The 72089-nt window shown below is 32.1% G+C and overlaps 3 protein-coding genes across 3 annotated transcripts; 2 read left to right on the top strand and 1 right to left on the bottom strand.

Annotated features, from left to right (window-relative positions):
- The first annotated feature begins 24770 nt into the window (after positions 1-24770).
- LOC138338899 (uncharacterized) lies at positions 24771-25739 on the top strand. The gene has a single exon (XM_069289983.1). The coding sequence runs from the start codon at positions 24771-24773 to the stop codon at positions 25737-25739; it is 969 nt and encodes a 322-aa protein (XP_069146084.1).
- Positions 25740-31659: 5920 nt separating this feature from the next.
- LOC138338898 (secreted RxLR effector protein 161-like) lies at positions 31660-32295 on the top strand. Its single transcript, XM_069289982.1, has 2 exons — positions 31660-32079; positions 32182-32295. The coding sequence occupies exons 1-2, from the start codon at positions 31660-31662 to the stop codon at positions 32293-32295; spliced, it is 534 nt and encodes a 177-aa protein (XP_069146083.1).
- A 7378-nt stretch (positions 32296-39673) lies between these two features.
- Positions 39674-43787, bottom strand: LOC138338897 (uncharacterized). Its single transcript, XM_069289981.1, has 2 exons — positions 43408-43787; positions 39674-39845 (listed from the first exon to the last, which is right to left on the bottom strand). The coding sequence occupies exons 1-2, from the start codon at positions 43785-43787 to the stop codon at positions 39674-39676; spliced, it is 552 nt and encodes a 183-aa protein (XP_069146082.1).
- Between the last annotated feature and the right edge of the window lie 28302 nt (positions 43788-72089).

The raw sequence follows: 72089 nt of genomic DNA, 5'->3' as shown, positions 1-72089 counted from the left end.
CCCCTACCGTTCCTCAAGACTCTACTAGACTCGTTCTTGTGTGATGAGACCAACGAACCTAATGCTCTGATACCATGTTTGTCACGACCCAAAACGAGCCGTGAGTGGCACCCACACTTATTCTACTATGTGAGAAAACCTACCAATCTGAACCCCAACATTTCAACTATAATCAACAGAAAATAATGCGGAAGACTTAAAAACTCATTAATATAACCAATAAATAACTTCTAAAATTCAATACTTATTATTATCCCCAAAATCTGGAAGTCATCACCATAAGAACATTTATCCTCAACTTACTAAATCTAAGAGTATCTAAGAAGCTAAAATAACTAAACAGCTAGTCCATGCCAGAACTTCAAGGCATCAAGACGTGAAAAAGAAGATCCAGTCCAAGCTAGAAACAATAGCTCACCCTGAATTCTTACGTGAGGAAGACTGGCTAGAGTTGCGGTTGAGTTGAAGACGACGGTACGTTTGCTGCACTCCACAATTAACAAAGAGAAAACATACAAGTAGGGGTCAGTACAAAACACAAGTACTGAGTAGATATCATCGGCCAACTCAAAATAGAAAGCAATATATTATCAGATAATATCATAACATTAACTACAATGCTCAACAGGTAGCAACAACAAGTACAAGAATCATTGATAAATAACGCCAAGTACGCCCATGAGGACTCAAGCCTCCATACCATACTCATTTGGGAAATAGGTTCATTAAATCTGAGTATATTAGCTTAATTCAAGATTCATTCTCTTTACTATCCTGGTGTCGGAACGTGACACTCTGATCCTCCTCATACTATCCTGGTGTCGGAACGTGACACCCGATCCACTACTACTATCCTGGTGTCGGAACGTGACACACGATCCATTAATACTATCCTGGTGTCGGAACATGACACCCGATCCTTTAATACTATCCTGGTGTCGGAACGTGACACCCGGTCCACTAATACTATCCTGGTGTCGGAACGTGACACCCGATCCACTAATACTATCCTGGTGTCGGAACGTGACACCCGATCCACTAATACTATCCTGGTGTCAGAACGTGACACCCGATCCACTAACCTCATTCTTTTAGGTCATCAAGTCTTCTTTTATACCAAGGCATCATCATTAACAAAGAGGTTTCAAGGTTTAAGATTCAACAGCCTCATTATGCTTATTTTATTACAATGACATAATCACATCATACAAGCATACAATTAAGCATATAGTCGATTTTACAATACTACCCAATACATATCATTCGCTATTAGGAGTTTACTATGAAATAACATAAAAACCATAACCTACCTCCACCGAAGAATTCGTGATCAAGAAGTCTACTTTTCTAAAGCTTTGGTTTCCTCTTCGTTTCTCCTCTCTCTCGTTCGTTCGTTCTCCCTCTCCTTGTTCTTTCTATTTTTCTTATTCAAACCCTTTTTATTTTACCCTAATTAGAATATAATTAAGTATAAAAGATGACAAAAGTAACACACTAATTAATTTAAGGTTATCTCATTTAACCCCCAAGTAATTGAATTATTAACATTAAACCACTAACTTCATAATTATAAGCAGGAATAGTACAAAACGCCCCTTAAAACATTTAAAAGAAATCCGACGCAGGCAAGGTTACGCAGACTGTGACGGCCCGTCGTGCCTGCTGCGGTTCGTCCTGCTGCTTCCGTCACAAAGTTCAGAGACTCAATTCCTTGAAGAGTCTGTGACGGCCCGTCTTGCTTGTGAAGGTCCGTTCTTCCATTTCGTCGCAAAGTTCAGAGAGTCGTTCTCAGTACTCAAATTTCAGAATTCTAAGTGTTTTGGAACGAGACACCCTCGACGGTCCGTCGTGCCTATGACGATCCGTCGTGCCCATGACGATCCGTCGTGGGATCCGTCGACCCAGAAAGTTATTACCAGAATAAACTCTACTGCTCAAAACGACCAAACAGGTCGTTACAATATATACTTATTTACCCGTCGTTCGACCCCTAACGATCGCAAGAAGAAAAACAAGTGCGAAAAGGAGTACCTGTATCTGAAAACAGATGTGGGTATCTTTCTTGCATATCAGCCTCCTTCTCCCTAGTGGACTCTTCGACTGGCCGATTCTTTCACTGAACCTTGATGGATGCAATCTCCCTTGACCTCAACTTGTGGAATTCTCTATCTAAAATAGCAACAGGCTCCTCCTCATAAGACAAATTCTCATCAAGAAGAACTGAATCCCAACGAATGATGTTGTTTCCATCCCCATGGTATCTTTTCAACATAGACACATGAAATACCGGATGCACTCTTGACAGTCCTGGGGGAAAGGCTAATTCATAAGCTACCTCCCCCACGCGCTTCAGAACTTCAAATGGACCAATATACCTCGGACTAAGCTTACCTCGCTTACCAAACCGCATCACCCCTTTCATGGGTGAAACCTTCAGCAAAACTTGCTCGCCCTCCATAAACTCCATGTCTCTAACATTTCGATCTGCATATTCTTTCTGCCTACTTTGAGCCGCTAAAAGCTTTTCTTGAATGCATTTCACTTTATCTAACGATTCCCTCAGAAGATCAGTACCCCAAGGTCTAACGTCACATGCATCAAACTATCCAATGGGAGACCTACATCTTCTCTCATACAATGCCTCAAATGGGTCCATATCAATACTTGAGTGATAGCTATTGTTGTATGAGAACTCTGCTAAGGGTAAGAAGTTATCCCAATGACCACCAAACTCTATCACACATGCACGAAGAATATCCTCCAAAACCTGAATCGTTCGCTCAGACTGACCATCGGTCTGAGGGTGAAATGCAGTACTAAGATCCAATCTAATACCTAATTCAGCATTCAATGTTTTCCAAAACTTAGAAGTAAACTGCGTACCTCTATCTGATATGATGGAGAGGGCAACTCCATTCAATCGAACAATTTCTGAGATGAAAATTTTGGCTAAATTCTCTTCATTATAAGTTACCTTGACCGGAATGAAATGAGCAGACTTAGTTAATCTGTCAACAATCACCCAAATAGAGTCATACTTACCCATCGTCTTTGGAAGACCAACCACGAAGTCCATTGCAATTCTCTCCCACTTCTATTCAGGAATGGGCATCCTCTGAAGTGTTCCCCCAGGTCTCTGGTGTTCATACTTTACCTGCTGACAATTCGGTCATTGAGCAACGAAATCAACAATGTCCCACTACATCCTGCTCTACCAAAAATGTTGCTTTAGGTCACGGTACATCTTGGTTGCACCAGGATGTATAGAATACCTTGAACTATGAGCTTCTGTAAGAATAGTGTGAATCAACTCATTGGCGCGGGGTACACATACCCTTCCCTTAATTCTCAAAACACCTTCCTCATCGATTTTTGTTTCTTTAGCCTCTCCTCGTAACACCTTATCTCGGATCCAGATCAGTTTCTCATCGGTAAACTGCTTTCCTTTAATCTTATCAAGAAAGGAAGATCTTGCCTCTACACAAGCCAAAAATCCTCCCTTCTCATTTACTTCTAGTCTCATAAGGTCATTAGCCAGAGTCTGAACCTCTCTAGCCAATGGGCGTCTAGAAACCTGCAAGTGGGCTAGACTTCCCATGCTCCCTGCCTTTCTACTTAAAGCATTTGCCACAACATTAGCTTTTCCCGGATGATACAATATAGTGATACCATAGTCCTTCAGTAGTTCCATCCACCTCCTCTGTCTCAAATTCAAATCTTTCTGAGTAAAGACATATTGTAAACTACGATGATCCGTATAGACTTCACATTTAACCCCATATAGATAACGTCTCCATTGCTTTAATGCAAACACTACTGCAGCCAACTCCAAATTGTGGGTCGGATAATTACGTTCATGCACCTTTAATTGTCTCGAAGCATAAGCAATTACATTCTTCTCTTGCATTAGCACTGCACCCAAACCAGAATAGGATGCATCACAATAAACAATGAAATTCTTACCTTCCACTGGCAAGGTAAGAATTGGTGCAGTAGTCAACAAAGTCTTGAGCTTCTGAAAGCTTTCTTCACACTCGTCCGACCATACAAATGGAACACTCTACTTAGTCAAGTTTTTCAGTTGGGAAGCAACAGAAGAAAATCCCTTGACAAATCGACGGTAGTAGCTAGCTAAACCAACGAAGCTCCTTACCTCTGTAACATTAGTAGGTCTTACCCAATTCTTCACTTCTTCAATCTTGGTAGGATCCACCATCACTCCATCCTTAGAAACCACATGCCCCAAGAAGGACACTGAATCTAGCCAAAATTCACACTTAGAGAATTTGGCATAAAGCTTTTTCTCTCTCAACATTTCCAATACCATTCTCAAGTGCTCCTCATGTTCTTTCTTGCTCTTTGAGTATACCAGTATATCATCAATGAATACGATGACAAAGAGATCCAGATATGGCTTAAAAATCCCGTTCATCAAGCTTATGAAAGCAGCAGGGGCATTCGTAAGCCCAAAAGACATTACTAAGAACTCATAATGTCCATACCTAGTCCGAAAAGCAGTCTTGGGCACATCCGTTGCCCGTATTTTCAATTGATACTATCCTGCTGACACACGATCCATTAATACTATCCTGGTGTCGAAACGTGACACCCGATCCATTAATACTATCCTGGTGTCGGAACGTGACACCCGGTCCACTAATACTATCCTGGTGTCGGAACGTGACACCCGATCCACTAATACTATCCTAGTGTCGAAACGTGATACCCGATCCACTAATACTATCCTGGTGTCAGAACGTGACACCCGATCTACTAACCTCATTCTTTTAGGTCATCAAGTCTTCTTTTATACCAAGGCATCATCATTAACAAAGAGGTTTCAAGGTTTAAGATTCAACAGCCTCATCATGCTTATTTTATTACAATTACATAATCACATCATACAAGCATACAATTAAGCATATAGCATATTTTACAATACTAACCAATACATATCATTCATTATTAGGAGTTTACTATGAAATAACATAAAAACCATAACCTACCTCCACCGAAGAATTCGTAATCAAGAAGTCAACTTTTCCAAAGCTTTGGTTTCCTCTTCGTTTCTCCTCTCTCTCGTTCGTTCGTTCTACCTCTCCTTATTCTTTCTATTTTTCTTATTTAAACCCTTTTTCTTTTACCCTAATCAGCATATAATTAAGTATAAAAGATGACAAAAGTAACCCACTAATTAATTCAAGGTTATCTCCTTTAACCCCCAAGTAATTGAATTATTAACATTAAACCACTAACTTCATAATTATAAGCAGGAATAGTCCAAAACGCCCCTTAAAAAATTTAACAGAAATCCGACCCAGGCAGGGTTACGCAAACTGTGACGGCCCATCGTGCCTGCGACGGTCCGTCCTGCTGCTTCCGTCACAAAGTTCAGAGACTCAATTCCTTGAAGAGTTTGTGACGGCCCATGCCTGTGACGGTCTGTCCAACCATTTCGTCGCGAAGTTCAGAGAGTCGATCTCAGTACTCAAATTTCAGAATTCTAAGTGTTTTGGAATGAGACACCCTCGACGGTCCGTCGTGGGATCCGTCGACCCAGACAGTTATTACTAGAATAAACTCTTCTTCTCAAAACGACCAAACAGGTCATTACACTTAGATTGATATAGACACTAGATACTTCGGTCATATTTGGTTGTGAATGTGAAAGCTCGGACGAGTTCTCGTCTTGTTTGTCGGACAAACTTCGTATTCGCTTGTCTTGAGTACGTTATAGCTAGGTTTCTAATCGAGTTTTATTCGAGTAAATGTCGGTGACTTTTTCTTTATCGTATTCTTAGTTGTCCTAAGGGGTTAGAAACATTTATGTGTTCGAATTGTGACCATTTTGGAGGAGGATTTTAGACTTTGTCTTACGGGTAGGCCTTTTTCTTTGACGTAATTTTGGTTATCGATGGCTTCTGCATATATGCCCTTTATGTGCATTCAATGGCTTGAATGATAAAAAGGGATCAATTCTCCTCTGTGTTTGGTCTAAAGTATATTTGTTGCTCACTGCCGTGTGGTTGTCTTTGGGTTTGAAATGATTCACACAGCCTCAAGTTATCACTAATGAACCTTGACAGATGATGACTTTCATTTTATTCTTTTGAACATTTGATTAGTGTTGCATGCATGAGGAGTCCCTGTGTTGCTTTCATATGAGATGTGTGTTGAGATTTTGTATCCCTTTCCTAACTCATATCTCTAAAATAGCTCACATCTTCTATTACCGTTTTGTTCAAGACGCATTCTATTAGTTTATCGCTTAAGGTGCTAGTTCTTCTTTTTTTTTGTTTGTTTTATTGCATGTGAAATCTCCTCGAGTCCTCATGGACTTTAACCCATCTCGTTGGACTTTCTCATTGAGCCGTAAAGGCTTGAACTGTCATCCTTGAGTCGTAGACCCCCTCAAAACTGGCGTACAGGTTGAACACAAAAAAACCGAATGGCTGGAAATTAATTGCAGGTTCATCAAAACCTGGAAAGAGGCTGTAAACTGTGTTGGCAGGTGTTGATGAAGCTGTATAGCAGCTGTATACATACTTTATACATTAGTATACAGGTCAAAAAAATGTACAGGGAACCAAATTCGAAATACAGGTTGATAACAGTGAGGATATACTTCTGGAAATTATTTTTCAGCTGTCGAAAGTTGAAAAACAGGTTGATATACAACCTGTATACACTGATATACAGAGACAAATACTATAAATATGTGTAAAAAATACGAATTGCAGGTTAACGTACAGAGATGCCAATTTTAGATGAAATACGAAAACAGGCAACGAATACGTACATAGGATACAGCCTGTATACATTGGTATACATATTTTGGGTGACGATATACAATTCTTAAGCATGTTTAAAAATGATACAGGTACAAATACGCAGAAACGATGTGGGAAATACGGGGTGAATAGAAAGAAACGCGTATTCAAATAAATGCAAGGCTCAAAAGTCCAAAAAATGAATTGAATATACATATACAGCAATATACATCGTTTGTATACTTTATGTCTCTTTTCCGGGATTGGACCAGGGCCCTTCAGCCTTTTTTTTATTAACAGGCCCAAAGACCATTTGTTTCTGCAGGTTTTAAAGAAGGGAAATTTTTCAAAATGTCAATATTTTAGCATTTAAGAGGGCTCATTAGCAACACTTTCAATATTTAGCAAAAATGTCAAATTTTAGTTTGTTATGATCTTATTTATGTTTTTATTTTTATTTTTTAAAGAATATAATTATTTAATAACAAAAGGGAGAAAATCAAGGGAGAGAATATTTCAAAAAAGGTAAGGATCATTAATTTTCTCATTAGTTACATTTTCAAATAAAACTTAAATTTTATTCTTTTTTTTTCTCCAGAATTTTAACCTTTTTAAAATTATATTCATTTCACAATATATTCTATTTATATTTATTATAGTTTTTTATTAGTTTGTATTCATTCCAATAGGTATGTCGAATTTATCTATATAGTCATTTAAGAAATATATTTGTATTTTCATATATTTTTTCCCTATATAGTTAATTTTTCATCAAAAATCTTGTATGTATTCATTTCAATATGTATTTTATTTGTAATTCTATTTATTCTAGTTTTTAATTAGAATTTTGTATAATAATATATAAAATACAAAAAATTAGTATGATGAAAAAAGTGAATGAAATATAAAATTGAAAAGAAATAATTGAATATTTGGTGTACTCATTCTTAAATAAAATACATAACTAGTTGACATACCTTTAGAATAAATAAAAATTAGAAAAAAATGTCAAATTTAGAAACAATGCAACATAATTTTTGAATGAATACAATTGTTAATTGTAAAAATACATACTGACTAAAACAATATCAAAATTCAATATATACTTTCAAATTTATGAATACAAAAAACAATAAAATTAGGAATTACAAAAATAAATACTAACTGTGGTACATTGACATAACTATAAAAAAAAACATAATACAAAATGAATTAAATATATGAAATACGATTCCAAATCTATGGATACAAAATACAATAAAATAATGAAATACAAAAATACATACGTCATCTAAAACAACAACAAAATTCAATATACACTTCCAAATCTATGAATACAAAAAACATCAAAACTATGAAATATACACAATCAAACTCATATAATGTGTTATATTGACATAACTAACACACACAAAAAAATAGATTACAAAATACAATAAATATATGAAATACAAAAATAAATACTAACTATAACACAATAAAAATTCCATATACACTTCCAAAAGCATTGTAACATGATTTTTTTTGAATCTTAAAAATTACTAAACAAATTAAACTAACATGCAAGACATAAAACATGTAAAAAAAAAAAAAAAACCTCTTCTCCAACAAATTGGTCTTCTTCAACTTCATGGTTATGAATTTGTGTGGGATTTTGCCCATCGACGGATTCAGTTTCTCCGTCGTGTATCCTCCTTAGAAGTGGAACCTACATTGTTGTTTAATTCTTGAGTAAAAAAAAATAAATGATGAAAAATCGGAAGAACTTTGATTATTTTGTCTAACAACTCTAGTAACTATCTTGAAAACGTCAATTGAAGAGAGAATTATGTAATCTCAAACCCTAAAAAATATTTTAAGGACAACAAAAAAATTAAAAAAAAAACACTAAAATCAGTAAGTAAATAAATAAGGAATCTGAAAAACATAATACCCAAATCAATGTTAATCTTTAAATCAAATCTTGCAACAAAATTAAATGAGAATAGTAGAAAATATTAATATATTGAATCGAAAATCTATGGAATTGATTTGGAAGAATGTTAGAGAGAAAAATTAAAAAGAAGAATAAGAAAAGAGAGAAAAATCTGAAAATTTGATTCGAAAGAATGTAAGAGAGAGAAATTGATAAACTTAAGAAAAGAAAGAAAAAAATTAAAATGACATTAATATAAAAAAATGTGTAATATATGACAGAGAAAGAAAAGCTATAAATAATGAGAGAGAAAATATTAATAATATCATAATAATTATTTATTTTTAAAATAATGACATTTTTGACATGTTTACTAATATTATTAAAGTATGGATACTATCACTAAATAACTTGATTTTTTTGACTAGTTAGCTAAATTTTTCTTTAAAGAAAGCCCAATTATAAGAATTAGTTTAGGACAGGTGAGCCAAAGCCCAAATGAAAGAATTTGGATAATCAAGCCCAAGTTCAAATATTTCTTTCTCTATTATTTATTTGTTTGAATTATTTAATATCTTGGTAGAATTTTAATAATCTCCTAAAGGGTAGCCATTTTTCATTATTTAAATTTTACTATTTTTTTTTACTTTTATCACCATTTAGTTTTCCTTAAATTAATTCCCTCAAAATATCTCCCTTTAGTAAAAAAATAAAAAAATAATGAAATAAAAAATATTAAAATAAATTTTCTCTTTACTTAACTAAAAATTTTATTTTAAAAGTCATTTAGTCAAATCGCCGGTCAACCGCGAGTTAGCGGGCATCCCGGAGTCTTACACATTCTCGGGATGTACATTGAACTTCAAACCTTTTCAATTGATTTTATCTGGTTTTTTTTAATCTTTTGAAATACAAATTTCTTGATTTTATCAAAAATCAAGTGGCGACTCCGTAATTTGGAAAGTCAATTTTTCTTAAATAATAAGATTAATTGATTTTTCGAAACATAATCAATTTTTCCATTTTTAAACTAATAGTAGTATTTTTAAAGTAAAACAATATTCATAATTTAGAAATGATCATTATCAACAATAATAACATATTCAGTATAATTCAACAAGTTAAACTGAGTAGATATAATGCATGTAGATCTTACTCATGCTTTGAGATTTATAGAGGCTATTTATGGTACTCTTTTATTGAGAAGTGATGGAATAGTACATTCTAATTTACATATCTTGGGGAAATTGCTTTTTGAAGTGATAATCTAGTTAATTTATGAAAATTCTCACAATACACAGGTACAATTGAATTGGATAAGAATAAATAACTTTAGGATTGAGACGTAGTTGTATAATGAAAGTCTTAGATGCTACAAACACTACTAAAAATTAGGGAAATTTTCAAAATGTCTATATCTTAATATTTAATAGGAATTATTAAATATTTAGTAAAAATGTCAAAATTCTAAATTATATATGTATCTTATTTAAATTTTTATTATTTATTTTAATTTAAAGAATATAATTGTTAACTAACAAAAAGGAGAAATTTAGGGGAGAGATTTTCTTAAAAAAGGAAAAAGTGTTTAAAAGTCTCATCAGTTACAAAAATTAAAAAATAAATACAAATTCAAAAAAATAAACACAAAGAACTCATCCCACTTGTTCATTTAATTTCTTGTATCGATTTTTAAATTTTCATTGCTAATACTCAATTTCTGTTGAAATGAATTCGATTAAACTGCATTTTCTAAATTTGTATTTTTTAGAATATTGTATCAACATCAATAGAATTTAGTATTATAAATATGTTCTCTTTTTTTTTTCTAGAATCATGTATCTTTCCTTAATCGTATTCATATGTAATGATTAGATTATATTGAAATACAATCCGTAAAATTTTTGTAATACAAATAAAAGAAAAATATATTTGGCCGTTATTTAATACAATTTTGATTACTAGGATAAAATTTTAGTTTCACCATCAAAGTAAAACGCCCATTTTAATTTAAATGGTAAAGTGGGCACATAAAATACAAAAATTATTGATATACAAATATGACGAAAACATAATAAAAAGAAATACAGACTTGTTGTCATTGAAATTGAGACTAACGTACGAAATGAGCACAATAAATACTCACATCAGTTGGAATACAAAATTGACTTTGTTGATAAATCAGTATGATGAACACAAAAAAATACAAACTTCTTCTGAATACAATGTGAGAGTTAAATACAAAATGATCACAATAAAATACCCACCACAATATGATATTCAATTTTAATTTGAATTGTAAAGTGAACACATAAAATATAAAAGTTGATGGCATACAATTATGATGAAAACTTAACAAAAAAGAAATACACACTTGTTGTCATTGAAAATTAAGATTGAAATACAAAATGAGCACAATAAAGACGCACTTCAATTGAAATACAAATGTGAATTTATTGGTATACATTATGATATACAAAATTAAAAAAATAGAACCTGTTTGTATACAAAGTGATATTGAAATAGAATATCAGTAATTTAAAATTAAAAATATCGCCATTTGTGTTCTAAGTAGAAAATTGTGATATTTGAAAAATAGAACAATGTTGATTAAGTTGAATACCTCTAGTAATTCTCTTAGATTCTGTCATTGGAGAGTGATTTAGAGTTTATCAAACCCAAACGTGATTTCAACTATAAACAACAATTCTGAACGATTTAAACAAAATAAAAATCATAAAACAAATATTAGAAAACGGATAAAGACTCGTATTTTAATAAAAGGGATTTTATGAATATCTTTATAAATATATTTTTTAATTTCGAAAAAAGAAAAAGAGAGGCAGATTTTGAAATGGAGAAGAATTCAAATATGAAAATATGAGAGAGAAAATATTTCATTTTTAAAAAACATATAAGAGAGGATTAGTTGGAAAATTTGTAATTAAAATGAGATACAATACGAAGTAAATTAAAATACACAGTCCTTTCTAAAAGAATGACATTTTTGACATTTTTACTAATATTTATAAAGTATAGAGATTTTTACTAATTAAGTTAGGTTATTTGACTAATTTGCTAATTTTCTCTAAAAATTACTATTTTTACGTTGAACTTTTCTACTGAAATATTTTGGTTTAATTGGTGAGAAGGAAAAAAATAGTAATATTTTCATATGGCAGAATTAAGAAATTTTTTTCATCTTAAGGAAAATATGTTCTTCACGATACCTTTTCAGTGAGGTAATTAAGTGAAAATTATGAGTGATAAAATGGTATTCTACATCACAAAATTTTTCAGTGATTTGGCGTGAAAAAAAAACAATTGTTTCTTGCAATGAGGCAAGTGTTCAACAAAACTATTTTGTTTGTCAACAGGCTAAAACAACATCACTCATATTGAAATTAATCTTATTTCACAAAGCACCAATTAACTAAACCCCTTTATCAGTATATTATCAAACAAAATTATAAAAAGTTTAATAAACAACGCCTCTTTAAAGCCAATAAATAGAACTCATAATGGTGCAATCACTCAAATTAATATAAACAACAATGCTTGTACTTACCCTGTAAAGGTAAAGACACTATATCTGATAGACCCTCGATTCGAGTAAACGTGTCACAAGTACTTGAAATCTTGTCTTCTTTTAAAATGCACAGACTTATGTTTAGTATATATTTCACTTGACAAAGTTTCAATTTTCGATCTCATTCATAAAATGTCGCATCAATTCTTAGCAACATGTCAATACCAAGGGTCTTCTTGGAATCATCCGTGATCTTGAATATAGTCATACCAAAAGTGTAGACTCGGTTCAAGACACTTGATAGTCCATGTCATAGTGTGAATTATATGTACATCTTTTACAAATAATACAAGACACATATTTGCCTTGGAAATCCATAAGTCATAATGTCAATTGTTTTACTGAAAAATGAATTTAAAAAATGACTAAGTTTTGATAAATCAATTAATCTTATGACTTAAGAGAAATCAATTTTTAAAATTGACAGAGTCGTCACTTAATTATTTAGTAAAAAAATCAAGAAAAACTTGTAATTATTTTCAAAAAATTTAAACAGATAAAAATCAGTTGAAAAAGGGTTCGAAGTTCAAATATACATTCCCGAGAAGGTGTTAAGCCCTCAGAATGTCCTCTAATTAGCGGTTGACCGACGATTTGACCATAAATGATTTTTCAAATTATAACTAAGGATATATAATTTATTTATTATTTATTTACTTTTTAAGAGGAACAACTAAAGGGAAATCTTCTATAGGGAATAATTCAAGTTGCAAGACAACTAATGAAATAAAAAAAATAGGTAAATAAAAGAATAAATATTGTAATCTTGAACATAAAAAAGATAAATGACGTTCTTTCGGGAAATTTAATCAGATAATGACCAATACAAAGAAAGGTTAGTTCGACAAAAAATAAACAAATAAAATAAAAGGTAAGATGAGGTTATAAACTTGGGCCTTCTCCCAAATTTCGAATTGATGAGATAGCAGGCCCAACTTTTTTTCAACTTGTCCTAAACTAAATTCATGGGTTTCAATCCATATTTTTAAGGAAAAATTAGCAAACTAGTCAAAATCCATAACTTAATTAGTAAAAACCTCACTATATTAAAAATATTAGTAAAAATGTCAAAAATATCATTATTTTGAAAAACAATATGTATCCTAATTAAATTCGGTATTTTTATCTCCTATTGCCTACATGTTTTCCAACTAATTTTATAAAAAAGTTACTTTATTTAACTCCGCTGATTCAGGTTTTCCATGTATATCCCATTCATACATGTTACCCAACTATTTTTATTTTTTTTAAAATAAAAATATTTAGTTTCCATATATTCATGTTTCCTACGTATCTCTCTTCCAATTTGGCTCATATATAAAAATAAAAACAAAATTTTTTTTCTCTCTTTCATATTTTCTAATTTATATTCCCATTCAACTTTCATCTTTCTCATATCTCTCTACCGTAATTTTTGGTATTTTTTATCTGCAGAAATTGGATTCACACAAATTCCATTAATTAAGGTATTCATCTTTATCTCTTTTTTTTTTAGATTTATTTTCTGATTTTATTTTATCTAAATAATTGTTGAAAGTAGAATAAATCTTGATTAGACCACTATAACAATCTTCAATGGATGAATCTAAGAGACTTACTAGAGTTATTCAACTTAATCGTCAAATTTCTAGTGATTTTTTATCCTTTAATCTATGTATTATTCAAGAAATAGTGGATATGCAGGATCCCCTTCTAAAATGAGGTAAGAGAGACGATCAGAACAAATTCTTCCACAAATTCAGATAAAAAATGTAGTATCTTCATCTACTCGTGGGGTACTTGAAAAGGACGGAGAAAACTAAATTGTTGATAAAAAGATATTTAATTATTTTTGCATGTTTAGTATTTTGCATATTGAGTTGAAGTTAATGAATTATTTTTTTCAACAATGTAGTTTGATTTTATTTCTTTTATGTATCCAAAATCAATTTAGTATGTGCATTGAATAAATTTACAAATTTCTTAGGTAGACCGTGCAATTTTTGTTAGTTTGTATTTTTATTTCTTTTTATTTTATTCTTGTATTTTGGCGACAATCATTGTTATTTTTGATAATGTATCAAATTTTTAATCATTTCTTTATTTATTTTTTTTGCATTGGTAGATATTCAATAATTTAAGAATACATTTTACATGAATATGATATTTAAGGTTTTTTAATGAATTCTAATTGGATGGTTTTGTATTCTTTGTATTTGTGTTGTATGCTATGTAATTTTCATGTATTTGTGTTGTATGATATTTATTAATGAATTCATTTTGAATGATTTTGTATATAGATGTGTTTGTATTCATTATGGTTTGTGAGAGTCTTGTTTGTATCAGTAAAGTAAATATACATTTAAAATTTATACATTTTTTTAACAAATAGTAATGCTATTTGAATGTTTTCAAAGTTACATTATTATCTAAATTATTTTTATGTGATGTAGTTTCTAAGTTATATTATGTATACTTATTATGTTTTTATGTTTGCCAAGTTGAATACTTTTTCTTACATATATCATTTACTCAGGGAATTGCATTTGCTTGCAAAGATCATAATTTTTTGTATCCAAGCAACAAATATATGTATTTACAATAGTACTTGCATCTTTTTATGAACAAAAATCTATCCAAGTAACAAATGTGTGTATTCATAATAGTACTTGCATCATGTTATGAACAAAAATGTATTTTTCATATTTTAATATAGTCTGCCAACATATTCTTAACACTTACAAAATACATTACATTGATCATATATATTTCAATAAGGGTTACAGAGTATCGAAATAAAGTGAAATTAACAAAAAAAAAATTGAAGATTGTCATTAAAAATTGTATTTGCTCTTATTCGTATTCTGTTACGGATACAATTTATTTCAAAACATTAAAAACAAACATCCAATTAACAAAATTATGTCTTCAAACAAAACATAAACAACCAAAACAAAAAGTCAATAAATAAAATATTCATATGTTGTTCATAGTTCTTAGAATTTACAACAAAAACAGAATACAGATGAAAACAAATTACGTTTGACAGTTATTTTTGAAATTTCATATCAAAATTATAAGCAATTAGAAAAAAAATATGAAGCAGCAATTACCTTGTTATATTTGTATTCAAACAATTTGATCTAACTTGTAGTAGAAAAATCTTTCTCCAAACATTGTTTATCAGGTTTGATCTAAAATTGTTCCTATCAAACAGAAACTAAGAAGAGGTTTTCAATTGTATGAGAATCTTGAATATCAAAATTTGAAAGAATTAATCATCTATGGGAGTATCGATAAATTATTTTTATTTTTGAATTTTTGTAATCGATGAAGGATTTAGTCAATCATTCATCTTAATATTTTTCGCTCCCCTCAATTTCTCCTTTTTGTTTTTAACATTAATTCTCTCAATTAAAACAAATAAAAAATAAATAAATGAGATACAATAAACTAAAAAATTTATATTTTTACCAAATAATGAAAGTATTGACAATGGGTCCTATAAAATGTCAAAATATTGAAATTTTAAAAAATTTCTCCATTTTAAAATCTAATTGTGTCTGCTGGAATCAAAACAAACGTGTAATTGGGTTTTGGTCCAATTTTGTGCCAAAGTAAGTTGTGTATACATAGCTGTATACTGATGTATACTGGACGTATATTGAATGTATACAACCTTCTCTTGAGCCTCATGACCTGCATTTCAATTTTAAGCCATGTTTCACTGGACCTCAACCTGGATATTAATTATTGGGTCCATATATCATGTATATAGAATTTATACTTCACGTATACAACTATTTTTTGAGCTTTTTTGGAATCTAAAATTCAATTTCCAACCCCTAGCATTTCACACTCTATCCTGTACACCCGTGATTCGGCTGACTCGGTGACAAAAAGAGGTTTGAGCCTCTATGGCTCAATTCCGGAATGCAAAGGGAAGAACTTCATTATTGACTAGGAAAGGGTTCATACAAGAAAGGAAAGAAACAATATTCGCATATGAATCAAATAAAACAAATGAGACATAATTTTGATTGAGAACAAATTAACTCATGTATTTTCAGATCCAAGATGAAAACCTAAATTACTATTAAATCACAATAAAAGATGATTTGAAACAAACATGAAAGAACTACTATATATCAACTGACACTTAATGATAACAAGAGTTGAGGAAGTAAACATCTAAAGCCTATACAAGTAATACATTAAATAGTGACTCCAAACACAAATAAAATAAACTAAAGGCAAGCAACATGACAAAGGGATATGTAGGCATTGCTTTGAGCAATACACTGTGTATATTTTCATTAATGCAACACCTAAATTCGATACCACTTTCATATCAACAAGAACGATCAAACATTTCAACTAGCAAAAAAAGAATAGGTAGAGATGAACCATGATTTGTAGATATTCATACACCTTAAAATGGCATAGTAAAGGCAAAATAAAATAAAATTTAAACCAACTAATATAAGATCAAAATGACATGTGCTTAATTTACTATACCCATGTTATGCTAAAAATGACCACGAAAACATGCACCATTGAAAGCTTACCCACTTAAAATTAAACCAATCTCCTTATGATAAAGCAAGATAATCAACGATAGTGATAGCTAAATAGTGAAGACGAACAGTGACTAAATGGAAAGTTTATGTCATTAGGATTAAGATACAACAGAATACTAAGCAAAGACAACAATATATTTATATTTAGAATAAAATTAAACATTTTAAACTAGAGCAAAAGCAGTAGCCTAAAATTAGTATAAATATCACTGTTTTTGCTAAAATTAGGCATGAAAACAATAAGAGAGATTTTTCCTTTATCTCTTTTTAAAGCAAATTCCACATCTTCAAGCAGAGAAGAAAACAAGCTTAGGCAACAAAATACACCATATGAATTTAGCACAATTTTGTGACATATTTTTGATAGAAAATGAACATGCTTGTATATAACACCAAACCAACTCCAAATAGGACTTACACCCAAATGTTTAATCATATACAAAGAAAAGATATTACTTGCTAAAACTTGTTAACCAAGTCCTAACATATGAAAATGCAAACAAAGTTAGCACATAAAAGAGAACTGAAGATAGCACATAATAAACAGAACGACATAGAAGAAACTGAATTTAAATGAAACAAAAAAGATTCTACCTCTTTCTGGACAACGAACTGAGACGGGAACGAGTAGGGGAGCGACCTTCCACTATTCTTCTATTGCAGGAGCTCAGATTTAAACAGCAAGACCCCCCGAAAAAAATTCAAGCGAAACCAAAAAAGTGACTCTTTTAAGCTATATTTTCTATCGGTAGATTAAGACTAACTTCATACCTCTTCTTTTGTTCAATTTCTTTTTCCCAATATCCCATTCAACCTCTAGTTTTATTTATTTTTTTTATTTTTTTTCAATCCCTGTAATTATCTCCAACCCTTTTCCTCAACTGAAACTTTCGAACCAAAACCAAACCTATTCAAAATTCAAACCTCTGAATTTTTTCCCATTTAGGCTAAACACCTTTCCCTGAAGCTTCAACCCCATTCCGAAAGAAGAAGGGGAGGACTCTTGGAATGAATTTCAGAGTCTTGGCATTGACGTGGAATGATCTCTCGCTGGCCAGGACGGGGTAACAGTTGGAATTGCAAAAATTTTGTACAAGGATTTGAAGAAGGAGACGTTGTAGCGTTCTGGGTTTCTTTGTTTTGGAAAAGGCCGGGTCAGGAAAAAAGTGGTGGGCTGGTGATGAATTGGAATAGGGAGGGATCTGGATTACTGATTTCTGGAGAGTGAGTGGGCCGTCTGAACATTTTAGCATAAGAGCCCGAAATTGGTTTCACAATGGGTTGAAAGAAGGATTAGATATTAAGCTAAGGATTTGACCAATGGATTACAATCTTGGCCAAATGAATTTCAAAATTTAACCAAATTGAGTTGATTATCAAATTCGGCTAAAATTTAAATAAATTGAATTGGTGTTGGTTAATTAACGAGGTTCTTAATTTTAACAAGACAAAATAGTTAACTTAATTATAACTAATGACTCAAAAATGTAAACTAACAATTAGTCAAAATTAATTTAGTAAAGTATTAAGTAAAAAGTCATAGGATTATAAAAAATTCATAGGATTTATGTTTTGAGAAAAAAGTCATATAATTATATTCGTACTTTTAAAATCTAGTAGTAAACAAAAGGGCTGATTTTGAGTTGAGTTGAGACAAGGTGAGTATATTTTCCTTTTTAATCAATTCAAGCTAGTGTTTATTTTTAGAATTCTCTTCCATGCTCGTACTTTCAATGTAATTGAATTTTATTTGGCCTACATCTTTTCATGATGCAAATACAAGTAATAAGGGTCATCAACATGCTCTCCATTAATATCACTTACAGTCCTAATTAGCTTTGGTGAGTCTCCTTATTTTTGGAGGGTTCAACATTTATTTTCCAGTTAGTTAGGATGTTGTGGGTCTTGTCCCGACTTCCATTATAGTTATTAGATGCTTCACATACATTCGTTGTTGGCAAGTGTTTTCCCATCTCTTTTGTAATATTTTAAAGACATAAGTTGAACAATTAAGTTGAGTATTTTAGAGTATACTAAGTTAAACTATTCCATAAATGTTATCTTTATAAGTTGAGTTTGAATTTGATATTTCTATTTTAGTTGATATAATGACCTGCTTTCATCGTTATGGAAAATCCAACAGGAAAGAAATTTGGGCTTGAAGTAGTGACTTGAAAATTTCTAGCCTTGGCTAGATTGAGACGAAATCTGAGTCATGTGAAGTCTAGGGAAATTTGGTAATGCATGGGGGAATCTAATTAAGAATTTTATCACATAAGTGGATATTCAAGACGTTAAGGAGCCTATACAGCTTTAAAAAATCGAAGTCGGGTGAGTAGAACTCCCAAAATTGATCTTGGCGCGAAAAATGTAGTTTTAGAATATCCCAGATTGAAAATGTGTTGTGAAATGGGAGATTGAAACTCAAATTTTGAGTTTTTGCCTTCGTGCAAGCCGTCAGGGCGAGGTTAGTTCTGCTAGGGCTGGATTGTTGTGGCCGAACAGTATGAAATAAGTTGGGAAAAACCTCAATTTCGTTATTTTCGATAAAACTTCATTCGTAAGAGTTGCGAGATGGCCCAGAGCACTTCTTAACAGTTTTCCCCGATATCTAACGCTAAAGTAAGAAAATTACTCCCCTAATTCATATTTGATTTCTAGAACTTAATAGGTTAGATAATTATCATTGGGAGATAGTTTTGGCATGAAGTTGATCATGGGGGGAAAGCCCTAGTGAAGGTTAAGATCATGGGATTGGTTTTGGGTGATTGAGTTTGTTATAATTCTGGTAAATTAGATCTTATTGTTGATCCTTGAGTTAAATTACTTGTTTATAGACCAAGAACATGTTGAAAGACTAAGGAAAAGAAAGATCGAGCATCTTAGGAGTAATCAAGATTGGTTTCGAGGTAGGTGATGATTTTATTTCCTGTTGTGTGATATATGCTGAATAATTGCTTCATTATATGAGTGCATGCATGTGAATAGGGAATGTGAATCAATCTAATGAAATGATGATCTGCGAACATTACATGCCATGAACATGTTACTTGACTGTACAATTTGAGTATTGTTCATTATGATGTGGTTGTGAATGTGGTTGTCCTGATTGAATCGTGTGTCACATCTCGACACATATATTGGATCAGATGTCATGTTCCAACACATATATATTTGATTGAATGTCACATTCAAACACACTAGCAGTTTGGGTGTGAGTTCCATGAGAGGACCACTTATGATTGTTACATTCTTGGTTACCTGTCATATTGATATTGAGGAATTGTACGTTGCTTCTAAAATGAGAACTGATCTTTGTAAATTTGTTAATACGTGTTTACTATGTTTTAATTTTTTGTTGTGTATTTTGCTTATGGGAGTAGCCGTGTGATCTTACCAATACATTGTGTTTGTGTATTGATACTGCACTTGTTTTTTCTTTGTTGAGTACCGGGCATCTTCAGGCATGCTACTAACCGACCTCAGTTAAATGATTATTGATTGCGATCGGAGTAAGGGTGAGACAGTTTTTCTAGGCTTCATGGATCTTCTATTTTTTCATCCATTCCTTTCGGACTCAGATTTTATAATTAGACTTATATATAAGTTAGTTTTGTGGTTGCACCCATTTTTCTTCGACTTGTCCTTAGTAGAGTTTTGGTACATTGACTTTCAAGTTCTCAGAGTGGATTCCCTCAATAGTTATGTTTACTTGTTTGTTTAAGCTTTCAAAGTTTACGGGAACTCCATATTTTTCTATCATTTAAACTTGCTTTTTTATTTTTAAATGCTTAGTTTCTTGTTAAATTGCTTAGTTTGATTATAGTAATTGTTCTCCCACCAGAGGGTTAGTGTGGGTGCCAAATCACGTCGGTTTGGATTGACACTTTAGTAAGTCTTCCGTTAAGTAATGAGTTAGGCCAACGTTTCACTTGTGGACTAGAAAAAGTTCTCGAGCTTCGGCCACGTCTAGGTGTAGGCTCGGGGCGTGACAAGTACATGGAAGATCGACGTCTAATTTAGGAATTACCCTCCGACATTGCCGTAAATGCTACCCTTCTTTACATTTTTCCAACGGTCGACAATAAGTGAAACTCTGTGAGATTCATTGTGGCGATCTTTTCTGAGATCGATTCGGCAATTGGTTATATGTTTATTTTGGTTGTTATGTCAGTCAACAACAATGTTCTTGTGGTATCATTCTGAACTTGGAGTTTGGATATTTTCTATGAATCGAATATCAATATTGATAATTCATGTGTTTGTGCTTGATATATGATATTAGAAAATGTATTTGGTTGTTGTATTTATGAATATTGATCCAATGCCAATGAAAATGTATTCCTTTTTGCATTTAGAAAAACAATTTGGAATTTTGTTTTGCAATAGAACACTAAGCTTGAAAAATCAGATTGAAATAATCTATGGTCTTGTGAATTTGCATCGTTATTTTTGGAGGAAAATATTGAAGTGGTGCTAAACAGGAAAGACATGGACTAGGGATTTGAATAGTATGAGTTTCTTTAGTGTAGCTGGTTAGGTTGGTTAAAATAGATAATTGGGAGAGTGCGTAAAAACATTTTAAAAACTTAGCTTTGAAATATTTTTCAAAATAATTTTTTTTGTGGGGAGGGGCTGCAGTTGGAGGAGGCAAAAGAATCTTATCGCTTTCTTCGCTTAGATAAATGTTCCTTCTCTCAATGAGTTTTTATAACTCAACTCACTCTCAGCAATTGTGCATTTCCAATTAGGTTTGGTGCTTTTGTGTCTTCATATGGGTAAAACATTGAGTTTTAGTCCTAATGTACTATGGTGATGATATGATGATGACTATCATAAAGTTGAATACTTTTTTTTACTGAAAGTCATAAAAATTTTCCAATTAATTTACTCCATTCTTTTATGGGATTGTGGTAGCAATACATACATAATATGTATGGAAAATGACAAGTAGTTGAATGTGTTATTATGAGTGTGGTAAAATTGTTGTAACTAAAAGGAAGAACATTATGGATTCTTAAGATGGTCCTTCAAATGTGAAGGTAATTTTTATCCATCAAAGTGGTATGAAAAGATATTTTGCACATTGTTGTTGATGAACCCAATTTGAAAAGATTTGTAGGTTCTCCATCAAAATAAAGAAATACAAAATGATAGTACATTTGGTACATTTGACCTCTTAAAGTGATTTCGAGATGAGTCACATAAATTTGATAATATCAGAGCATGAGAATAAGTTCATATACAAATGGTTATGGTCCATTTCTCGAAGAATATGTGACTTGTGTTCATCTGGACAAGAAGATGTTCATATATTATTAGATAAATGTCACAATTTACCTCTACGAGAAGTTTGAGAGATGGAAGATAGATATTTTGACATAAATAATTATTTGATCATATACTTTGAGTACTACACAAATTAATGTGGTACGTTTTAATATGAACTATTGGAGGACAAAAACAAAATTATTTTCTATAAAGGTTGTGGTCATGACCAAAATAAATGTTGTTGTGGCAACACTAATTTATCACTGGTTGTCAAGAAATAAGTCTAGCATGTTTTTGGCGAAAATCATCGTTCAAATATACCTCAAACATAAACGACATCCTTAAAGTATCATTCTTAGCAGAAAATGTTCTTGAAGTATTTAAAAGTAAACAATTTTCATCATTATACTTGAATTTATTAGAAAATAACAGATTCCAAAAAAATCAATTCATTCCTCACATTTATTATTTTTAGATGCATCAAAATACTATCGTGAACTTGAAATTGAGTTTAGGATTAATTTGATGTTAAAAATATTGTTAGTTGAAATGTGTTTCTTCTTAATTGAATATATTAGCAAAAATATGTTTCTTCTTAATCGAATATGCTAGAAGCTGCATTTTTTGGAGACTTCCTTTTCTAATAATGTAGAATGAAACTCAAATAAAAGATATAATCAATATTTTGATCACTTGTGTATTAGATTGATCCAAAAATCTATTGATCTAAATACAGTTTGACTATGAAAAAGGTAAAGATAATTAAGCTCCACCTTCGTTCCATTACTGAATAACAAAAAGAGTAGATCATGTATGTTCACACCTTCCAAACATTTTTTGTTTCACTAAGCAATAGTGTCTAAGATTTTTAATATTTTTTTTAAAGAACTTCTTATATCATAAAATGAAATTATGCAGGAAAACTTTTGTTGATAGTCACATGAACTGCTCATGTTTTTGTAGGATGCCTTAGTTTTTTTATGATATCTAATAGAAGGATGAAAATTGTTCATTTAAATACTCGAAGAATAGTTTTTTTTGCCAAGAATAATACTTTAAGGATGTAGTTTAAAGTTCGGGTATAGTTTAAGGATGTTTTTGGCCAAAAACTCTAATAATTTTAACCATAATAATAATAATTTTCTTCTTGAAGGAGATGGTCACCATAAGAATGGCATTGTGAAATTTCGGGAAGTACACAAACTTAATTAAGAGTTTCAAAAAAATTTATTTTTTACTATCGAGAAATAAAATTAGTTTATAATATTGATATTGTAGTAAATCTCAAAAGAAAATTTTTAAGTTTCAGAGGAACCGAAAGGCATATTATATTGAGATTTGTAATTTATTGAAATATTAAATGTCTTCAGATTACTACAGTCAAAGTGGGTTATGAATATTTACATAAAAGGTTACCCACCTTTCTCTTTTTTGTTGTATACAAATATAAGCATGATGATGCAATCGCATGCAAATATAAATTAGAAGTTTACTACAATAAATTATTGGAATTAATGCATCAAAGTTTAGTCTTCTGGAATTTTCTCTTGTGTTTCAAGAATTCTCTTTAGAATTTCATAGTACATGTATCTAGTAAATTGTGATACATGTATTTTAAGTTATTTGTGAAAGACTTTTTGTTTTCTATTTTGAGTAGTATAAATAGTGATGTAGTTGATGATTGTAATCATGTCAAGTCGTCATAAGTAGTCTATAATAAACTTGAGCATTCTTTAAAGATACTATTTTCCTTCCATATTTCCTACAAATTGGTATAGAGCATGTGTTCGTTTTTAATCTGGTGTTAGGTGAAGAAAAAATATATGGCATTCAAAAGAAATGAATGTGTTGATTCTTCAATTGTTATTACTCCATTTTTTGATGGAACTGATTTTGAATGCTGGAAGATAAGAATGAGAACACTTTTGAAAGTTGAAGGTTTGTGGACTAATTTTGGAAATGGCTTTGAAGAGCTAGACAACGATGGTGATCTTATACCAGCAGAGATGAAAAATCTTGAGTCTAAGTATCGTCAAGATGCAAAAGCCTTGAGCAAAATCCAAATGGGAGTCTCAAGAGCATAATTTACAAAAATTGCTACTTGTGAGACTGCAAAGGAAGCTTGGGATTCTCTAAAAGCTGAGGTGTATGGTGACGAAAAGGTATGCACTATAAATCATCAAACTCTTAGTTGAGAGATTCAAAATTTAAAGATGATAGAATCTGAAAAAATTGATAAATATTGCACAAAAGTAATGAATATTGTTAATGAAATGATAAATCATGGTGATACCATTTCTGTTAGTTTTAATAATTCAGTTTAGTAAATTAGAGTTCTGTTAGAAAATAAATTCTTATTTGTTTTGTTTGTCCTAGTCTTTAGGAAGTAGTTTAAACATGGGTTGTTACCTAGTTTTTAAGAGAAAATCTTGTTCGATAGTTACTATATTTTAGCTTAACGTTTACTATGTTTTTGCTTAATAGAATGACTGCATTGCAGTTTTTTTTCAGTCAATAAAAAAATTCTTTTCCATCAGTCCTCTCTTTTTCTCCATTGTGTTTTACTCACAAAACAATATATCTCTGGAATTTGTTTCTTTCCTATCAGTGGCATCAAAGCTGCAGGTTAGTTTCAAAAAGAAAACAAAGAGTGATATTGTGAGTTTATGGCTTCAGAGAGTAACTTTGTGCGAGCAACCATTCCTCGTTTTGATGGTAATTATGACCTTTGGAGTATGCTGATGGAAATTTTTTTACAGTCAAAAGAGTATTGGCAAATTATCAAGGATGGCATCAGCGCTCCAACGGAAGTCGAGGCTTTGACGAATGCTCAAAAGATGGAGTTCGAAGCAAGAAAGTTGAAAGATTTGAAGGCAAAAAATTACCTCTTTCAGGCTATTGAGCGTCCTACATTGGAAACTATTCTTTGTAAAGAAACTTCCAAGGATATATGGGACTCCATGAGAAAGAAATATCAAGGTACTGCTAGAGTGAAGCGCGCACAACTTCAAACCTTGAGAAGGGATTTTGAGACTTTGCAGATGAAGGAAGGAGAGTCTGTAATGAGTTACTGTGCTAGAATGATGGAGACTAGCAACAAAATGCGATTCCATGGAGAGAAGATGAACGATGTCACAATTGTTGAAAAGATATTGCGCTCTTTAACGCCGAAGTATGATTATGTTGTTTGCTTCATTGAGGAGTCAAAAGATATAGATGAGTTATCGCTTGATGAATTGCAAAGCTCCTTATTGGTACATGAACAGAAGATGAATCGAACTTCAACTTCTGAGGAGCAGGCCTTGAAGGCTTCTACTTTTATTTCTTCCAATTCTAGAGGAAGGGGTAGAGGTAGAGGAAGAGGAAGAGCAGATCATGGAAATAGAGACGGAGGCAACAAAGAAGGCTGTAGATATTTTAGAGGTAATGACTACGGTAAAGTCAAAGAAAGGTATTTCGATAATTCTAAGGTAGAATGTTATCGTTGTCATAAATTTGGTCATTATCGTTCTGAATGTTATACTAGGCTGCCTGATGAGAAACAAGAGAAGTCAAATTTTGTTGAGAACAAAGAAGGAGAAACTTTGTTAATGGCAGTTCATGTTGAAAAAGAGCCTGACCAACAAGCTCTTTAGTATGTGGATACCGGTTGTAGTAACCACATGACTGGAAGTAAGTCTTCTTTTACTTATTTAAATGAAAGCTTCCGATCGACAATTAGTTTTGGTGATCTATCTACTGTGAATGTGACGGGAAAGGGTAATATAAATTTTAGAACCAAAAATGGGTGTGTGGAGATCATATCTTATATGTTCTATGTTCCAGCTTTGAAAAGCAATTTGCTGAGTGTCGGTCAGCTGTTAGAAAAAGGATATGTCATCATCTTAAGGAATGATGCATGTGAAATTTCTAATTCTTCCAAAGGAATTATTGCTATTGTGAAAATGAGTCAAAATAGGTTGTTTCCTTTGAAGATTGAAAATGTTCATTCTTGCTCTATGGCAGAAGTGAAAAACCCATCATGGTTGTGGATTTTTGATATGGTCACTTGAACTTTGATGGCTTGAAGATCCTTCAAAGGAAGAGTATGGTGACGGGGCTTCTGAAATTGTTGTTCCCTCCCAAGTGTGTGAAGATTGTGTTGTTGGCAAACAATATCGTTCTCAGTTTCCGAAAAGTAAGTCATGCAGGGCCAAAGAGGTATTGGGGTTGGTACACTCAGACATTTAAGGGCCAATAACACCGATCTCGAGTGGAGGTAAAAAGTATTTTATTACTTTTATTGATGATTATTCCAGGAAGACTTGGGTGTATTTTCTGCAAGAAAAGTCGGAGGCCTTTAATGTATTTAAAATCTTCAAAGCTCGCGTAGAGAATGAGACTAGAAGGACTGTTAAGAACCTTCGGACAGATCGCGGAGGAGAATATTGCTCTAAGGTATTTGTTGATTTTTGTGAGACTAGTGGCATTTGGAAAGAGCTCACAACAGCATACACACCGCAACAAAACGGTGTGGCAGAGAGGAAGAATAGAACCATTCTCAATATGGTTCGTAGCTTGCTGGCTAGGGGAAGAGTTCCAAAGGAATTTTGGCCGGAAGTAGTGAATTGGCGCAATTACATCTTGAATAGATGTCCCACTTTTGCTCTTCGAGAGGTTACACCTGAGGAAGCTTGGAGCGGAAGGAAACCGGCAATAGACCACTTTAAAATTTTTGGGTCCATTGATTATGCACATGTCCCAGAAGAAAAAATAAAGAAGCTTGACGATAGAGGTGAGAGATGTGTTTTTATTGGTGTTAGCGACACATCCAAGGCGTACAAGCTGTTCAATCCTTTGACAAAGAAAGTTGTGATAGGCAGAGATGTCATTTTTGATGAACAAAACACTTGGAAATGGAGTATGGAGAAGTCTACTCCAATTGCGTTTGATACTGGAGCCGAAGAAGTAGATGTGATGCTTGAAAGTGCAGAGAATTCAGCTTCTACAGCTGCTGGAATTCTACCAGTTGTTGCTGAAATTTCACCAACTGCTGAAACTGTACCAGCAACTTTAGAAGAAACTGATGCAGCTGAACAACCTCTTCGTCATGCTCGCAGAAGGCCCGCGTGGATGACGGATTATAAGGTAACAGGAATTGATGTTAATGAAGATGTTTCCCATTTTGCATTGTTTGCAGATTGCGATCCTACAAATTTTGAGAATGCTGTCAAAGAGGAGAAATGGAGGAATGCTATGGATGATGAGATTGATGCTATTGAAAGAAATGGTACCTTGGAGTTATCAGATCTTCCGAAGGGGCAAAAAACCATTGGTGTCAAGTGGGTCTATAAGACAAAATTAAAAGAAGATGGTGGAATTGACAAGTATAAGACGTGATTGGTGGCTAAGGGATACAAGCAGGAGCATGGTGTGGACTACACTGAAGTGTTTGCTCCAGTCCCAAGGCATGACACCATTAGAATGGTAATTGCCTTGGCGGCACAAAATTCGTGGCCTATCTTTCAATTGGATGTCAAATCAGCTTTTCTACATGGATACTTGGATGAAGAGGTATTTATTGAACAACCTTCTAGTTATATTAAAATTGGAGATGAGCATAAGGTATACAAGTTGAAAAAGGCTCTCTATGGACTAAAACAAGCTCCACGAGCTTGGTATAGTCGCATTGAGGCTTACTTTCTAAAAGTTGGTTTCCTGAAATGTCCATATGAGCACTCTCTTTTTGTTAAAATTGGAGAGTTTGGGAAAATGCTCATTGTGTGTTTATATGTTGATGATCTTATATTTACCAGGAATAATAGTGCCATGTTTTCTTATTTTAAGAAATCTATGATAGATGAATTCGAGATGTCTGATCTTTGTAAGATGCATTATTTTCTTGGTTTTGAAGTAGTGCAATCTGATGATGGTATATTTGTTTCCCAAAATAAATATGTGCGGGAAATTTTAAACCGATTCAAGATGAAGAATTGCAATTCCGTCGATACTCCAGTTGAGTTTGGCCTAAAGCTAAACAATGTTGGTAGAGGAGCTAAGTGTCACGACCCGCCAGATACCCATGCAGTTCGCGACCTGCCTAGGCAGCCCACACCAGTCAGCAGACCAAGGTGCAGGCGCCCAAGCATGCAGCAGTTGGAGGGGCAGCCGTTACAACAGTTTCGACAATTTCAGCCGTTTCAGCTGTTACAGCAGTTACAGCCGTTACAGCTGTTACTGCAGGTGGAGAGGCAGCTGTTACAAGCCTTGAAGAGGCTTGTTCAAGGCCTCTAGGACGTGGGGGCACACTAGTCAAGGCTAGGAGTCCTTTTTGGAAGACTTAGACATTCTTAGAATGTAGTCATGCCTTGAGTGCATGAACATAGGGACTTGTATAGTTGTATTTAATTACTCTTAGTCATTAGAGTAGTATAAATAGTAGGGTCATTATATTTGTAAAGTCATCGAATAATTCAATTGACTAATAAGATACTAGTCCATTCTTCCAAAATCTGTCTTTGTATCTCTTTCTTATTTCTCTTAGCGATCCAAAGTAGTGAAAGGGTTACTTGAGTTTGCGAGATCGTGAAAGAATCGTGAGCAAACCGTCAAGTTCCGCACGGAGTATTGTCCAAATTGAAAAGTCTGTGATAATTGGTATCAGAGCAGGTCCATCGTAAGAGAATGACGAACGAAGGAGACGGCGCTAGCAGCACCCCTAACGTCCGTACTGATGGTGGCAAGAAGAACAAGGAAGGGAAGAAGCAGCAGACGGGTAATGAACCCAATCTGCCTGTACTTCCCCCAAGTGTTCCTCCACCAAGTGTTCCTACACCAAGCGAAGGGCAAACATCTCTCCCTCCCCAAATTGTCGATGAAAGTGACGAAGACACCGACGAGGAGTACGTGGACGTTACTGTCGGACCGGAGTGGATTGCAAGGGTCGAAATGGCGAGGCAAACTGTTGAGATCATAGGCCAGCGCTTGAACAGAACGGACAGAAATCTCAAAACTCTTGAAGAGTACTCCCTTGAAGAAGTTGAGAGCGTCCGGAAGGAGTTGGAGGCACACCAGCGAGCCGAGTACGAGACAAAGGAGGCCATTACTTCCCTAGAGTTCAGGCTTAGGGGAGCACTTGGCGCAGTTGAGTCGCTTAAGGCCGAAGTGGCAGCACTCAAGGAGGATAGAGAGGTTGGTGGATCCTCATCACATGACCGGGAAAGGGAAGCCAGAGTTGAGGCGCCCAAGCCACCAATCTTCAAAGGCGTCCGTGACGCGCAAGACGTGGATAATTTCCTTTGGCACTTGGAAAATTATTTCAAGTGTATGCGGGTCCGTAGTGATGTGAACAAGATCAACATTGCTGTGTTATATCTTTCAGAGTTGGCCATGCTATGGTGGAAGCGTAAAGAGTTTGACATCGCAAAGGGGACATGCGCGTTGAACACATGGGAGCAGTTCCGTGTGGAGTTCAAGAAGGCGTTCCTCCCTAGAAACGTTGTCTATGAGGCAAAGCGCAAGATGCGGGAGTTGAGACAAAAGGGTAGCATACGCGCGTATGTGCGGGAGTTTACCACCCTTACATTTCAGATTCCCAACCTCATGGACAACGACGCATTGTTCTACTTCATGGATGGGCTGCAAAATTAGGCCAGAACGGAGTTGGAACGGCGTCAAGTCAGGACTATAGACGATGCCATCACGCAGGCTGAAGCCTTGACAAACTTCAGGCAAGAGAAGTCTATTAGTGCCGAAGAGGACGATGAGGTAGGCAGTCATGATGATAGTGGGGAAGACAGTGGCGAAGGCGAGGAGCAAATTCTACAACCCAAAAGGTGTGACACCTACGGGTCCAGCGGCAAGAAGCCCAAAGATCGTGGCAAGACGGTAAGGGATTTCAAGGATGGTTGCTTCATATGCAAAGGGCCGCATGGTTACAAAAGATGCCCTGAACTGAAAAGTCTTGGTGCTATCCTTCGTGAGTGGAAGGAAGAGAAATCCCAAGAGGAAGTCAGGGAGACTAAGCAGTTGGGCGTGGTAAGCCTATGCGGAGCTGCGATTGAACAACCATCGACGAGGCCAAGGCAAGATAAGCAAAGGCAAGCGGAGTCGAAGCATGCTGATAAGGGACTTGCGAAGTCTATAGCGTGGGCTCAAACAGTCGACATCACGGTCAATGGGCAGATTGCTCGTGCGTTGGTCGACATCGGTGCGGAGGTCAATGTTATGACCAAGGCGGCAGCAACGAGGTTGGGGTTGTGATATACTTCAAGCAACGCCCAAATCAGGACTGTCAACGCATCACCGACTCCTATAGTTGGAGTTGCACACGGGGTGAACATCACGGTAGGCGATTGGCAAGGGAAAACAAAGTTCATGGTCGCCCCCATCAATATGTTTGATGTTATTCTTTGGCAGAAATTCTTCCAGCAGTGCCATGCAGTAATCGATCCTCATCTCCAAAAATTGACAATCATGGAGAAAAGAAGGAAATATACAGTTCCCATGGTGAAGGCGCAGGCGACGGAGGGACAGGCTTGAGTGACAGCTATGAAGCTCGAGAGGGTCGACGTGAGAAGAAGGTTAACAGCGGAAGCAACCATTGCCAGTTTGAGATAAGACAATGGTGCTGGAAAGACCTTTCCACCGCGCAGTAAGAGGGTTCCGAGTAGGAATGCTGACGTGATAAAAAAGCCGTCGGAGCACTTGCCTCCGTTGAAGGAGGAAGTTCGGAAGATCGGGTCGAGAAAGGTCGGGACATCGATGAATAGGCTGCTCGAAGGGATTGATCGAGTACGCGAGTTGATGGTCGCCTGGTAGAACTCAACGCCGATACGGACGCAATGCGACGCGGTCGTCGCATCATCAGGTGGGGGAGTTTGTCACGACCCTCCAGATACCCAGGCAGTTTTTGACCTGCCTAGGCAGCCCACACCTGTCAGCAGACCAAGGTGCAGGCGCTCAAGCAGGTAGAAGTTGGAGGGGCAGCCGTTACAACAGTTTCGGCAGTTTCAGCCGTTTCAGTTGTTACAGTAGTTACAGCCGTTACAGCTGTTACTGCAGCTGGAGAGGCGGCTATTACAAGCCTTGAAGAGGCTTGTTCAAGGCCTCAAGGACGTGGGGGCAGACTAGTCAAGGCTAGGAGTCCTTTTTGGAAGACTTAGACATTCTTAGAATGTAGTCATGCCTTGAGTGCATGAACATAGGGACTTGTATAGTTGTATTTAATTACTCTTAGTCATTAGAGTAGTATAAATAGTAGGGTCATTGTATTTGTAAAGACATCCAACAATTCAATTGACTAATAATATACTAGTCCATTCTTCCAAAATATGTCTTTGTATCTCTTTCTTATTTCTCTTAGCGATCCAAAGTAGTGAAAGGATTACTTGAGTTTGCGAGATCGTGAAAGAATCGTGAGCAAACCGTCAAGTTACGCACGGAGTATTGTCCGAATTGAAAAGTCCGTGACATAAGGTAGACAACACACTCTACAGGAAAATTGTAGGTAATTTGATGTATCTTACTGCCACAAGGCCCAACATCATGTATGGTGTAAGTCTTATAAGCAGGTATATGGAGAGCCCGACGGAAATTCACCTGCTAGCTGCCAAGAGAATCCTTCGCTACTTACAAGGAACTAAGGATTTCGGTTTGTTCTACAAGAAGGGTGAAAAATCTGTTTTGATTGGTTTTGTTGACAACGATTATGCAGGTGATCAAGACTACAGAAAGAGCACTTCAGGATATGTTTTTGTGCTAGGCACAGGGGCTATTTCATGGTCTTCCAGGAAGCAAAAAATTGTCACTTTATCGACCACTGAAGCAGAATTTGTTGCTGCTACAGCCTGTGCTTGTCAAGCTATTTGGTTGAGGAAAATTTTTGAAGAACTACAATTCAAACAAAAAGGAGCAACTATAATTTTCTGTGACAACAACTCTGCCATTAAGCTATCGAAAAATCATGTTCTACATGGAAAAAGCAAGCACATCGATGTGAATTATTATTTCCTGTGAGATCTCAATAAAGAAGGAACAGTAGCTGCAGTATTGGCGAAGTGAAGATCAGTTGGCGGACATTTTTACTAAACCTCTCAGGTCTCTCCCTTTCCAAAAGCTGAGGAGGTTGATGGGCATCCACACAATGGAAGAGTTCAAGAAGCTGAAGTTAAACTGAAGCTTGAGAACTTTCAGTTTAAGGGAGGGTGTTAGTTTTAATAATTCAGTTTAGTAAATTAGAGTTCTGTTAGAAAATAAATTCTTATCTGTTTTGTTTGTCCTAGTCTTTAGGAAGTAGTTTAAACATGGGTTGTTACCTAGTTTTTAGGAGAAAATCTTGTTGGATAGTTACTATATTTTAGCTTAACGTTTACTATATTTTTGCTTAGTAGAATGACTGCATTGCAGTTTTTTTTTCAGTCAATTAAAAAAATTCTTTTCCATCAGTCCTCGCTTCTTCTCCATTGTGTTTTACTCACAAAACAATATATCTCCGCAATTTGTTTCTTTCCTATCAATTTCGGACCAACAAGTTGTGGAAAAGATTCTTGTTAGTATCAAAGAAAAGTATGATTACATTGTTGTTATCACTGAGGAAACGAAAGATCTTTTTAAGCTTTCCATCAAAGAGCTAGTTGAATCATTTCATGCACACGAAAAGCGAAGATTTTTTCGTGAAGATCAACCCAAAGAGACGACTTTCCTATCTAACAAATGAGAATTCTCAAAATTTCTCAAAAAATCAAAAGAAGAAGAATTACAAGCCAAAAAAGAAGCAGAATCATGATGGTTCTTCCAAGAAGGTTGATGAAAAAGGTGGAAAAAACTCTAGTCTTTATTGTAATGTTTGCAAAAAGACTAATCACACTGCAGAAAAATGTTGGCACAAAGGCAAGCCCAATGTAACTTTTGTAAAAAGTTTGGCCACATTGAAAAGGATTGCTGGCACAAGAAACTGGAGCAAGCAATTTTTTGTGAAAAACAAGAGGAAGAAAGGGAAGAAAATCTTTTCTTTGCTTCTAAATCTGGTGCTTCAACAAAAAGCAATGAATGGTATGTTGATAGTGGTTGTAGTAATCACATGACTGGAGATGAAAAGACTTTCCTCTCAATTAATAATAGCATCACTACTAAAGTGAGAATGGGAAATAGCGCCTTAGCTGATGCGAAAGGTAAAGATACTATTTCGATCAACATGAAAGGAAGCAATAAGAAAATTCATGATGTCTTTATCTTCCTGACTTGGAAGAAAATTTTCTTAGTGTTGGTCAACTCATGAAAAATGGTTATTCTGTTGTGTTTAGAGATAATTATTGTAGGATTTATGATAAAATTGAGTCAAAATCAAGTCCTTGTTGAAGTAAAGAAGATAAAAAGAAACTTCCCTTTGCAATTTCATTACAATGCATTTAAAATGAAATTGTAGATGATTCATGGCTTTGGCACAAAAGATTTTGTCACTTGAATTTTCATGGTTTGAAGCTTCTCAAGCAAAACGACATGGTGCAAGGCCTTCCTAAGATACATACTGAGGTGGATCCATGTGAAAGTTGCATAATGGAAAAGCAACATAGGAAGTCTTTTTCAAAAGGGGTGTCTTAGAGAGCAAATGTGCTTTTGGAGCTAATCCATATCGACATTTGCGGACCAATGAAGACTTCATCTCTTAGAAGTCAAAGGTATTTTCTAATCTTTATTGATGATTTCTCGAGAATGACTTGGTTTTATTTCTTGAAAGAAAAGTCATAAGCATTTGCTACATTCAAGAAATTTAAAGCCCTTGTTGAGAAGCAAAAATGTTGCAGCATCAAAACTATTCGCAGTTATAGAAGAGGTGAATACACAAGTCGAGAATCTGAAGAATATTGCAAAAATGAAGGCATTCAGAAGAAACATACAGTAGGGTATACTCCTTAACAGAATTGTGTATCTAAAAGAAGAAATAGAACATTTGTTGAAATGGTCAGAAATATGATGAATGAGAAAAGGTTGCAAAAACATTTTTGGCTAGAAGTAGTGGATACAACAATTCACATCCTTAACAGGTGTCCAACAAAGACACTAAAGGACTACACACCAGTTGAAGCTTCGAGTGAAATCAAACCTTCTGTAAGTCATTTTAAAATTTTCGTGTGTAATTGTTATGCTCATGCACCATATGAGAAAAGAACAAAATTTGATGAAAAAAGTCAGAAAAAATGTATCTTTCTTGGTTATAGTGATGTGACAAAAGGATATAAGCCTTTTGATTTCAAAACTAACAAACTTGTTGTTAGTAGATATGTTATTTTTGATTTAAAAAAAACATGGAATTGGGAGGATAAGAAAATAGAGAATACTGCTATCATATCTTCAAATCAAAAAGAGCATGAGAAATATGAAGATGTCTCTCAAGGGAGAGAAATCCCAAATTCAGATGATAGAGAACCGCCTTCAAGATGACAAAAAATATTGAGTGACATTTATCAAATATGTAAATTTGCCGGTGTTGGGCCAGAAAATTATGAAGAAGCAATAAAGCATGATGTTTGAAAGAAAGTCATGGAAGAAGAAATTTTGATGATTGAAAAAAATAATACTTGGGAGCTTGTGGCTATACCTAAAGAAAGAGAAGTTGTAAGTCTAAAATGGATTTACAAATCAAACTCAACCAGGAAGGAAATATTCAAAAATCACAAAGCAAGGTTCGTTGCTAGAGATTTCACACAAAAATTAGGTAGTGATTTTATGGAAATTTCTCTCCAGTTGCTCGTCTTGAGACAATTAGAATTATAATTGTTGCTGTTGCACAAAAAAATGGAAGATATTTCAACTTGATGTTAAATCTTCATTTCTGAATGAAAAACTTGATGAAGAGATTTATGTTGAGCAACCTCAAGGATTTTTTGTTCAATGGGGAGAAGAGAAGGCGTGCTCTTTACGGGCTGAAACAAGCTACAAGAGCCTGGTACAATGAAATTGATACATACTTTTTGAAAATTAATTTTAAGAAAAGTAAGAGTGAAGCCACTTTGTATGTGAAGAAAGAACATGGCAGCATTATCATTATTTGTCTCAATATGGATGATCTGCTCTCTACAAGAAATGATGTAAAGATGATGCAAAATTTCAAGCAAGATATGATGCAAGCTATAAAAAGAGTGATCTAGTGTTGCTAAATTATTTCTTGGGCATCGAAGTTTTTCAAGTGGAAGAAGGAATTTTCATTTCTCAAAAGAAGTATACTAAAAGTATTTTTCAAAAATTCAAAATGATGGATTGCAGGTCTGTAGCCATACCATTACAAGCAAATGAAAATTTTAGAAAAGATGATGGATAAAAGAAAGTTAATAGCTCACTTTATAGGAGCTTGATTGGAAGTTTGCTATATTCTACTTCAACAAGGCTAGATATTATGTTTGTTGCTAGTTTATTATCCAGATTCATGCAAGAACCAAGCCAAGTGCATTTTAGATCTACAAAGTGTGTTCTACGATACTTGTAAGGAACAATGGATTATGGGATAATGTACAAATTAGGTGGAGATTTGAACTTAATTTTTTATTTTGATAGGGATTGGGCTGGAAGTATAGATTACATGAAGAGTACTTCTGGTTATGCTCTCTTATTTGGATCAAGTATTTGTTTTTGGTTATCAAAAATACAAAGCGTTGTTGCTCAATCCACTATCGAAAAAGAATATGTTTCAGCATCCAAGGCTACTTCCCAAGCTATTTGGCTTAGGAGAATATTTGAAGACATTGGTGAAAAACAAAAAAGAGGAATTGTTTTGTATTGTGATAACAAATTAACAATTGCAATTGCCAAGAATTCAGTCAGCCATGAAAGATCAAAGAACATTTCCATACAATATCTATTTATCCGAGAAGCAAAAGAGAAAGGCGAAATTCAGTTACATTATTGTCAGACAAGAGAAAAAATTTCTGACATCTTCACCAAAGCACTTTTTAGAAATTGTTTTTGCTATCATCGAGAACACATTGGAGTTATCAGGCAAATGCATTAGGGGGGGGGGGTGTTAGAACTAATGCATCAATATTTAGTCTTCCAAAATTGTCTCTTAGTTTTTCAAAAATTCTCTGTAGAATTTCATAGTACGTGTATCTAGTAAATTGTGATACATGTATTTAGTTATTTGTGAAAGACTTTTTGTTTTTTATTTTGAGTCTTACAAAAAGTGATATAGTTGATGATTGTAATCATCTCAAGTGATCTTAAGTAGCCCATAATAAACTTGAGCATTCTCTAAAGATACTATTTTCCTTCCATATTTCCTACATAAATATCAGTTGGCATGATCACTCGTTTTCCATTTAAACTATGCATACGAAAAGTAAATCATTACTTAATAGTGAGAAGATTCCTAATTTTTTCACTTGATGTCCATAAAAGTAGCTAATCAAAAAATGCATGTGAGAAAAAATCACTTAATAGTGAAAAGAATCCTAATTTTTTCACATGAAAGCATTACTCTTTCCTTTCTTCACTAATCAAAGTGAATTTTTTTTTGCAATAGCCTAGGACAGTTTTCAATAGAATTCTTTGAGTTCAAATAGTGACTTTCAGTAGTATATTTAGCATGTAATAACTTTCAAGTACATCTCAATTACAACATTAATTTTTCTTAACCATTTACATTTTATATATTGTGATGCTTTTCATAGTATGTATTGTGATGCTTTTCATATAATGACTAGATTGTTGTTTTAGAAGTTACATTTCACATGATGTGAACTACTACATTATTATTATTATTATTTCTCAATTGACATCTATTGGACTATCTACCTATCTTTCTAAAGAAGTAAGGTCTATCTTCTATATTATGTTAGACTTCACTTGTAAAATCATAATGAATGTATTGTGTATAATAATAAGTATTAATGGACGTATTTATTAATGTCATAATACATAAATATGTCTTTTAACTTGGTTTTGAATCATATTTATGTCATTCAACTTTGGATGTGCACAAGTAGACACTTAAACTTGTATAAAGTTGAACGAACAAACACACATGTCTTACATATCATCCTACATGTTATTTTTTGTCATATGTGGTGTCCTATGTGGATTGTGCCATGTAGGACTCATGTGTTTATTATTTGAAAGTTGGATAGTTAAATTGTCTGTTTGTGCATTATGAAAGTTGGAGATCAAAGTTAAAATTTGATGTCAAGTTTAGGATTCAATATATGTATTATGCCTTTATTAATTATTGTCATATATGTGTAACATTTTGTTCTTAGGACCTCAATTTCTTTCTCAAAGAACCTGCAATATGTACATTTAAAAAATGGTTGGTTCAATTGAACAAGTAAATTAGTCTACACATCCACCTCCGAGTATAGCTTCTTTAAACATGCATTTTGGTGTAATCACCTAACCATTAGTGTGTTTTTACCTATTGAAACAATTACATATTATACTATTTTTTTTCTCTAAGTCATTTAGAATGGTATTATCGTACTTGTTCTTATGATTTTTTTTACGAAACAGAAAAATATATGTTTTTATTATCGTATTTGATAGATGTCTTTATAGTTAAGTACTAATAAAAAGATTATCCTATATTATTGAACAAGTTTACTCTGGTTAAATTTGAGAAACATGATGAAAGACCGTCTTCCATAAAATGAAATAACATTATTTGAATGTTATTGATGATTATTAAATTTCAATGGTACATACTACACTGCTCAAATTTTATAATAAATCTTTAAGTATGTCAAGTGATCACATAAATTTAGTCATTGTGATTAATTTATCGTATATATCAAGAGCAACAAAAATATTTAGATTCATTTATTCTCTGAGGAATGCAAAATGTACCATGATGTATTAGCTAATACACATACAAGTGTTTTGATATTCATTTTGGCAAACATATTTTTTTCATGCTTAATTTTATTAAAATTATGTTTTGCGTATGCAAGTATTTTCAAATTCGTTATTTACGTTAAAAAGAGTTTTCTTCTAGTTTATCAATACCATTTTATAATTTAAATACATTGTTAAGATCATTTACCTGTATGAAAGTCAAATTGATCATATAAAAGAGATTCCATTTAGTATGAATAAGCAATTGAAAAGAAGAGTTTGCATATGAAAAATATAGTATTAAAAAAATAAAGTGAGAAAAGAAAACATACTTGTCAACAGGAGTATCAAATCACTTTCAATGTACATAGGCCAAAGAATCATAACAGATTCTGCAATCCTCCTTAGAGTAGCAATGGAACCTGCACTTTTTTTGCACTTGCTATGCACTATAAATTCATATATTGACATTTTTGAAGTTCGATTAAGAACATTTAGTAACGCAGTATTTACTAATGAAATTTTGTCATCCAACCTAAAGATTCAAGTATTTTTCTTCTATTTTCAGGACTCTCTTCCAGCGTGTTTTTCATATTCATTTAGAGTTATCTTGCCTAAGAACAAAAAATTCACTTTTATTAGATTTTTTTCACCACTTTTATTAGAATTAAAATGTGACAATATCTACCAAAGAAGCTTATATTAAAGGAAAACTTTTGTTTCCACTTGCATTACAATTTTATTTCCTCACTGATCAAATTAGGAACTTTTTTATAATAGCCTTTGATTGTTTTCAATAGAAAATATTAGTGTTCAAATAGTGAGTTTTAATAGTGTATTTAGCATGCAACGACTTTCAATTACATCTCAATTTCTAACATTAATTTTTCTTATCCATTTGCATTTTATGTATTGTGATGACTATCATAAATTGACTAGATTGTTCTTTTAGAAGTAAAATTTCATAAGAGAAGTGAACTAATGCAGTACTTATTATTTCCCAATTGAGATCTATTTACTATCTATCTCCCAAAGAGGTAAGGTCTACCTACTATATTATGTTAGACCTCACTTATAAAATTACATAGAGTATATTATGCTATTATTGATAATAATTAGTATTAAAGGACGTATTTATTAATTCTTGTCATATATGTGTGACATTTTTCTCTTGGGACCTAAATTTTTTAGTCAAAGAACCTCCAACATGTACATTTGAAAAATGGTAGGTTCAATTGAACAAGGAAATAAATCTACATCCACCTTTGAGTATAGCTTCTTAAAGCATGTATTTTGGTGTGATCACCTAATCATTAGTATGCTTTTACCCATTGAAATAATTTAATATTGTAATTGTTGACATTAATTTTTGACCTAACATTTCAAAATTTTCAATTTTTAAGTTTTATTTATTTAATAGTTTAAAATAAATTTTTTTATAATTTTAAATAAGTTTATCGATAACTATCCTTATTTATCAAATTTAGAATATTTTATTAATTAATTTTAAAATTGTATTTTTACACGTTATTAGTTAGGTTCATTATATTTTTTTTAATTTTTTTTATTTGTTAATATTTATTTTGGTATTTTGCATAGTCTAAAACTTCATTAACAAATTATTCAATGATTTTGAGTCACAATTACAAGCCCATAATTTGAGTCCATAATACTATTCAAATAACTATTAGGTCAAAAGCTAAGGGTGGCGAATTTTTTTTAGGTTTTTCTCTCCTCCTATAAGCTCTCACAGCCGCCAACCAAACACCAACTATTCTTCCTCTCCGACAGAAGCAAACAACAAACCAGGCATCTTCTTCCTTGCTCCACAACCGAAAATCCACCGGAAAGAACCAAAATGCCACCACGTTGCTGCAACTCTGACCAGCAGCAAACAGACCTCCATCACAAACTCCGGCGAGGAGCTCTTTGCTCCGATGAACCTGAATAATAAAAAATAAGTGACCATCATCCGGACCCCTTACCCCTTTCCCTCATTTTCGTTTTTCTACTTGTTTTGCAGGCCACCATAGTACTCGAAGCTCCAAGTTGAACCAAACCCACACCATTTTTCCCTCCATCCCGGCGATCAACGACACTTCAACAAACCAGGAACCATGGTGGCGTGCTTAAGATTTAAAATTCTTACTACCACCAACAACTTTCACCACTAGTCACGCTTCAAGATTTGGCTTTGTAAGTGTTCACTTCTCAATAATTTTTCTTTCTTTGGAGTGCTTTTTCCTTGATTAATATAAGTTTTAGTTTAAAAAAATTATTTATTCTATAATTGGTAACTCTCTGATTGCTCTAATTCTGCTTTGCTTTAATTAGGATTATATTTTGTTTAAAGCTATTCACTTCCTGTAATGTTTCCAGTGCATTGTCGTTGCTTGAGTTATTTTAGATAATGTTTCTCATATCATAGGTCAAAGTTGGTCGACAAAAAAATTTAGAAAAATGCTTAACAAATTCCCTTCGACATAACCTGAACTCGAATCTAATGTTTCGGGAATCATATAAATAATATTCTATTTTTCCTAAAATTAGATGGAGATTCCTTTTAAAGTTCATTTATTATTTATATTTCTTAAAATTTAATTAAATAATTATTTTTCGAATCACTATGACGTTTCCCTTATTTGAATAAAGTAGGAAATAAAATAGTACTCTCTTTTTTCTTCATTGAGTCATTTAGAATGTTATTATAGTACTTGTAATTTTTTATTAAATAAAATAATATCCATTTTTATTAAATTATTTGACAAATGTCTCCATAATTTAATACTAATAAAAGGATTATCTTTTATTATTAGACAAGATTACTTCGGCAACATGAAGAAAGAGAGTATTCTATAAAATGGAATATAAATATTTGAATTATTGTTTTATGGTTACAAAGTTTCGGTGATATATACTACACTGTTGAGCCATTATAATAAGTCTTCAAATAAGTCAGTGAATCACATAAATAAGTCATTGTAATACGTATCAAGTACAAAAAAAGAATGCACACTCATTACGTTCTAAGGAGGGATGTACTATGATGTATTGGCTTATGGCATTGAAAGTGTGTCGATAATCATTTTGGCACGTATGTTTTACTTTCATACTTAATTTTTTATATTTTATTTAACGCATGCAAGTTATTTTCAAATTAGTTGTTTATCTTAAAAGGAGTTCTCTTCTAGTCGATCAATATGTTTTGTATAATTTTAATATATTATTAAGATCATTTTCAACTAGTAATTGATCCTGATAACAACTTTTCATTATGAAAATCAAATTGATCAATTAGAGAAGATTCCGTTTAATATGAACAACTAATTGAAAACTAAAGCTTCATATGAAAAATATAATATTAAAAAAAATGAAGCGTGAAAAGAAAACCTACTTGTCAAAAGGAATATCAAAACATTTTCAACGTACATAAGCCAAAGAATCATGATAGATTCTTCGATCCTCCTTAGAGTGTAATGGAACCTTCATTCTTTTTAGCACATGGTACATATAATAAATTTATTATGAAAGCAAAATTGGCATTGTTTGAAGATTGGTTATAATATATCAATAGTGTTGTCTTTATCATTGAAACTTTCTATTCTAAACAAAGATTCAAATATTATTCTTCTATTTCCAGGACTCTCTTTCCATATGTTTCTCATATTCAGCTTGAATAATCTTGTCTAACAACAAAAACATTCAACCTTTATCACTATCAAAATGTGGCAATATATACCAATTAAGGTAATTAGAAAGGAAAATCTTTGTTTTGTAAAAACTACAAGTAAAATAATAACATTATAAATGACTCATGATAAGAAAAAAAGTAATACAACATTAAAACATTTCAATATTTAAGAACGTACTAATGATCAAGCAATTACACTTATTACATGTTTAGAGAAGTTAGAACCACATGTCAATGTTGTCTTGTTTACTGATTCAATCTGTAACGACCTGTTTAGTCATTTTGAGCAGTAGAGTTTATTTCTGGTAGTAACTGTCTGGGTCGACGGATCCCACGACGGACCATCATGGGCACGACGGGCCGTCGAGAGGGTCTCATTCCAAAACACTTAGATTCTGAAATTTGGGTACTGATATCGACTCTCTGAACTTCGCGAAGGAAGGGCAGGACGGACCGTCGTTTGCACGACGGACCGTCACAAATCTTTCCACAAAATTAACTCTCTGAACTTTGTGACAGACATGCAGTATGGACCGTCACATTACTGACGGACCATCACAGGCTGCGTAACCCTGACTGGGTCGGATTTCTGTTAAAAGTTTTTAATGGGGCGTTTTGGACTATTTATGACAAACTGTAGGAAATAAGGGGATAAGTTTAATAACTTATTTACTTGGAGGTTAAATGATATAACCTTGAACTAAATAGTGGGTTACTTTTATCATCTTTTATACTTAATTATATGATAATTAGGTTAAAAGAAAAAGAGATTGAATAAGGAAAAATCAGAAAGAAAAGGAGAGAACGATCGAGAGAAAGAGAAGAATGTAGCTTTGAGAAAGTAGATTGCTTGATCACAATTCTTAGCTGGAGGTAGGTTATGGTTTATACTATTCCATAGTAAACTCTAAATAGCGATTGATATGTATTGGGTAGTATTGTAAAGTCTTCTATATGGTTAATTGTGTGGTTGCATGATGTGATTATATAATTGTGATGAATTAGCATGAAAAGGCTGTTTAATCTTAAATCCTAAAACCCCTCTATTAATGATGATGCCTTGGTATAAAAGAAGGCTTGATGAACTAAAAGAATGAGGTTAATGGATCGGAGTGTCACGTTTCGACACCAGGATAGTAGGGGATCGGAGTGTCACGTTCCGACACCAGGATAGTAGTGGATCGGAGTGTCACGTTTCGACACCAGGATAGTAGGGGATCGGAGTGTCACATTTCGACACCAAGATAGTAGGGGATCGGAGTGTCACGTTCCGACACCAGGATAATAGAGAAAGAATGAATCTTGAATTATGCTAATATAATCAGGTTTAAAGAACCTATTTCCCAAATGAGTATGGTGTGGAGGCTTGAGTCCTCATGGGTACGCTTGGTGTTGTTATCAATGATCCTTGTACTTGTTGTTGTCATCTGTTAAGTATTATGGTTGATTTTATACTATTGTTTAATATATATTGATTTCTATTTTGAGTTGGCCGATGATATCTACTCAGTACTTGTGCCTTGTACTGACCCCTACTTGTATGTTTCTTTCATCAACTGAACCTTGATGTATGCAATCTCCCTTGACCTCAACTTGTGAACTTCTCTATCTAAAATAGCAACAGGCTCCTCTTCATAAGACAAATTCTCATCAAGAAGAACTGAATCCCAACGAATGATGTAGTTTCCATCCCCATGGTATCTTTTCAACATAGACACATGAAATACCGGGTGCACTCCTGACAGTCCTGGGGGCAAGGCTAATTCATAAGCTACCTCCCTACGCGCTTTAGAACATTAAATGGACCAATATACCTCGGACTAAGCTTACCTCGCTTACCAAACCACATAAACCCTTGCATGGGCGAAACCTTCAGCAAGACTTGCTCACCCTCCATAAACTCCAAGTCTCTAACCTTTCGATCTGCATATTCATTCTGCCTACTTTGAGCCTCTATAAGCTTTTCCAGAATGCATTTCACTTTATCTAACGATTCCCTCAGAAGGTCAGTACCCCAAGGTCTAACCTCAAATGCATCAAACCACCCAATGGGAGACCTACATCTTCTCCCATACAGTGCCTCAAATGGGGCTATATCAATACTCGAGTGATAGCTATTGTTGTATGAGAACTCTGCTAAGGGTAAGAAGTTATCCCAATAACCACCAAACTCTATCACACATGCACGAAGCATATCCTCCAAAACCTGAATCGTTCGCTCAGACTGACCATCGGTCTGATGGTGAAATCTCTCTTATTCATGTCTTGATGCCTTGAAGTTCAGGCATGGACTAGCTGTTTATTTATTTTAGCATCTTAGATACTCTTAGATTTAGTAATTTGAGGATAGATGTTCTTGTGGTGATGACTTCCAGATTTTGGGAATAATAAGTATTAAATTTTAGAAGTTATTTATTGGTTAAATTAATGAGTTTTAAGTCTTCCGCATTATATTATGTTTATTATGTTGAAATGTTGGGTTTTAGATTGGTTGGTTCGCTCACATAGTAGGATAAGTGTGGGTGCCACTCGCGGCTCGTTTTGGGTCGTGACAAACTTGGTATCAGATAAATGTACGAAGTTTACTTCTAAGTTATGGAAAACATTTCATGCTGAATTAGGTACTAGGTTGGATCTTAGTACTGCATTTCACCCTCAGACCGATGGTCAATCTGAGTGAACGATTCAGGTTTTGGAGGATATGCTTCGTGCATGAGTGATAGAGTTTGGTGGTCATTGGGATAACTTCTTACCCTTAGCAGAGTTCTCATACAACAATAGCTATCACTCGAGTATTGATATGGCCCCATTTCAGGCACTGTATGGGAGAAGATGTAGGTTTCCCATTGGGTGGTTTGATGCATTTGAGGTTAGACCTTGGGGTACTGACCTTATGAGGGATTCGTTAGATAAAGTGAAATGCATTCAGGAAATGCTTCTAGCGGTTCAAAGTAGGCAGAAAGAATATGCAGATCAAAAGGTTAGAGACTTGGAGTTTATGGAGGGTGAGCAAGTCTTGTTGAAGGTTTCGCCAATGAAAGGGGTGATGCGGTTTGGTAAGCGAGGTAAGCTTAGTCCGAGGTATATTGGTCCATTTGAAGTTTTGAAGCGCGTGGGGGAGGTAGCTTATGAATTGGCCTTGCCCCCAGGACTGTCAGGAGTGCACCCGGTATTTCATGTGTCTATGTTGAAAAGATACCATGGGGATGGAAACTACATCATTCGTTGGGATTCAGTTCTTCTTGATGAGAATTTGTCTTATGAGGAGGAGCCTAATGTTATTTCAGATAGAGAAGTTCGCAAGTTGAGGTCAAGGGAGATTGCATCCATCAAAGTTCAGTGGAAGAATCGGCTAGTTGAAGAGTCCACCTGGGAGAAGGAGGCTGATATGCAAGAAAAATATCCACACCTTTTTATAGACTCAGGTACTCTTTCTCTCCCTTGTTTTTCTTCCTGTGATCGTTCGAGGACGAATGATGGGTAAATTGGTATCTATTGCAACGACCTATTTAGTCATTTTGAGCAGTAGAGTTTATTTCTGGTAGTAACTGTCTGGGTCGACGGATCCCACGACGGACCTTCATGGGCACGACGGGCCGTCGAGAGGGTCTCGTTCCAAAACACTTAGATTCTGAAATTTGGGTACTGAGATCGACTCTCTGGACTTCGCGACGGAATGGCAGGACGGACCGTCGTTTGCACGACGGACCGTCACAAATCTTTCAACAGAATTAACTCTCTGAACTTTGTGACGGACATGCAATACGGACCGTCACAGGCTGCGTAACCCTGAGTAAGTCGGATTTCTGTTAAAAGTTTTTAAAGGGGCATTTTGGACTATTTATGACAAACTGTATGAAATAAGGGGATAAGTTTAATAACTTATTTACTTGGGGGTTAAATGATAAAACCTTGAACTAAATAGTGGGTTACTTTTATCATCTTTTATACTTAATTATATGATAATTAGGGTAAAAGAGAAAGAGTTTGAATAAGGAAAAATCAGAAAGAAAAGGAGAGAACGATCGAGAGAAAGAGAAGAACGTAGCTTTGGGAAAGTAGATTGGTTGATCACGATTCTTCGGTGGAGGTAGGTTATGGTTTATGCTATTCCATAGTAAACTCTAAATAGCGATTGATATGTATTGGGTAGTATTGTAAAGTCTTCTATATGGTTAATTGTGTGGTTGCATGATGTGATTATATAATTGTGATGAATTAGCATGATGAGGCTGTTGAATCTTAAACCCTAAAACCCCTCTATTAATGATGATGCCTTGGTATAAAAAAAAAGGCTTGATGAACTAAAAGAATGAGGTTAATTGATCGGAGTGTCACGTTCCGACCCCAGGATAGTAGGAGATCGGAGTGTCACGTTCCGACACCAGGATAGTAGGGGATCGGAGTGTCACGTTACGACACCAGGATAGTAGGGGATCGGAGTGTCACGTTCCGACACCAGGATAATAGAGAAATAATGAATCTTGAATTATGCTAATATACTAAGGTTTAAAGAACCTATTTCTCAAATGAGTATGGTGTAGAGGCTTGAGTCGTCATGGGTACGCCTGGTGTTGTTATCAATGATCCTTGTACTTGTTGTTGTCACCTGTTAAGTATTATGGTTAATTTTATTCTATTGTTTAATATATATTGATTTCTATTTTGAGTTGGCCGATGATATCTACTCAGTACTTGTGCCTTGTACTGACCCCTACTTGTATGTTTCTTTCTTTGTTATTTATGGAATGCAGCAAACGTGCCATCAACTTCGACTCATCCGCAACTCTAGCCAGTCTTCATCACGTCAGATTTCAGGGTGACCTATTGTTCCTAGCTCGGACTAGATTCTCTCTCATTCATGTCTTGATGCCTTGAAGTTCTGGCATGGACTAGCTGTTTATTTATTTTAGCTTCTTAGATAATCTAAGATTTAGTAATTTGAGGATAGATGTTCTTGTGGTGATGACTTCCAGATTTTGGGAATAATAAGTATTAAATTTTAGAAGTTATTTATTGGTTAAATTAATGAGTTTTAAGTCTTCCGCATTAAATTCTGTTTATTATGTTGAAATGTTGGGGTTTAGATTGGTTGGTTCGCTCACATAGTAGGATAAGTGTGGGTGCCACTCGCGGCTCGTTTTGGGTCGTGACACAATCAACCTATTATTTTTCAAATGGACATGTTATATATTCTTTTAGAAAACATTTGAGGTCTTGTGGACAAAAACATATATGATAGAAATTAATTTGTCCATCAGAAATCATCATTATCAACAATAACAACGTAGGTAAGACCTCAATTTTTTTTCTCAAAGAACCTGCAACAAGTACATTTAGAAAATAGCAGGTTTAATTGAACAAGGACATAAGTCTACATCCACTTCTAAGTATAGCTTCTTAAAATATATGTATTTTGGTGTAATAAATTAATCATTAATATACTTTTACAAATTAAAACAATTTAAAACCATACTCTATGTTTTATCGTTTAGTCATTTATAATGTTATTATTATACTTATGAATTTTTAAAATAAAAAATGTTCATTTGTATTAACTTATTTGACAAATGTCTTAATATTTAAATATTAATAAAAGGATTATTTTTTATTATTAGACAAGCTTATTCCAGCAACTTGAAAAAAAAAGAGTCTTCTAGAACATAATAAAGATATTTGAATCATTATTTTTGGTTACAAAGTTTTTGTGGTATATACTACACTGCTAAGACAATATAATAAGTCTTCAAATAATTACGTGGATCACATAAATTTGGTTATCATGATAAATTTATCGCATGTATCAAGTGTATACAAAAAGAATGAACATTTATTAATGTTCCAAGGAGGAATGTAGAATGTAACATGATTTATTGGCTTATGTGCGTTGGACCTGTATTGGTATTTATTTTGGCATGTATTTTTTATTTTCATGCTTGTTTTTAAAATATTTTTCTTAAGCATGCAAGTTATTTTAAAATTTGTAAGTTTATCTAAAAATGAGTTATCTTCTGGTTGATCCATATGATTTATATAATTTTAATATATTATTAAGATCGTTTACTATTAGTAATTGATCTTAATAACCGTTTTCCTTATGAAAGTCAAATCGTTCAATTAGAAGAGAATTAATTTAATATGAACAGCTAATTGAAAATTACAACTTGCATATGAAAAATATAATATTTAAAAAACGAAGCGCGAAAAGAAAACATATTTGTCAAAATGACTATCAAAATACTTTCAACGTGCATGACCCAAAGAATCATGATAAATCCTGAAAACCTTCTTAGAGTGCTATGGAACTTGCATTCTTTTTTTGCACATGGTATGTATAATAAATTCATTTTGAAAGCTTAATTGACATTTTTTGAAGATTGGTTACAATATTTCAAAAATAAAGTCTTTATCATTGAAATTTTGTAATCCTAAACATAGATCCAGATATTTTCTTTTATTTTTCGGACTTTATTGCACCATGTTTTTCATATTCAGTTTTAGTAAGCTTGTCTAAATACAAAAAATATCAACCTTTATTAGTATTAAAATGTGTCAATATCTACTAAAGAAGGTAATTGGAAAGGAAAAACTTCGTTCAATAAAAATTAAAAGTAAAATAATAACATTAAAAGTGACTCATGATATTAAAAAATTTCAATAGCTAATAACATATTAATGATCAACCAATTATACAAAATACATGTTTAGAGAAGTGAAAACCACATTTCATTGCGGTCTTGTTTATTGATTCAATTAACCTACCATTTCCAAATGGACATGTTATAGGTTCTTTTAGAAAACATTTGAGGTCACGTGGACAAAAAGTTCATATATATATGAAAAAATTAATGTGTCCATAATTTAGAAATGATCATTATCAACAACAATAACATATTCAGTATAATTCAACAAGTTAAGCTGAATAGATATAATGCATGTAGATCTTACTCATGCTTTTTGAAGTGATAATCTAGTTAATTTAGGAAATTCTCACAATACATAAGTACAATTGAATTGGTTCAAAAGGATGGATAAGGATAAATAACTTTGGGATTGAGACATAGTTGTATAATGAAAGTCTTAGATGCTACAAACAATACTAAAAATTAGGGGAATTTTCAAAATGTCAATATCTTAATATTTAATAGGAACTATTAAATATTTAGTAAAAATGTCAAAATTTTAATTTATATATGTATCTTATTTAAATTTTTATTATTTGTTTTAGTTTAAAGAATATAATTGTTAACTAACAAAAAGGAGAAATTTAGGGGAGAGATTTTCTTAAAAAAGGAACAAGTGTTTAAAAGTCTCATCAGTTACAAAAATTCAAAAATAAATACAAATTCAATAAAATAAACACAAAGAACTCATCCCACTTGTTCATTAAATTTCTAGTATCGGTTTTTAAATTTTCATTGTTAATACTCAATTTCTGTTGAAATGAATTCGATTAAATTGTGTTTTTAAAATTTATATTTTCTAGAATATTGTATCAACATCAATAGAATTTAGTATTTTAATTATGTACTCTATTTTTTTTCTAGAATCATGTATCTTTCCTTAATCGTATTCATCTGTAATGATTAGATTACATTAGAATACAATCCGTAAAATTTTTGTAATACAAATAAAAGAAATATATATTTGGCAGTTATGTAATACAATTTTGATCACTAGGATACAATTTTAGTTTCACTATCAAAGTAAAACACCGATTTAATTTAAATGGTTAAGTGAGTACATAAAATACAAATATTCTTGATATACAAATATGACGAAAACATAATAAAAAGAAACACAGACTTGTTGTCATTGAAATTGAGACTAAAGTAGGAAATGAGCACAATAAATACTCACATCAGTTGGAATACAAAATTGACTTTGTTAATGTATCATTATGATGAACACAAAAAAATACAAACTTTTTCTGAATACAATGTGAGAGTTAAATACAAAATGATCACAATAAAATACCCACCACAATATGATATTCAATTTTAATTTGAATTGTAAAGTGAACACATAAAATATAAAAGTTGATGGCATACAATTATAATGAAAACTTAATAAAAAAGAAATACAAACTTGTTGTCATTGAAAATTAAGATTGAAATACAAAATGAGCACAATAGATACGCAATTCAATTGAAATACAAATGTGAATTTGTTGGTATACATTATGATAAATACCAAATTAAAAAAATAGAACTTTTTTGTATACAAAGTGATATTGAAATAGAAAATCAACAATTTAAAATTAAAATTATCGTCATTTGCGTTTTTAGTAGAAAATTGTGATATTTGAAAAATAGAACAGTGTTGATTAAGTTGAATACCTCTAGTAATTCTATTAGATTCTGCCATTGGAGAGTGATTTAGAGTTTATCAAACCCAAAACGTGATTTCCACTATAAACAACAATTTTGAATGATGTAAACAAAAATAAAATCATAAAACAAATATTAGAAAATGGATAAAGACTCGTATTTTAAGAAAAGTAATTTTATGAATATCTTTATAAATATATTTTTTAATTTCGAAAAAAGAAGAATAGAGGAAGATTTTTAAATGAAAAAGAATTAGATTATGAAAATATGAAATAGAAAATAGTTCATTTTTAAAAAACATATAAGAGAGGATTAGTTGGAAAATTTGTAATTAAAATAAGATACAATAGGAAGTAAATTAAAATACACAACCCTTTCGAAATAATGACATTTTTGACATTTTTACTAATATTTATAAAGTATAGAGATTTTTACTAATTAAGTTAGATATTTGACTAAATTGCTAATTTTCTCTAAAAATTACTATTTTCACGTTGAACTTTTCTACTAAAATATTTTGGTTTAATTGACGAGAAGGAAAAAAAATAGCTATATTTTCATATGGCATAATGAAGAAATTTCTCCTCATCTTAATGAGAATATTTCCTTCACGATACCTTTTCAATGAGGTAATTAAGTGAAAATTATGAGTGATAAAATCGTATTCTACATCACAAAATTTTTCAGTGATTTGGCGTGAAAAAAACAATCGTTTCTTGCAATAAGGCAAGTGTTCAACAAAACTATTTTGTTTGTCAACATGCTCAAACGACATCAGTCATAATGAAATTAATCTTATTTCACAAAGCACTAATTAACTAAACCCCTTTATCAGTATATTATCAAACAAAATTATAAAAAGTTTAATAAACATCGCCTGTTTAAAGCCAATATATAGAACTCATAATGGTACAATCACTCAAATTAATATAAACAACAATGTTTGTACTTACCCTCTAAAGGTAAAGATACTATATCTGATAGACCCTCGATTCGAGTAAACATGTCACAAGTACTTGAAATCTTGTCTTTTTTAAAATGCACAAACTTATATTTAGTATATATTTCACTTGACAAAGTTTCAATTTTCGATCTCATTCATAATATGTCGGATCAATTCATTAGTAACATGTCCATACCAAGGGTCCGCTTGGAATCATCCGTGATCTTGAATATAGTCACACCAAAAGTGTAGACTCGGGTCAAGACACTTGATAGTCCATGTCATAGTGTGAATTATATGCACATTTTTTACAAATAATACAAAATACATATTTGTCTTGGAAATCCATAAGTCATAATGTGAATTGTTTTACTCAAAAATGAATTTAAAAAAATGGCTAAGTTTCAAAAAGTCAATTAATCTTATGATTTAAGAGAAATCAATTTTTTAAATTGACAGAGTCGCCACTTAATTTTTAGTAAAAAAATCAAGAAAAACATATAATTATTTTCAAAAAATTTAAACAGATAAAAATCAGTTGAAAAGGGGTTCGAAGTTCAAATATACATTTTCGAGAAGGTGTTAAGCCCTCGGAATGTCCTCTAACTCGCGGTTGACCGACGATTTGACTAAAATTGACTTTTCAAATTATAACTAAGGATATATAATTTATTTTTATTTATTTACTTTTTAAGAGGAACAACTAGCGGGAAATCTTCTATAGGAAATAATTCAAGTTGCAAGACAACTGATGAAATAAAACAAAACTAGGTAAATAAAAGAAGAAATATTATAATCTTGAACATAAAAAGAATAACGTTCTCTTGGGGAATTTAATCAAATAAAAACCAATGCAAACAAAGGTTAGTTCGACAAAAAATAATCAAATACAATAAAAGGTAAGATGAGGTAATAAACTTGGGCCTTCTCCCAAATTTCGAATTGATGAGATAGCAAGCCCAACTTTTTTTCAACTTGTCCTAAACTAAATTCATGGGTTTCAATCCACATTTTAAAGGAAAAATTAGCAAACTAGTCAAAATCCATAACAGAATTAGTAAAAACCTCACTACATTAAAAATATTAGTAAAAATGTCAATAATATTTTGAAAAACAATATGTATCCTAATTAAATCTCTATTTTATCTCATATTGCCTACATGTTTTCCAACTAATTTTATAAAAAAAGTTACTTTATTTAACTCCACTTATTCAGGTTTCCCATGTATATCCCATTCATACATGTTACCCAACTATTTTTATTTTTTAAAAAATAAAAATCTTTAGTTTCCATTTATTCATGTTTCCTATGTATCTCTCTTCCAATTTGGCTCATATATATATAAAAAAAAAGTGTTTTTCTCTCTCTTTCATATTTTCTAATTTATATTATCATTCAACTTTCAAATTTCTCATATCTCTCTACCGTAATTTTTGGTGTTTTTTATCTTCAGAAATTGAATTCACACAAATCCCATTAATTAAGGTATTTCATCTTTATCTTTTTTTTTAGATTTATTTTCTGATTTTATTTTATCTAAATAATCATTGAAAGTAGAATAAATCTCGATTATACCACTATAACAATCTTCAATGGATGAATCTAAGAGACTTACTAGAGTTATTCAACTTAATCGTCAAATTTCTAGTGATTTTTCATCCTTTAATCTATGTATTATTCAAGAAATAGCGGATATGTAGGATCCACTTCTAAAATGAGGGAAGAGAGACGATCAGAACAAATTCTTCCTCAAATTCAGATAAAAAATGTAGTATCTTCATCTACTCGTGGGGTACTTGAAAAGGATGGAGAAAACCAAATAGTTGATAAAAAGGTAATTAATTATTTTTGCATGTTTAGTATTTTGCATATTGAGTTGAAGTTAAAAAAAAATTTCAACAATGTAGTTTGATTTTATTTCTTTTATGTATCCAAAATCAATTTAGTATGTGTATTGAATATATTTACAAATTTCATAGGTAGACCGTGCAGTTTTTGTTAATTTGTATTTGTATTCCTTTTTTATTTTATTCTTGTATTTTGGCGACAATTATTGTTATTTTTGATAATGTATCAAATTTTTAATCATTCCTTTATTTATATTTTACATTGGTAGATATTCAATAATTTAAGAATACATTTTACATAAAAATGATATCTCAGATTTTTTAATGAATTCTAATTGGATGGTTTTGTATTCGTTGTGGTGTATTTATTGTATTTGTGTTGTATGCTACGTAATTTTCATGTATTTGTGTTGTATGATATTTACTAATGAATTCATTTTGGATGATTTTGTATATAGATGTGTTTGTATTCATTATGGTTTGTGAGAGTCTTATTTGTATCAATAAAGTAAACATACATATAAAATATATACATTTTTTTAACAAATAGTAATGCTATTTGAATGTTTTCAAAGTTACATTATTATCTAAATTAGTTTTTATGTGATGTAGTTTCTAAGTTATATTATGTATACTTATTATATTTTTATGCTTGCCAAGTTGAATGCTTTTTTTTCTTACATATATCATTTACTCAGGGAACTGCATTTGCATGCAAAGATCACAGTTTTTTTTGTATCCAAGCAACAAATATATGTATTCACAATAGTACTTGCATCTTCTTATGAACAAAATTGTATCCAAGTAACAAATGTGTGTATTCATAATAGTACTTGCATCATGTTATGAACAAAACTGTATTTTTCATATTTTAATGTAGTCTGCCAACATATATGTATACTAAACAAATATTGAAATTGTATTCAAAATAATCACTTATAAAATACATTACATTGATCATATATATTTCAATAAGGGTTATAACGTATTTAAATAAAGTGAAATTAACAAAAAAAAATTGAAGATTGTCATTAAAAATTGTATTTGCTCCTATTTGTATTCTGTTACAGATACAATTTATTTCAAAACATTAAAAACAAACATCCAATCAACAAAATCATGTCTTCAAACAAAACATAAACAACCAAAACAAAAAGTCAACAAATAAAATATTCATATGTTGTTCATAGTTTTTAGAATTTACAACGAAAACATAATACAAATGAAAACAAATTACATTTTACAGTTATTTTTGAAATTTTATATCAAAATAACAAGCAATTAAAAAAAATATGAAGCAACAATTACCTTGTTAAATTTGTATTCAAACAATTTGATCGAACTTGTAGTAGAAAAATCTTTCTCCATACATTGTTTATCAGGTTTGATCTAAAATTATTCCTATCAAACAGAAACTAAAAAGAGGCTTTCAATTGTATGAGAATCTTGAAAATCAAAATTTCAAAGAATTCATCAGCTATGGGAGTGTCGATTGATTATTTTTATTTTTGAATTTTTTAATTGATGAAGGTTTTAGTCAATCATTCATCTTTAGTATTTTTCGTTCCCCTCAATTTCTCCTTTTTGTTTTTAACATTAATTCTCTCAATTAAAACAAATAAAAAAATAAATAAATGAGATATAATAAACTAAAACTTTGACATTTTTACCAAATAATGAAAGTATTGACAATGAGTCGTATAAAATGTCAAAATATTGACATTTTGAAAAATTTCCTCATTTTAAAATTTAATTGGGAATGCTGGAATCAAAACAATCGTGTAATTGGGTCTTGGCCCAATTATGTGCCAAAATAAGTTGTGTATACATTGTTGTATACTGAACGTATATCTAATGTATACAACCTTCTCTTGAGCCTCTTGACCTGTATTTCAATTTTAAGCCATGTTTCACTGCACCTCAACATGGATACCAATTATTGGGTCCATATATCATGTATATAGAATGTATACTCATGTATACCACTATCTTTTAAGCTTTTTTGGAATCTGAAATTCAATTTCCAACCCCTAGCATTTCTAACTATTTCCTGTACACCCATGATTTGGCTGACTTAGTGACAAAAAAGAGGTTTGAGCCTCTATGGCTCAATTCCGAAATGCAGAGGGAAGAACTCCATTATGGACTCGTAATGGATTCATACAAGAAAGGAAAGAAACAATATTCACATATGAATCAAATAAAACAAATGAGACATAACTTTGATTGAGAACAAATTAACTCATGTATTTTAAGATCCAAGATGAAAACCTAAATCATTATTAAATCACAATAAAAGATGACTTGAAACAAACCTGAATGAACTACTATATATCAACTGACACTTAATGATAACAAGAGTTGAGGAAGTAAACATCTAAAGCCTATACAGGTAATACAATAAATAGTGACTCCAAACACTAATAAAGTCCACTAATGGCTAGCAACATGACAAAGGGTTATGTAGGCATTGCTTTGAGCAATACCCTGTGTATATTTTCATCAATGCAACACCTAAATTCGATACCACTTCCATATCAACAAGAACGATCAAACATTTCCACTAGCAATACAAGAATAAGTAGAGATGAACCATGATTTGTAGATATTCATACACCTTAAAATGGCATAATAAAGGCAAAATAAAATAAAATTTAAACCAACTAATATAAGATCAAAATGACATGTGCTTAATTTACTATACCCATGTTATGCTAAAAATGACCAAGAAAACATGCAGCAGTGAAAGTATACCCACTTAAAATTAAACCAATCTCCTTATGATAAAGTAAGATAATCAACGATAGTGATAGCTAAATAGTGAAGACGAATAGTAACTAAATGGAAAGTTTATGTCATTAGGATTAAGATACAACATAATACTAAGCAAAAACAACAATATATTTATGTTTAGAATAAAATTAAACATTTTAAGCTAGAGCCAAAGCAGTAGCCAAAAATTAGTACAAATATCAATATTTTTCTTGCTAAAATTAGGCATGAAAACAATGAGAGAGATTTTTCCTTTATCTTTTTTTAAAGCAAATTCCACAACTTCAAGCAGACAATAAAACAAGCTTAGGCAACAAAATACACCATGTGATTTTAGCACAATTTTGTGACATATTTTTGATAGAAAACGAACATACTTGTAAATAACACCAAACCAACTCCAAACAGGATTTACACTCAAATGTTTACTCATATACAAAGAAAAAATAGTACTAGCTAAAACTTTTTAACCAAGTCCTAACATATGAAAATCCAAACAAAGTTAACACATAAAAGAGAACTCAAGATAACACATTATAAACAGAACGACATAGAAGAAACTAAAATTAAATGAAAAAAAAAGAGTCTACCTCTTTCTGGACAACGAACTGAGATAGGAACGAGTAGGGGAGCGACCTTCCATTATTCTTCTATTGCAGGAGCTCAGATTCAAATACCAAGACCCCCCCAAAAAAAATTTCAAGCGAAACCGAAAAAGTGACTCTTTTAAGCTATATTTTCTATTGGTATATTAAGAGTAACTTCATACCTCTTTTTTGTTCAATTTCTTTTTTCTAATATCCCGTTCAACCTCTAGTTTTCTTAATTTTTTTTCAACCCCTGTAATTATCTCCGACCCTTTTTCCTCAACTTTTCCCAATTTTTCTCTGTTTTTTTTCCCAATTTTTTCTACCTTTTTCTATCTATATATATTTCAACGTTGTCCAAGTCTCTCCAATATTTTCTTCCACTACAACAGTAAAAAGATAAGAAACTATATATAGAAGGAAAATTAGGGTTTGGAAAAACAAAGGGGGGGGGGGGAATCACCTGAAATTTTTGAACCAAAACCAAAACTATTCAAAATTCAAACCTCTAAATTTTTTTTCCATTTAGGCTAAACACCTTTTTCTGAAGATTCAACCCCATTCCGGAAGAGGAAAGGGATGGAGTCTTGGAATGAATTTCAGCGTCCTGGGCGTCGACATGGAATGATCTCTCGCTGGCCAGGACGGGGCAACAACTGGAATTGGAGAAAATTTGTACAAGGATTTGAAGAAGGAGACGTTGTAGCATTCTGGTTTCTTTGTTTTGGAAAGGGCTGGGTCAGGGAAAAAGTGGTGGGTTGGTGATGAATTGGAATAGGGAGGGATCTGGAATACTGATTTCTGGAGAGGGAGTGGGCGGTCTGAACATCTTAGGATAAGAGCCCAAAATTGGTTTCACAATGGGTTGAAAAAAGGATTAGATCTTGAGCTAAAGATTTGACCAATGTATTGCAATCTTGGCCAAATGAATTTCAAAATTTAACCAAATTGAGTTGATTATTAAATTCAGCTAAAATTTAAATAAATTGAATTGGCGTTGGTTAATTAACGAGCTTCTTAATTTTAACAAGACAATATAGGTAACTTAATTATAACTAATGACTCAAAAATGTAAACTAACAATTTAGAAAAAAATAATTTAGTAAAGTATTAAGTAAAAATTCATAGGATTATCAAAAATGCATAGGATTTATGTTTTGAGAAAAAAGTCATATAATTATAATTCGTACTTTTAAAATCTAGTTGTAAACAAAAGGAATGACTTTTAGTTGAGTTGAGACAGGGTGAGTATATTTTCCTTTTTTATCAATTCAAGCTAGTGTTTATTTTAAGAATTCCGTTACATGCTCGTACTTTCATGATGAAAATACAAGTAATACGGGTCATCAAGATGCGCTCCATTGATATCAATTACAGTCCCAATTAGCTTTGGTGAGTCTCCTTATTTTCGGAGGGTTCAACATTGATTTTCCAGTTAGTTAGGATGTCGTGGGTCTTGTCCCGACTTCCTTCATAGTTATTAGAGGCTTCAGAGACATTAGTTGTTGGAGAGTGTTTTCCCATCTCTTTTGTAATATTTTAAAGACATAAGTTGAAAAATTAAGTTTTGAGTATTTCAGAGTATACTAAGTTTAACTATTTCATCAATGGTATCTTTATAAGTTGAGTTTGAATTTGATATTTCTATTTTAGTTGATGTAATGGCCTTCTTTCATCGTTATGGAAAAGACTATGGGAAGAAATTTGGGCCAGAGAATTTTTGAGTAGTGACTTGAAAATTTCTAGCCTTGGCCAGATTGAAACGAAAGTTGAGTCATGTGAAGTCCAGGGAAATTTGGTAATGCATGGGAAATCGAATTAAGAATTTTATCACATAAGTAGATATTCGAGACGTTAAGGATCCTATACAGCTTTACAAATTTGAAGTCGGGTGAGTAGAACTCCCGAAATAGATCTTGGCGTGAAAAATCTTGTTTTAGAATATCCCAGATTGAAAGTGTTGTGTAAAATGTGAGCTTGAAACTCAAATTTTGAACTTTTGTCTTCGTGCAAGCCGTCAGGGCCAGGTCAGTTCTGCCAGGGCTGGATTGTTGTGGCCGAACAGTATGAAATAAGTTGGGGAAAAACGTTAATTTCGTTATTTTCTGTAAAACTTCATTCTTAAGAGCTTCGAGATGGCCCAGGGCACTTCTTAACAGTTTTCCATGATTTCTAATGCTAAAGTAAGAAAATTACTCCCTTAATTTGTATTTGGTTTCTAGAACTTAATAGCTTCGGTAATTATCATTGGGAGAGAGTTTTGGCATGAAGTTGATGGTGGGGGGAAAGCCCTAGTGAAGGTTAATATCATGGGATTGGTTTTGGCTGATTGAGTTTGTTATAATTGTGGTAAATTAGATCTTATTTATTGATCCTTGAGTTAAATTACTTGTTTATAGACCAAGAACAAGTTGAATTGCTAAGGAAAAGAAAGCTCGAGTGTCTTAGGAGTAATCAAGATTGGTTTCGAGGTAGGTGATGATTTTATATCCTGTTGTAAGATATATGTTGAATAATTTCTTCATTATATGAGTGCATGTATGTGAATAGGGAATGTGAATCAATCTAATGAAATGATGATCTGCTGACATTACATGCCATGAACATGTTACTTGACTGTACGATTTGAGTATTGTTCATTATGATGTGGTTGTGAATGTGGTTGTCCTGATTGAATCGTGTGTCACGTCTCGACACATATATTTGATCAGACGTCATGTTCCAACACATATATATTTGATTGAATGTCACGTTCCAACACACTAACAGTTTGGGTGTGAGTTCCATGAGAGGACCACTTATGATTGTTACATTCTTGGTTACCTATCATATTGACATTGAGGAATTGTATGTTGCTCCTAAAATGAGAACTGATCTTTGTAAATTTTTTAAAACGTGTTTAGTATGTTTTAATTTTTCGTTGTGCATTGTGCTTATGGGAGCAGCCGTGTGATCCTACCAATACATTGCGTTTGTGTATTAATACTTCACTTGTTTTTCTTTGTAGAGTACCTGGCATCTTTAGACATGCTACTAACCGACCTCAGTGAAATGATTATTGATTGCGAGCGGAGGTAAGGGTGAGATAGTTTTTCTTGGCTTCATGTATCTTCTATATTTTCGTCCATTCCTTTCGGACTCAGATTTTATAATTAGACTTATATATATGTTAGTTTTGGGGTTGCACCCATTTTTCTTCGACTAGTACTTAGTAGAGTTTTGGTACATTGACTTTCAAGTTCTAAGGGAGGATTTCCGTAATAGTTATGTTTAGTTGTTGGTTTAAGCTTTCGGAGTTTACGGGAACTCCATATTTTTCTATCATTTAAACTTGCTTTTTTATATTTAAATGCTTAGTTTCTTGTTAAATTGCTCAGTTGGATAATATTAATTGTTCTCCCACAAGAGAGTTAGTGTGGGTGCCAATCACGTCGGTCTGGATTGACACTTGAGTTAGTCTTCAGTTAAGTAATGAGTTAGGACAAAGTTTCGCTTGTGGACTAGAAAAAGTTCTCGAGTTTCAGCCACGTCTAGGTGTAGGCTCGAGGCGTGACAAGTACATGGAAGATCAGCGTCTATGATTTATGAATTACCCTCCGACACTACCGTAAATGCTACCCTTATTACATTTTTCCAACCGTCGACAATAAGTGAAACTCTGTGAGATTCATTGTGGCGATCTTTTCTTTGATCGATTCGGATATAAATATTAATAATTCATGTGTTTGGATATTTTCTAAGAATCGGATATCAATATTAATAATTCATGTGTTTGTGCTTGATATATGATATTAGAAAATGGATTTGGTTGTTGTATTTATGAATATTTATCCAATGATAATGAAAATGTATTCCTTTTTGCATTTAGAAAAACAATTTGGAATTTGGTTTTGCAAGAGAAAACTAAGCTTGAAAATCAGATTGAATTAATCTTTGGTCTTGTGAATTTGCATTGTTATTTTGGTAGGAAAATTGGGAAGGGTTGCTAAACAGGAGAACACATGGACTGGGGATTTGAATAGTATGAGTTTCTTTAGTATAGCCGGTGGGGTTGGGTTGGGTTAAAATAGATTATTGGGAGAGTGCGTAAAAACATTTTAAAAACTTAGCTTTGAAATATTTTTCAAAATCAAGTTTTTTTGGGGGGAGGGGGTGCATTTGGATGAGGCAAAAGAATCTTATCGCTTTCTTTGCTTAGATAAATGTTCCTTCTCTCAACAAATTTTTATAACTCAACTAACTCTCAGCAATGGTGTATTTCCAATTGGGTTTGGTGCTTTTGTGTCTTCATATGGGTAAAGCATTGAGTTTTAGTCCTAATGTAATATGGTGATGATATGATGATGACTAACATAAAGTTATACACTTTTTTTTTACTGAAAGTCATAAAAATTTTCCAATTAATTTACTCCATTTTTTTTATGTGATTGTGGTAGCAATACATACATAATATGTATGGAAAATGACAAGTAGTTGAATGTGTTATTATGAGTGTGGTAAAATTGTTGTAATTAAAAGGAAGAACATTATGAATTCTTAAGATGGTCCTTCAAATGTGAAGGTAATTTTTATCCATCAAAGTGGTATGAAAAGATATTGTGCACATTGTTGTTGATGAACCCAATTTAAAAACAATAGTAGGTTGTCCATCAAAATAAAGGAATACAAAACGATAGTACATTTGGTATATTTGACCTCTTAAAGTGATGTCGATATGAGTCACATAAATTTGATAGTGTCAGAACATGACAATAAGTTCATATACAAGTGGTTATGGTCCATTTCTCAAAGAATATGTGACTTGTGTTCATCTGGACAAGAAGATGTTCATATATTATTAGATAAATGTCACAATTCACCTCTACGAGAAGTTTGTTCATATATTTTATGATGAACTATTGGAGGACAAAAACAAAATTATTTTCTATAAAGGTTGTGGTCATGACCAAAATAAATGTTGTTGTGACAACACTAATTTGTCACTAGTTGTCAAGAAATAAGTCTAGCATGTTTTTGGCGAAAATCATCATTCAAATATACCTCAAACATAAACGACATCCTTAAAGTATCATTCTTCGCAGAAAATGTTCTTCAAGTATTTAAAAGTAAACAATTTTCATCATTCTACTTGAATTTATTAGAAAATTCCCAAAAAAAATCAATTCATTCCTCATAGTTATCATTCTTAGATACATCAAAATACTATCGTGAACTTGAAATTGAGTTTAGGATTAATTTGATATTAAAAATATTGTTAGTTGAAATGTGTTTCTTCTTAATTGAATATATTAGCAGAAATATGTTTCTTCTTAATCGAATATGCTAGAAGTTGCATTTGTTGGAGACTTCCTTTTCTAATAATGTAGAATGAAACTCAAATAAAAGACAAAATTAATATGTTGATCACTTGTGTATTAGATTGGTCCAAAAATCTATTGATCTAAATACAATTTGACTATGAAAAAGGTAAATATAATTAAGCTCCACCTTCGTTCCATTACTAAAAACAAAAAGAGTAGATCATGTATGCTCACACCTTCCAAACATTTTTTGTTTCACTAAGAAATATTGTCTAAGATTTTTAATATTTTTCTAAAGAACTTCTTATAGCATATAATGAAATTATGCAGAAAAACTTTTGTTGATAGTCACGTGAACTGCTCAGATTTTTGTACGAATCCTTAGCTTTTTTATGATATCAAACAGAAGGATGAAAATTCTTCATCCAAATACTCGAAGAATGTTTTTTGCAAAGAATAACACTTTAAGGATGTAGTTTAAAGTTGGGGTATACTTTAAGGATGTTTTTGGCCAAAAACTCTAATAATTTTAATCATAACAATAATATAATTTTCTTCTTGAAGGAGATGTTCACCATAAGAATGGCCTTGCGAAATTTCTGGCAATACACAAACTTAACTAAGAGTTTCAAAATAATTATTTGTTACTATCGAGAAATGAAATTAGTTCATAATATTGAGATTGTAGTAAGTCTCAAAAGAAAATTTTTAAGTTTCAGAGGAACTGAAAGACATATTATATTGAGATCTGTAAATTATTGAAATATTAAATGTTTTCGGATTACTACATTCAAAGTGGATTATAAATATTTACATAAAAGGTTACCCGCCTTTCTCTTTTTTATTGTATACAAATATAAGCATGATGATGCAATCGCATGCAAAGATAAACTAGAAGTTTACTACAATAAATTGTTGGAATCAATGCATCAAAGTTTAGTCTTCTGAAATTGTCTCTTAGTTTTTCAAGAATTCTCTTTAGAATTTCGTTGTACATGTATCTAGTAAATTGTGATACATGTATTTTAAGTTATTTGTGAAAGAATTTTTGTTATCTATGTTGAGTAGTATAAATAGTGATGTAGTTGATGATTTTAATCATCTTAAGTGGTCTTAAGTAGCCTATAATAAACTTGAGCATTCTCTAAATATACTATTTTCCTTCCATATTTCCTACAAATTGATATAGAGAAGGTGTTCGTTTTTAATCTGGTGTTAGGTGAAGAAAAAAATACGGCATCCAAAAAAAAATGAATGTGTTGATTCTTCAATTGTTCTTACTCCTTTTTTTGATGGAACTGATTTCGAATGCTGGAAGATAAGAATGAGAACACATTTGAAAGCTGAAGGTTTGTGGACTAATTTTGCAAATGGCTTTGAAGAGCGAGACAACGATGGTGATCTTACACCAGCAGAGATGAAAAATCTTGAGGCTTAGTATCGTCAAGATGTAAAAGCCTTGAGCAAAATCCAAATGGGAGTCTCAAGATCATAATTTACAAAAATTGCTACTTGTGATACTGCAAAGGAAGCTTAGGATTCTATGAAAGCTGAGGCGTATGGTGACGAAAAGGTACACACTATAAATCTTCAAACTCTTAGTAGAGATTTTTAAAATTTAAAGATGATAAAATCTGAAAAAATTGATAAATATTGCACAGAAGTAATGAATATTGTTAATGAAATGATAAATCATGCTGATACAATTTCTCACCAACAAGTTGTAGAAAAGATTATAATTAGTGTCACAGAAAAGTATGATTACATTGTTTTTATCACTGAGGAGACGAAAGATCTTTCTATGCTTTCTATCAAAGAGTTAGTTGGATCATTTCATTCACACGAAAAGCGAAGATTTTTTCGTGAAGATCAACCCAAAGAGACGGCTTTCCAGTCTAACAAATGAAAATTCTCAAAATTTCTCAAAAAATAAAAAGAAGAAGAAGTACAAGCCAATAAAGAAGCAGGATCGTGATGGTTCTTTCAAGAAGGTTAAAGAAAAAAGTGAAAAAAACTTTAGTCTTTATTTTAAAGTTTACAAAAAGATAAATCACACTGTAGAAAAATGTTGGCATAAAGGCAAGCCCAATGTAACTTTTGTAAAAAGTTTGGCCACATTGAGAAGGATTGCTGGCACAAAAAATGGGAGCAAGCATTCTTTTATGAAAAAACAAGAGGAAGAAAGGGAGGAAAACCTTTTCAAGCATTCTTTTAAGAAAAAACAAGAGGAAGAAAGGGAGGAAAACCTTTTCTTTGCTTCTAAATCTGATGTTTCAACAAAAAACAATGAATGGTATGTTGATAGTGGTTGTAGTAATCACATAACTGGAGATGAAAAGGCTTTCATCTCAATTAATAATAGCATCACTACTAAAGTGAGAATGGGAAATGGCGCCTTAGTTGATGCGAAAGGTAAAGATACTATTTCGATCAACATGAAAGGGAGCAGTAAGCAAATTCATGATGTTTTTTATCTTCCTGACTTGGAAAAAAATTTGCTTACTGTTGGTCAACTCATGGAAAATGGTTATTCTCTTGTGTTTAGAGATAATTATTGTAGGATTTATGATAAATTTGAGTCAAAATCAAGTCATTGTTGAAGTAAAGAAGATAAAAAGAAACTTCCCTTTGCAATTTCATTATAATGCATAAAAGAATGAAATTGTAGATGATTCATGGCTTTGGCACAAAAGATTTTTTAACTTGAATTTTCATAATTTAAAGCTTCTCAAGTCAAAGACATGGTGCAAGGCCTTCCTTATATACATACTGAGGTGGATCCATGTGAAAGTTGTATAATGGGAAAACAACATAGGAAGTCTTTTTCAAAAGGGGTGTCTTGGATAGCAAGTGTACTTTTGGAGCTAATCCATACCAACATTTGCGGACCAATGAAGACTTCATCTCTTGGAAGTCAAAGGTAATTTCTAATCTTTATTGATGATTTCTCAAGAATGACTTGGGTTTATTTCTTGAAAGAAAAGTCAGAAGCATTTGCTACATTCAATAAATTTAAAGCCCTTGTTGAGAAGAAAAAATGTTGCAGCATCAAAATCATTCGCAGTCATAGAAGAGGTGAATACACAAGTCGAGAATCTGAAGAATATTGCAAAATAAAGGTATTCAGAAGCAACTTACATCAGGGTATACTCCTCAACAAAATGGTGTATCTGAAAGAAGAAATAGAACAATTGTTGAAATGGTCAGAACTATGATGAATGAGAAAATGTTGTCAAAATATTTTTGGGTAGAGAAGTGGATATAAAAAATCACATCCTTAATAGGTGTCCAACAAAGGCACTAAAGGACTAGACACCAGTTGAAGCTTCGAGTGAAATCAAACCTTCTATAAGTCATTTTAAAAATTTCGGGTGTATTTGTTATGCTCATGCACCTGCCGAGAAAAGAACAAAATTTGATGGAAAAAGTCAAAAAATATATCTTTCTTGTTTATAGTGATGTGACAAAAGGATATAAGCTTTTTGATGTCAAAACTAACAAACTTGTTATTAGTAGAGATGTCATTTTTGATGAAAAACAACATGGATTTGGGAGGATAAGAAAATAGAGAATACTACTATCATATCTTCAAATCAAGAAGAGGATGAGAAAGATGAAGATGTCTCTAAAGGGGGAGAAATCCCAAATTCAGATGATAGAGAACTGCCTTCAAGATGACAAAAAATATTGAGTGACATTTATCAAATATGTAAATTTGCCGGTGTTGAGCCAGAAAATTATGAAGAAGCAATAAAGCATGATGTTTGGAAGAAAGCCACGGAAGAAGAAATTCGGATGATTGAAAAAAATAATACTTGGGAGCTTGTGGCTATACCCAAAGAAAGAGAAGTTGTAAGTCTAAAATGGATTTAAAAAATCAAACTCAATCAGGAAGGAAATATTCAAAATCACAAAGCAAGGTTCGTTGCTAGAGGTTTCACGCAAAAATTAGGTAGTGATTTTTTGGATGGATTTAAAAAATCAAACTCAATCAGGAAGGAAATATTCAAAATCACAAAGCAAGGTTAGTTGCTAGAGGTTTCATGCAAAAATTAGGTGGTGATTTTTATGGAACTTTCTCTCCAGTTGCTTGTCTTGAGATAATTAGAACTATAATTGTTGCTGGTTCACAAAAAAAAATGGAAGATATTTCAACTTGATGTTAAATCTGCATTTCTTAATGAAAAACTTGATGAAGAGATTTATGTTGAGCAACCTTAAGGATTTTTTGTTCAAGGGGAGAAGAGAAGGTGTACAGGCTAAAAGAAGCTCTTTACAGGCTGAAACAAGCTCCAAGAGCCTGGTACAATGAAATTGATACATACTTTCTGAAAATTAATTTTCAGAAAAGTAAGAATGAAGCCACTTTGTATGTGAAGAAAGAACATGACAGCATTATCATTGTTTGTCGCAATATTGATGATCTGCTGTTTACAGGAAATGATGTAAAGATGATGCAAAATTTCAAGCAAGATATGATGCAAGCTTATGAAATGAGTGATCTTGGTTTGCTAAATTATTTCTTGGGCATCAAAGTTTCTCAAGTGAAAGAAGGAATTTTCATTTCTCAAAAGAAGTATACTAAAAGTATTCTTCAAAAATTTAAAATGATGGATTCCAGGTATGTAGCCATACCATTAGCAGCAAATGAGAAGTTTAGAAAAGACGATGGAGAAAAGAAGGTTAATAGCTCACTTTATAGGATCTTGATTAGAAGTTCGATATATTTTACTTAAACAAGTCTAGATATTATGTTTGTTGCTAGTTTATTATCCAGATTTATGTAAGAACCAAGCTAAGTGCATTTTAGAGCTGCAAAGCGTGTTCTATGCTACTTGTAAGGAACAATGGATTATGGGATAATGTACAAATTTGGTGGAGATTTTAACTTAATTTTTTATTCTGATAGTGATTGGGTTGGAACTATAGATGACATAAAGAGTACTTCTGGTTATGCTTTCTTATTTGGATCAGTATTTGTTCTTAGTTATCAAAAAAGCAAAGTATTGTTGCTGAATCCACTGTTGAAACAGAATATGTTTCAGCATCGAAGGATACTTCCCTAGCTATTTGACTTAGGAGAATATTTGAAGACATTGGTAAAAAAACAAAATAGAGGAATTGTTTTGTATAATGATAACAAATCAACAATTGCAATTGCCAAAAATCCAGTCAGCCATGAAAGATCGAAGCATATTTTCATACAGTATCATTTTATCCGAGAAGCAAAAGAGAAAGGCGAAATTCCGTTGCATTATTGTAAGACAGGAGAACAAATTTCTGTCATCTTCACCGAAGAACTTTCTAGATTTTTTTTGCAATCTTCGAGAACACATTGGAGTTATCAGGCAAATGCATTAAGGGGTTGTGTTGGAATTAATGCATCAATATTTAGTCTTCCAAAATTATCTCTTAGTTTTTCAAAAAGTCTCTTTAGACATGTATCTAGTAAATTGTGATACATGTATTTAGTTATTTGTGAAAGAATTTTTATTTTCTATTTTGAGTATTAAAAAAAGTGATATAGTTGATGATTGTAATAATCTCAAGTGATCTTAAGTAGCCCATAATAAACTTAAGCATTCTCTAAAGATACTATTTTCCTTCCATATTTCCTACATAAATATCAGTTGGCATGATCACTCGTTTTCGATTTAAATTATGCATGCAAAAAGTAAATCATTACTAAATAGTGAGAAGATTCCTAATTTTTTCACTTGATGTCCATAAAAGTAGCTAATCAAAAAATGCATGTGAGAAAAAAATCAATCAATAGTGAAAAGCATCCTAATTTTTTCACATGAAAGCATTACTATTTCCTTTCTTCACTATTCAAAGTGAATTTTTTTTACAATAGCCTAGGAAAGTTTTCAATAGAATTCTTTGAGTCCAAATAGTGACATTCAATAGTGTATTTAGCATGTAATAACTTTCAACTACATCTCAATTACAACATTAATTTTTCTTATCTAATTGCATTTTATGTATTGTGATGCTTTTCCTAGTATGTATTGTGATGCTTTTCATATAATGACTAGATTGTTGTTTTAGAAGTTACATTTCACACGATGTGAACTAATACATTGTTATTATTTCTCAATTGAGATCTATTGGACTATCTACCTATCTTTCTAAAGAAGTAAGGTCTATCTACTATATTCTGTTAGACTTCACTTGTAAAATCATACTGAATGTATTGTGTATAATAATAAGTATTAATGGACGTATTTATTAATGGCATAATACATAAATATGTCTTTTAACTTGGTTTTGAAATATATTCATGCCCTTCAACTTTGGATGTGCATAAGTAGACACTTAAACTTGTATAAAGTTGAACAAACAGACACATATGTCTTACATGTCATTTTTTGTCATATGTGGTGTCCTACGTGTATTGCGTCATGTGTTTATTTATTTAAAAGTTGGATAGTTAAAGTGTCTGTTTGTGCATTATGAAAGTTGGAGATCAAAGTTAAAATTTGAAGTCAAGTTTAGGGTTCAATATATGTATTTTGCCTTTATTAATTATTGTCATATATGTGTAACATTTTGTTCTTAGGACCTCAATTTCTTTCTCAAAGAACCTGCAATATGTACATTTGAAAAATGGTTGGTTCAATTGAACAAGTAAAGTAGTCTACACATCCACCTCCGAGTATAGCTTCTTTAAACATGCATTTTGGTGTAATCACTTAACCATTAGTGTGCTTTTACCTATTGAAACAATTACATATTTTACTATTTTTTTTAATCTCTGAGTCATTTAGAATGTTATTATCGTACTTGTTCTTAGGATTTTTTTTATGAAACAGAAAAATATATGTTTTTTTTATTGTATTTGATAGATGTCTTTATAGTTAAGTAAAAGATTATCCTTTATTATTGAACAAGTTTACTCTGGTTAAATTTGAGAAACATGATGAAAGAGAGTCTTCCATAAAATAAAATAAAATTATTTGAATATTATTGATGATTATTAAATTTCGATGGTACATACTACACTGCACAAATTTTATAATAAATCTTTAAATATGTCAATGGATCACATAAATTTAGACATTGTGATTAATTTATCGTATATATCAAGAGCAACAAAAATATGTAGATTCATTGATTCTCTAAGGAATGCAAAATGTACCATGACGTATTAGCAAATACACATAGAAGTGTCTTGATATTCATTTTGGCAAAAATATTTTTTATTCATGCTTAATTTTATTAATATTATATTTTGCATATGCAAGTATTTTCAAATTCGTTATTTACGTTAAAAAGAGTTTTCTTCTAGTTGATCAATACCATTTTATAATTTAAATAAAATGTTAAGATCATTTACTTGTATGAAAGTCAAATTGATCATATAAAAGACATTCCATTTAATATGAATAACCAATTAAAAGTAATAGCTTGCATATGAAAAATAGTATTAAAAAAATAAAGTGAGAAAAGAAAACATACTTCTCAACAGGAGTATCAAATCACTTTCAATATGCACAGGCTAAAGAATCATAACAGATTCTGCAATCCTCCTTAGAGTAGCAATGGAACCTGCACTTTTTTGCCCTTGCTATGCATGATAAATTCATATATTGACATTCTTGAAGGTCGATTAAAAAAATTTAGTAACACAATGTTTACCAATAAAATTTTGTAATCCAACCTAAAGATTCAAATATTATTCTTCTATTTTCACGACTCTCTTCCAGTGTGTTTTTCATATGCATTTAGAGTAAGCCTGCCTAACAACAAAAAAATTCACTTTTATTAGATTTTTTTCACTACTTTTATTAGAATTAAAATGTGAAAATAGTTACGAAAGAAGTTAATATTAAAGGAAAACTTTTGTTTCCACTTGCATTACAATTTTCTTCCTTACTGATCAAATTAGGAACTTTTTTATAATAGCCTTTGATTGTTTTCAATAGAAAATATTAGTGTTCAAATAGTGAATTTTAATATTGTATTTAGCATACAACGACTTTCAATTACATCTCAATTTCTAGCATTAATTTTTCTTATCCATTTTCATTTTATGTATTGTGATGACTATCACAAATTGACTGGGTTGTTGTTTTAGAAGTAAAATTTCATAAGAGAAGTGAACTAATGTAGTACTTGTTATTTCTCAATTGAGATCTACTCACTATCTATCTCCCAAAGATGTAAGGTCTACCTACTATATTATGTTAGACCTCACATATAAAATTACACTGAGTATATTATGCTATTATTGATAATAATAAGTACTAAAGGGCGTATTTCTTAATTCTTGTCATATATGTGTGACATATTTCTCTTGGGACCTAAATTTTTTACTCAAAGAACCCGCAACATGTACATTTGAAAAATGGTAGGTTCAATTGAACAAGGAAATAAATCTATATCCACCTTTGAGTATAGCTTCTTAAAGCATGTATTTTGGTGTGATCACCTTATCATTAGTATGCTTTTACCCATTGAAATGATTTAATATTGTAATTGTTGACATTAAATTTTGACTTAACATTTCAAATTTTGTAATTTTAAATGTTATTTATTGAATAGTTTAAAATAGTTTTTTTTATAATTTTAAATAAGTTTATCGATAACTATCCTTATTTATCAAATTTAGAATATTTTATTAATTAGTTCTAAAATTTTATTTTTACACTTTATTAGTTAGGTTCATTATATTTTTTTGAATTTTCATTTTATTTGTTATATTTGTTACTATTTATTTTGGTATTTTGCACAGTCTAAAACTTCATTAACAAATTAATCAATGATTTTGAATCACAATTACAAGCCCATAATTTGAGACCATTAAATAACAATTCACTATTTAAATAACTATTAGGTCAAATGCTAAGGGTGGCGAGAAATATTTAAGTTTTTCTCTCCTCCTATAAGCTCTCACAGCCGCCAACCGAACACCAACTATTCTTCCTCTCTGACAGAAGCGAACAAGAAACCAGGCATCTTCTTCCTTGGTCCACAATCAAAAATCCACCGGAAAGAACCAAAATGCCACACGCTGCTGCAACTCTGACCAGCAGCAAACCCAACCAGATCCAAATTGACCTCCATCACAAACTCCGGCGAGGAGCTCTTAGCTTCGATGAACCTGATTAATAAAAAATAAGTGACCATCGTCCGGACCCCTTACCCCTTTCCCTCATTTTTTGTTTTTCTACTTGTTTTGCAGGTCACCATAATACTCGAAGCTCCAAGCTGAACCAAACCCACACCATTTTCCCCTCCATCCCGGCGAACAACGACACTTCAACAAACCAGGAACCATGGTGGCGTGCTTAAGATTTCCAAATCTGACCGGAAAATTCCTACTACCACCAACAACATTCACCACTAGTCACGCTTCAAGATTTGACTTGGTAAGTGTTTACTTCTCAATAATTTTTATTTCTTTGAAGTGTTATTTCCTTGATTAATATAAGTATTAGTTAAAAAAATTTATTTATTCTATGATTGGTAACTCTCTAATTGCTCTAATTCTACTTTGCTTTAATTAGGATTATATTGTGTTTAAAGCTATTTACTTTCTGTAATGTTTTCAGTGCATTATCGTTTCTTGAGTTATTTTAGGTAATGGTTGTCATCTCATAGATCAAAGTTGGTCGGTAAAAAAATTTAGAAAAATGCTTAACACATTCCCTTCAACATAACATGATCTCGAATCTAATATTTCGGGAATCATATAATTGATTTTCTAGTTTCATTAAAATTAGATGGCGATTTCTTTTAAAATTTATTTATTATTTATATTTCTCAAAATTTAATTAACTAATTATTTTTCGAATCGCCATGAAGTTTTGCCTTATTTGAATAAAGTAGGAAATAAAATAGTACTCTCTTTTTTCTTCATTGAGTCATTTAGAATGTTATTATAGTACTTGTAATTTTTTATTAAATAAAGTAATAATCATTTTTATTAAATTATTTGGCAAATGTCTCCATAATTTAATACTAATAAAAGGATTATCTTTTGTTATTAGAAAAGATTACTTGGGCAACATGAAGAAAGAGAGTACTTTACAAAATGGAATATAAATATTTGAATCATTGTTTTATGGTTACAAAGTTTTAGTGATATACACTACTCTTAAGACACTACTCTCCGTAATTTTTGGTGTTTTTTATCTTCAGAAATTGAATTCACACAAATCCTATTAATTAAGGTATTTCATCTTTATCTTTTTTTTTAGATTTATTTTCTGATTTTATTTTATCTAAATAATCATTGAAAGTAGAATAAATCTCGATTAGACCACTATAACAATCTTCAATGGATGAATCTAAGAGACTTACTAGAGTTATTCAACTTAATCGTCAAATTTCTAGTGATTTTTCATCCTTTAATCTATGTATTATTCAAGAAATAGCGGATATGTAGGATCCACTTCTAAAATGAGGGAAGAGAGACGATCAGAACAAATTCTTCCTCAAATTCAGATAAAAAATGTAGTATCTTCATCTACTCGTGGGGTACTTGAAAAGGATGGAGAAAATCAAATAGTTGATAAAAAGGTAATTAATTATTTTTGCATGTTTAGTATTTTGCATATTAAGTTGAAGTTAAAAAAAAATTTCAACAATGTAGTTTGATTTTATTTCTTTTATGTATCCAAAATCAATTTAGTATGTGTATTGAATATATTTACAAATTTCATAGGTAGACCGTGCAGTTTTTGTTAATTTGTATTTGTATTCCTTTTT

Source organism: Solanum lycopersicum, chromosome 10 (assembly GCF_036512215.1).
Source record: "Solanum lycopersicum chromosome 10, SLM_r2.1".
NCBI lineage: Eukaryota > Viridiplantae > Streptophyta > Magnoliopsida > Solanales > Solanaceae > Solanum > Solanum lycopersicum.
Note: the sequence above shows the minus strand (reverse complement) of the source record. Positions and strands in the feature narration are given on the sequence as shown.

Coding starts and splice junctions, on each gene's coding strand:
- LOC138338897 (XM_069289981.1), bottom strand. CDS start 43,787: ATGCTTCGTGCATGTGTGATAGAGTTTGGTGGTTATTGGGATAACTTC. Junction 39,846..43,407: donor CGAGGTAAGCTTAGTCCGAG/GTATATTGGTCC, acceptor TTTATTATTCAG/GTTCATCGGAGCAAAGAGCT.
- LOC138338898 (XM_069289982.1), top strand. CDS start 31,660: ATGGAGAGCCCGACGGAAATTCACCTGCTAGCTGCCAAGAGAATCCTT. Junction 32,080..32,181: donor GAAAAAGCAAGCACATCGAT/GTGAATTATTAT, acceptor TAAACCTCTCAG/GTCTCTCCCTTTCCAAAAGC.
- LOC138338899 (XM_069289983.1), top strand. CDS start 24,771: ATGGCTTCAGAGAGTAACTTTGTGCGAGCAACCATTCCTCGTTTTGAT.